This window comes from Mytilus edulis, chromosome 8 (genome assembly GCF_963676685.1).
Source record: "Mytilus edulis chromosome 8, xbMytEdul2.2, whole genome shotgun sequence".
Taxonomy (NCBI): domain Eukaryota; kingdom Metazoa; phylum Mollusca; class Bivalvia; order Mytilida; family Mytilidae; genus Mytilus; species Mytilus edulis.
The window spans coordinates 41,328,056-41,400,144 of NC_092351.1; the positions used below are offsets into that span (position 1 = coordinate 41,328,056).

The window sequence follows — 72,089 nt, forward strand, 5'->3', positions numbered from 1 at the left end:
TGGGTAGAAGAAGGAGAGAAACCTTCAAAATATTTCATAAATTTAGAGACAAAAAATTATGTAAATAAAACAATTCCTAAATTAATTGATAAATCAGGAAATATAATTGAAAACCAAAAACAAATTCTAAACGAAGCGAAAAATTATTACAAAAATCTATATTCCAAAAATGAGACAATAAAATCTATTAATCTGAGCAATGCTTTACCCCATAAAGATATACCAAAATTATCTGAAAATATGAAAGAGTCGTTAGAAGGGGAAATTTCATTTATAGAATTGACTGATGCAATTAAAAGAATGAAAAATGAGAAAAGCCCTGGATCGGATGGATACACAAATGAATTCCTAAAAATTTTTTGGATTGATATAGGTAAATTCATACATAGATCAATTAAATATGGCTATAATCAAGGGGAAATGTCTATTACCCAAAAACAAGGTATTATAACTTGCATACCAAAAGGTGACAAACCAAAACAATACATGAAGAATTGGCGGCCAATTAGTCTTTTAAATAATATTTATAAATTAGCATCAAGTTGTATTGCAGAAAGGATAAAGTCAGTTTTAACAATCTTAATTAATAATGACCAGACAGGATTTATACCTGGTAGATTTATTGGTGAAAACACCAGACTAATATACGATTTACTACACTACACTGAAGAAAATGATATCCCAGGCATTCTCCTCCTCATTGACTTTGAAAAAGCTTTTGATACAATATCCTGGATTTTCATAGAACAAGTTCTTGATTTTTTCAACTTTGGATATTCCATAAAACATTGGGTTAAAACTTTTTTTACAAATACCATATCAGCAATAACGCAGAATAATTTTCTATCAGATTTTTTTACAATTGAAAGAAGTTGCAGACAAGGGGATCCTTTATCCCCTTACATTTTCTTGTTATGTGCAGAAATTTTAGGAATATTACTTAGAAAAAACGAAAATATAAAAGGTATTACTATCGAAGACTCAGAATTTTTGATATCACAATATGCTGATGACACCACACTTATTTTAGATGGTTCACCAGAGTCCTTAGATGCATCTCTTTGTGTTTTAGAACTATATGCTGAATGGTCTGGTCTCAAGATGAATTTAGAGAAAACAAAGGTAGTCTGGATTGGGAAAAAGAAATATAGCCAAGATACAATGTGTGTAAAGTGGGGATTGGAGTGAGGTTCCAACAGATTTACGCTCTTGGGTATTAAATATTCAGTAGACTTACAAGAAATGGAAACGCTAAATTTTGAACCCATATTTAAAGAGATAGAAAGAACAATGAAAAGCTGGTCTAACAAATACTTATCCCCAATTGGAAAAATTAATATAATTAAAAGTCTTATAATTTCAAAGCTCAACCACCTATTTCTAACTTTACCAAATCTTAATAATGGATTACTAAATCAATTCATAAAAAAATTATTTGATTTTATTTGGGATGGTAAACCAGACAAAATTAAAAGAGAAACAATTGCTCAAATATATGAACTGGGTGGACTAAACATGTTAAATCTAAAACAATACATCAAAGGATTAAAACTAACTTGGATAAGAAGAATAATCAAACAAACTAATAATTATTGTAAGTTACTAACTTGTACTGAAAAAATTGAATTAAATGAATTATTCTTGGTAGGTCCAAGAACAAAAGTAAAAAATCCTTTTTGGCAGGAGGTTTTTAATGCTTGGACTGAACTACAAACCAAAATAGCTATTAAGAACGAATACGATTTTATCACATATAATCTTTGGAATAATAAAGAAATTAAAATTGGGAATCAAATCCCTCTGTATAAAAAATGGACTGAAAAGGGCGTCTGGCTAATAAATGATTTAATTGATAATGATGGACATTTAATGAACTGGCAGGAATTTAAAAAAACATATGATATTGATACCAACTTTCTTATATTTCAAGGAGTAATGTCAGCTGTTTATTCCTATATGAAAAGTCTTAATATTAAAAGTAATCAGCTTATCAAGCCTTATGGGCCAATTATACCAACTACTATTTCTATTTTTATGAAATCTACAAAAGGATCAAAAGACATGTACAATGTTTTAAATGAAAAAATAACAAATATCACATCACAGGAAAAGTGGTCCTTAATCTTAAATAGACATAATATTATTTGGAATAAAATATACAGACTTCCGTTTTACATTACTAAAAACTCAAAATTACAGTGGCTCCAATACAGGATTAATCACATAATTTTGGGAACTAATAAATTACTCTACAAAATTAAAGTCTCACAAAACAATAAATGCACTTTCTGTTCGGACTCAATAGAAACTATTGAACACATATTCTGGACATGTCCAAAAGTTTTTGATGTTTGGGAAGAACTTAATAAATGGATATATTCAAAAGTCCAAATTGAACTACCACTTAATTTAGATATTGTCTTATTTGGGATATTAGAAAAAACAGAAAAAAAACTACATAAGAAATCTCATAATACTATTAACTAAATACTATATATACAAAACAAAAATGCAATGTGGACAATTAAATAGTATAGCCTTAAAAAATTATCTTAAAGAAAATTTGTTTATTGAAAAAATAGTATTTTATAAAAATAAACCACTGCAAAGAGCGTACACCTGCTGGGACCCCTGGCTCCAACTAATAGAATGATTTTATAAGTTAACTTTCACGTAATAAAAATATCTACCCAATCCATGCTACCTCAGATTAAGATTTTCTATTTTTTTTTAAAATCATTATTAATAATATTATATGTTTATAGAAGGATTCAAAATATCAACTTTATGTACTTGTCTCGATTTTGCTGATGTACTATGAACTTATTTACTATTGATAATATACATGTAGTTCTTTGCCAATAAACACATTACAAAAAAAAATATCTCAAATGTATACATTTTTGCAAACTATTATTAAATTATCGAAGACATTATCTATAATGAGGGTAATCATCGAGTTCCGAATTGGTACTGCAATTAACGCATATATTGAAACCAGGTATATATTGTAATATCTTATTGAATCGGTATATTATTTCAAAGTCGACTGCTTTGGGTTTATTGTAATATGTACACGATTGGTCGTTAGTGAAAGAACACGTTTTAGCATCCAAAACATGAAAATATTGAATATACAGTGACGTCCGCTGTTGACGTAATACAGTGTAGGGGAATGGAAACATATTCAGGTGCCAACACAAATATTGAAAGTTCACAACGTATTGAACATATCGTTTCCTCGTTAAATTGAGTTCTTAAACTACCCTCGTTGTCAAAATATAAAACAGATTAAGCTTAAGGCCAACGTGATTCGTTTGTGTATCAACTCGTGTTTTTTTTAGCAATATTTTTTTTTCGTTATCAATGCAATCAAAACTTTCCTTGAATGCTATAACAGTTGAGTGTGTATGTAACATATTTATTGCAGTTAGTGTTCCAATCAATGAAGACATTTATCCAATGGAAAACCAGATAGTTAAAAGAGTAGCATGCAGTTATCAATCACACGAAAAGTGCTGTCGTTATAACGTGACTATTGCAATAAAGAACTGTACAGATTATCTCGTTTATAAATTACCACCAACTCCGCGCTGTCCAACGGCATATTGTTTCGGTAAGCTATTGTTTCGATATCATTTTGTACAGTTTTAATGACTTTGCTCGACAAACTATCCATAATTCTAAAATTTGATTGAATGTAGTCAAAATCGATAGTAAAGTTAGCCTTTCACATCAATAACATACGCATCAATAATGTGAATTATGATTGTAAATGCCACTTGTTATTGAAGAATCAAAAGACCCTCAATGAAGCTAGCCGATCAAATAAGTCTGTTAGGTAAGCGTCTCTTGCTATTTTTGTTTCTCGTTAATTCGCACCGAGGATCAAAATTCAAACTGTAAATCACTATAGTAAATAGTAAACCAAATTGGTAAGTTTACAAATCATTTGAATCATGTGAGATATCTAAATGTAAGACATTGAAAGTATGTCGGTAGTGAGTTTAAACAAAGACACATCGTGTCGGAAAACAAAGTATTGATGGGGACCGTAAGAGTAGAGCCAATAACTCTATCTATAGCAGCCATTTTGTATCAGGAGCAGAATTTTGTTAATGAAGCTCGCATTATCTTAACATATACTAGGGTTGCATATTAGTTGATATATTTATACGCCGTTTGACGGGATCATAAGGTACGATGATATTAAATGCTTAAAAAAGTGAGTTGATGAAGGGAAATCTTAAACCGTTACGTTTCACAAAGAAGAAGTTGTCAATGTGTGTCAATGTTCAGGGGTAAATCAGGATATGAGATTTACAAACCATATGGCTGTGTCAGGAACGTAAAAGTACGCAGCTACAGCCGATCAGAACTAGGAATTCAAAGCCGATGCCTCGTGTAGAGAGAGTGTAAAGCTATCTGCACGTTAAAAGCCTTTGGTACAAATCATTTTCCAGTGGCATTCCTCGATCCTAGTCGGCCTATATAAAAGGAACTAATTTTTAAAATCACTGTTAGATTTTGTTCTCGTCCTGCACATGCATGCAATGTTTGCAACTAGTCGATAAGCAACCAACAATCCATCACATCTGACAAACTGTTCATACACAGCGTTATATATTTCAGGAACTGAAGTCAAATGTCCTCCTGATCAGAGTTCTGCAAATGGGTTTAGTCCTGGATGTGGCAGTAAGTACGACTTGTGTAAAACATCTATTTTGGACACATAAACACCACATTTCATGTTTTGTTATTTTTATTTCTTATTCATTTTATCCAGTTTAATTATAATATAAAAATTTATAAGTGATTCAAATTCTAAAGTTTGAAAAAAAATAGTTCATACATTCTATATTACTCTCAACTCTTACCTTTACTATATTTTTATAGTATATGTGGCCGAGTGGTCTAGAGCGACGTACACAGTGCAGGCCGTGTTGTCTAAATATCATAATAGCATAAGTTAGAATCACGGCGATGACAGAAAGCTTCCATTTAACATTGTTGTGCTGATATTTAGATTAAAGTTATGTTATATAGAGTCTCCTAGATGACAATAGTTTGATTATATGATTACAAGATTTCTATTCAGGTTTTCAACTTATTTTACTTTTTGCTGTTATAATTCAAAAACACTTTCGATTTTGTCTACTTGGTCGATAATTGTTGCTTTCGGTTACATTTTGTAAAGGGTTAAGCTTAACATTGTCAGTTTTTGCTTTTAATATTTAAGAGCACATCTATTTTTATGCATTATTTTAGATACATTTAACGTGCTATGTTAGTTATTGTTTAAATGTCCCAAGTCAGGAGCATCTGGCCTTTTTTGTTTTGTATGATTTTGATAATAATTGTTTGTATAATATGTCACGGGATAAATCATTCCATGTCCAAAACAAAATACATAACGAATGTATTTTACTGATGTTAATTCTGTTTTAAAGCAAATACCATATTAAAAAAAGTTAGATAGTATCAAATATCAGCAAACAATTCTTACATGATTTGCATATTAGAGAATACGTTGATATGATTGGTTGAGAGGACTTCCGGAAGTTGTTCTTGACGTAGATTATTTCTCGACAGACGACGTTGACCGAACTTCTTTTCGAAATCAATGTAAACAAGATGGCGGCGGTAATGACACAATACGGATAGACGTTAAAAAACATTATTTTCACTTCGCGTTAATCGTTTAATTTAATAATAAACACAAAACATTTGATTGAATGATAATAAGAGTTTTTGTAGTATATTTTTTTTTAACAGATTGCAAATTTCATTTAGTACATATTTTTGCATTTACCAACAAGTATATGCATGCGCCAGGCCTAATCAATGACACAAATATACAATTAAAGTGTGATAAATGTTACGAGTGTGGAAAAATAATTTACTGATCTCCAATTTTAAAGAATTATAAGGATTAAACGCCTTTTTAAAGGAATTTATTGGTGTATAAATTGTACCAAGTCACTCACAAACATATAATAAAAGTCCTTTGGCCTTTTATTTGTTTGTGAGTGAATTGGTCGAGTTATCACAAGCCCAGTAGTCAACACTTTTTGTGCTGACATGAATTATCATTGATATTGTTATATTTTAAATCAACTGTTTACAAAATTTTGAATTTTTTGAAATACTAAGGCTTTTCTACCTCAGGCATAGATTACCTTAGCTGTATTTGGCAACACTTATAGGAATTTTGGATCTCAATGCTCTTCAACTTTGTAATTTATTTTTTTTTTTTTTTTACTTTTTTGGATTCGAGCGTCACTGATGAGTCTTTTGTAGACAAAACGCGCGTCTGGCGTTTATATAAAATTTCGTCCTGGTATCTATGATGGAGTTTATTATACACCAATAAATTCCTTTAAAAAGGCGTTTAATTCTATATTAACAAAAGTTATAATTGTTTATAAATAAAGATGTACCCAAAGATCAGCTTGCCAAATAAAACATTAATTATAAAGGTTTTTTTCCACATTTCTCCTGTGTACACATTTTTGTCGTAGTGGACCGAGGAATATTCTTAATTTCCGTCGTATTTGTTTCCAATATATTATGACGGACGAAAGTCGTTCTTCATGAAGTGAATATTATACTTGTGAGGTCCAATTTAATATAATTGGTCATCGAGATTAAATGTGATCTTTGATGTTTCATGTTGAAGGAGACTTTTTGAAAGCCTTTGCTTATGAAACGCTGTAATAATACTTGTAAATTCACAGAGCGAACAGACAAACGATATTGCACTACAATCCTTGAACATATTGTGCAACGTACATATTAGTTTTTCATTATTTTTGTTTGTGTTTGTTTCAGAATATCCAAAAGAAATAATTAAACCGAAACCAACGGTTATAACTGGGGTACATCCAAAAATAGATGCTTCGGAGATCACAATGAGAGTGAAGTTTGAATGCAGGGCAAACATTAATGTCCAAAAGTATACTGTTGATGTCCGTTGGTACATAAATAAGAATGAAATAAAAAAAGCTTACTATCACGATATATCACCAGAGAAACTACATGATGCGTTGCTTCTCCAGGAACATTGGGAGAAAACATATAAACCAGATATGAATGTATGAATTTATTATATACCGATAATTTTATGAAAGTATCTTATTGATAAGACCTGCCCCACAAAGTTTCAAAAATCGAATTTTTCCAAGCACCTTGGATATGTGTAAAACTTTGCTACTTGTCTGGTGTTTGTGCATTTGTGAAGTCTCAAGGAATATGGACAGTATTTCATCTATTTAAATTTGACTGTTTACTTCAATGTTATTGACTTTTTGTAAAAAAAAAAATCATATCGAAGATATGGTGTAGGTGTATTCTATTGTCTGAGCTGTGTCTCAGTTATTTCGTTATCTGCTTGTCGTCAGTTTTCGTGATTGGTTTGAGATATATTACACCGAATTTCATTATAGTAACAGTGTAATTTGAATATTTGCCAAATAAGAGGTGTACCTAGAATTGACGCCTCACTAATCATTTGAATGCAGATATGGTATCCTACATGCACAAATTCTCATTTTCAAGTATCAGTGTTATTTTTTCTTTCGCTCCAGTTATGGTCCTTACCATTTATATTCTACCATCCTACGACACCTCTGCCAAAAGTCTCTATTCATATCATGCAATGCGATAATAACGCCATAATAAACATTCTTATGTTGTAACCAAAGTATATGTATTTTGTCTTTTTCAATAATAGGTGTCATGCTCAATCCAGTTACGACAACTTAATTTTCCATCCCCTGGACCACAACAATTTTCAGATGATTTTTTTGCTGGAATTATTGTAAGTTATTAGCTTTTTTGATTCGAGATATTTGTAAAATATTCAATAATAGACAAATTTCATAAAACAGTCGATTGTGGTGCAAATACAAGTGAATCTTTTTCGGCATATGCATAAATTCCGCCGAATTTATTTTCCTAATGATAGTATCACACCCGCATCAATCCGAGACACTTACATCTAATCCCAAGACCTCTGAACGAAGGATTTTATTGGTTGAGGGTTGATACGGTATATGATATTGAAAAAGCAATTTTATATACACTTTATTATAAACCTCAAGTTGATGTTTTATGTCACATATCGTTATACAAACTATGGTTTGATAAAGCCTTTGCAACAGTGAATGATTTCGATGACGTTACCTCATACAGATTAAAGGTGTGATAAAGCCTTTTGCAACCGGGACGAATATCGATATCATCACGGATGGCTAATACAGCTGGACTGTGTGACCGTATTACACATACACTTTATCTGTATTTACTGCTAAGTATGTAATTAAACCTAATAAAACCTTTTCGAAAATATTGTTCAAACATATCGACCATGACTTGATTATCTCACAGGTTGAATTTCTTGAAGAACATAAAATACTTAAGGAAGGAGAAGATCCAAAAAGAATCAAGGCGAGACTAACAATACCTGTCGGATGTTCTTTTCCCAGCTCTAGGTAAGATTTGATATAAAACAAATTATTAACATTTAAATAATGGAGGCTACACAGTTGTTTGTAATCTTTTTTTTTACAAATACTTCTAAATATCATTAATACACAAAATCAGGCATTGCAAAAACAATAAATTTTGAAACGAGCATCATTGATATTAGATGAGCTTGTAATCGAGTGCAAATATATACCTGAGAAAGATCGAAATTCTTTTGATTTTTTATGAAAAAAATATTGTTCACTGTAGCTTAAACATCATTTCGATTAGAATAAATGAAATATAGAACGCCGTTTTCATGAATAGGAGCGACGAAGGACTTTTAACAAAGCATCAACATAGTTTCTACGCAGTCGCTACTTCTATCATTGATACGCCTTTTTCATAATTTCCCCCCTTTTCTAAATAGTTGGTATAGTAGTTTTTGTCTGTTGAAGATTTAAAATAAAAACATTGAATATGAATACGAAAATATATTTGTTTGTCTTTTCAAATGCAATACAAAGGCGTGACTTGACATGCATTCAATAATTTATTTGGATCCAAACACATTTCGTTAGAAATGATCCGCTTATTTATCAATATCCCCATACTACCCCTAATTTATTCGATTAATTCCATACTTTCATTTCTTAACTTAAAAATACTAAATATGCATGTGAATATTATTCAACATTGATTCTGTGACACGTGAACACGTGAACATAAGATAGTCACAACATATGCTTATTCCAGATTTGTTTATTTTTGAGTGGTTTAAATGTATATTTCACTTGTCCATCAAACCGTGTTGATTTCGTCACCACTGATGAATTGTATGTGTGTAGATGAAACGCGCAAATGACATTTAAATTTTAAGCCCGATAATTAATGAGTTAGAAAATTCCTTGATCGATACTTCTGCTGGTGTATTATTCCAAAGGGATCACCCGTGCAGCCATCCGTGTTACTTGGTTCCAAAAGTAATTCCCTAATGATGTTTTGCTCTATTAAACCAACTAATGTAAACATAGTTCCACCAATGCATACATACATAAACCAAGCTACTGTCTTTGATTAGTTTTCATATCTATTAATTTTTCATTATGATGATATTTATGATCTTTCCCTAAAACCCTTCGTTTTGTCCAAAACTTATTGATTAAGTTATCATTTAATAGCTGGTTTTTTGTTCAGTTATTGCATCTTCTTTTTTAAATATCCATTTGCTTTGTTGTTATTATTTGATTGTCGCTTGCTTAATGTGCAAAAATGAGATAAAAGTTACAAAGTCACATCCAAACTATAAGTCGAAAACAAACGCACAACGCCATTGCAAAAATAACAAAACAACAAAAATGCAAACAAAAATGCACAAAAAAACAACCCACATAGAATGCTTGATTGCACCCGTCGTAAGTCAGGAATCTGATATTCATTAGTTGTTCTTTTTTATGTGGTTCATAAGTATTTCACGTTTCTCGTTTTTAATATAGATATGGCCGTTGGTTTTCCCGTTTGAAATATTTTATACTTGTCATTTTGTGGGGCCCTTGCTATCTTGCTATTTGATGTGAGCCAAGGCACTGTGTTGAAAACTGTACTTTGACCTATAATGGTTTTATTTTATAATTGTGACTTGGATTGAGAGTTGTCTCATTGGCACTCATACCACATCTTTTCATATCTACAGCAGGTATTGAACATTAAACTGAACCACATATGACTTTCAACAAAATCAACCGGAATGACTTGCTCTTGTTTAATGAAAAAGCAAAAGTAAAAATAGACTTGATTCGTTTAATAACTTATGTACAATAATGACAGGAATGAAATGACGCCAGCAATCGAGTTTTGTAAACTGAAAGTATATTTTGTCGAAACAGGAAAACTAGTCGTTCATATCATACTAGATTTGACAGAAGTAGCTCCCTTATTTAAAAGAAAACAACCTATAAATCATTGGAATATGTGTTAGTCTGGCCCTTTTCTTATCCCGCCTTTATTGATCAACAAGTAAGGTGGTAAGACCTAGGCCTTCTACTGTTCATTTCTTTTTTTACTAAATATCTAAATATTTAATTTATGGCAAAATTTTACATATTTGTCCTACAGTAGTAGGTAAAATTAATTTATGTTCCGAATTGTTAATTATACTCTCCATTTTCATTAAGAGGTTTATAAAAACCATTATAACCCGGAAAGCATTTGTTTTAAATATATATTTTAATAATATTCTTTTTAGCCAAGATGTCGACATTCTTAGTTTTCAATCAGACTGTGTAGTGAACCTGTTAGGAGCAGTACCAGATTATCAGGGAAAGTGTGATCAAAAGACAGTTAATGGTTTGACATTTAGTTCAGATAGATGTGGTATTTTTTTCAACTTTACGCACTGGAATGAAACACAAGAGATACTTGTTAGTGGAAAGTCTGACCAGACAGTAAATGTAAGACCACGAATAATGATTTTGCGGATGTATGTCGACGAACGATTAGGTTCTGATGATACAAACCTAAAATTTTGGAATGGCTATATGCTTCCCGATTTAAAGGTAGGTTTTCACTAATTTAAAGTGCTGTTCTGATGTGCTGTTCTGATACAATGTATTTAAGATATCTCGTGCTATTTTTTCTATGCTTAGGCGAATTATGTATTGCAGCGCTTTATAGTATTGGCTATTTCGAATATTTATAGATTATTACATGGCATTTTCCATTTGGCCCTGGTATCAGCCCTAGACTCCCATATCAAGCCAGAGGGCTTGATATGGGTCGTGGGCTGATACCATGGACCATATGAAAAATGACATGTAGTAATCTATTTATCACATGTTTTTAAGCAAGAGAAAACAAATAGCTTACACCAAATCATGTTTGATATTTTTTCAAAAATCAAAAAGATATTTAACGAAAAAAAATAAAAAAAATGTATCACTGTGAGTTAAAAAAAAGTTCGTATCACAGTAGGTAAACAACGTTTTGTGAAAAGTTTCAGAAATAATTAACAATAAATATATTAATTCTAAGAATTGCAAATATTAAGCAACTTTAAAGTGTTACATTACAAATGTTAAAAAATGCTTAAGAAGAATCCTATATCGGTACTCATTCCAGTGTGGCTTTATATATTTTCTAAATTCTTTATGAAGTCAAAATTTTACGAACACTTTTGTGATTTTCACTGTTGATTTCTACTTTTTTCTTCTACAGCAGATTCGTAACATTCTCAATTTCTTTTTATTGTGTTCAACTTGTTTACAAATAGTCTCTGATTGACAGGTTACCGGAAATTAAACTCGGGGGCTTGATATGGATTTCGAGGACTGATATCGATATCGGCCGTTAGGGCTGATAACCAACCTTGACCTCCGGCTATTATTGGCCATGCAAAAACGTACATATCAGTACAAAATATGTGATTATATGATTAATATCGATATTTTCTTCAGAAATGCGTATCTTACCATCAACATTTGCATACATTTGTTTTGGTATGTGTTTCTATCTGTTATTGCACTGATATATTGACCATAAAGAATAACAGTAAAACGACAGTTTAGATTTTAAAAAAAAACTGCTTGCCTGTTTCCCTGGCATTGCAGTGCTTATTGTTGAATAATGATGAAGTGATAAAGTACAGTTATCTTTATATTGCTTGTGCTCCTGTACGGGGAAAATAGGCGTAACATTCTATAGAAAAAACTCCATAAAAGCCGTACTACCGAGCAACACGAATCTAACCTTAAAATCATTGTAAAACTGACATTACCATGGCACAAATTTCAAAACGAAATCAACCTAAATCAGAACACACTACATAGTCACTACAACATGTAAAAAACAGAGCAATACAAAATACTCTAAAAATTTGGAAATAATCACAAGTGGTCAATAGTTGTAGGCATCATGGTGCACAGTGGTCGCTTTAATGTTTAATGTTACTTATCAGATAAAATCGTACAATTTCAATTACAAGAGAGGACAAGCTAGAGTTTTAATACGTGGTCATAAGCGACACTGATATTCCATACATAGTTGACTAAATCATGATGGCGTCGGTATGTCCGATAGCTTCATTGGAAAAAATACACCCATTAATCTGTAAAATCATGAGAAAAACGCAGCTCTGAAATATCGTTCCAACATAAAATTACCCATAACATATGTAGGCGTTGCATGAACATTGCTACATGTAAATTAGAAGTGTACAATTTAAAAGCTAAAATAAAATATTTGTCTGTTCTTCAACCGACCATCATTGATAATTTGTGGATGCGGAAGTGGCATACTTTCACTGTACTGATGGCACTATCAGAATTTATATATTATCGATTAAAGAACCTTTTCATTGCAAAAGACCATCAAGTATTTACACAAAGTCGTAAGTTAAAGTGTGTCAAAATCTTCTGAAGATACTGCTTAGAAGATATTCGTTGGCATTTTTTGCAGGATTATTCATCACATGTTTATTGAATGAGGTGTCACAATCAATACAACAAATACATGTACCACCGAAAGCTGGAACTGATAAATCTTAATTTCAACACTGTTCCGTAAATCAAAGGAAATCCCGAAAAGGATTATAAATGCTCTTGAGCTTATATTTTAGCAATGTTACGAAACAAGCGTTAGCGTGTGGTCATGAACCATGATCAACAAGAGAATTACACAAGTTGGTAGCACAGACTTTGATCAGCCATCAAAAGCGTAATATGTAAAATAGCGTTTGATATGAGTGTCTAATATTTAGAAATGCATAGTTTCTTTATTTGTTGCTAATATGTACTACAATATATTCTATGTTGTACCTACGCAGTTTATTCTTTAGTTTGGTTGTGTTAAGTATACAATTGTTTGTCATTTAATCTTTTTTTAACCATTGCGTTGTCAGTTTATTTTCGCCTTTCGAATGTATCAAAAAGGACATTCAAGCTCATAAGTCGAAAAAAAGGGGACACCGCAGTATAAAAAATTGCAACAACTGTATACAAAACCCAACATAGAAAAACTTAACACCTAGCAGCATAAACCCTTCTAAAAATCGGGGATTGTATCATGTGCTGTGGAAGGGTACACACAATGCCATAAATGCTATCTATCTTTTCGTGTGTGTCAGACAATATTATCGGTTGAGGTATGTTTTTATGTCTCAAAAATATTATCGACAAATCAATAATAAAATAACTGACACTGTATGGGTAAAAACGCTCAAGAACAAGCTATTCGAAGTGTGTTGCTCCTTGAAGTAATGGCTTTGGAAGACAAATAATATATATCCTCAACGTCTTTAGTGGGGAAAATAACTCCTAGATACCCCTTAAATATGTTTGACGTTATATATGTAAAATATTGAAAACCTCATTAAAGATAAGTCAACCTACCATTGCCTTTCAAAAATTACTGTAACAACACATGCTGTTATGTATTTTACCTTTAGATACATATCACGGCCACAATTATTTAGGTACTCTTTGAAATATCCCTAACCACAAGGTTGTCAATTTTTCCTAGTCTCTTGACCACTATCGTTTCATTAATGGTTAATTTACACTTGAGAAACTGCATTTAATTTTGGGTTTTTGGAATATTGATGAAATGTATGTTTGTTTCGTTTAAAATATGTACGTCATATTCAATACATCGTTCTGAATTTTCGTTTCTAACCAAATTGAGTTTCACTTTTCAGTTTTCTATACACGACACTGATTATAAAACACTAGGAAAGCGATGCAGTTCAGAAAATGATCCTCACATGACAACCTTTGATGGCAAGTAAGTCGAGAATAAAATTAGTTAAACTTTATTTTGATAATATCACACATATTATACACGTGTTTGAACAGATTATGTGATTTAACATCACAAGGAAAGAAAGGCTGATTATAAATACAAATTATTTGTCTCATTCCGTAACAGTTAGGTTTGATTTTATTATTATTCTATTTACATGTTTCTTTTATCATCCAATTCTGCTTTATACATTATATCCCCTCCTGGATTATTCAAAAAGTTCTAACGTTGATGTAATTTTCAGTTTTCCATTTCTCATCAGAAATATTCCTCTATCTCAAATGATATGTTACACGGGTTTAAATTTTAACATTGTACGAACTCATTCAACAGTGGTGAACCCAGATAAGCTATGAGGAAAAACGACTGAAATCCACAGGTTTCAATCGCTATCACTTGTTAGTTCAACGATAATGTATGTCCGTTTTTCAAATAACGAGAAACATCTTTTCAAATTATTTAAAAAATGAATAACAACTAGTAGTCGTCTGACCTGACATTCTAATTACTGTATCTAGTTCTGTTGTGATACGATGATTGTCAGTGGATTTTCATGGCGGGTAATCCAAGCATAGCTTACCTTGTTGACGCAGCCGGGCTCAGCCCGCTAGGAGTTCGTGTAATTTTCCTCAAATTTTGCTTTTAACCTTCTTTAATATATTCTAAGTGGAATAACCAAACTTTTACGGACGTTATCACGAGTTGGTTGACCGTTATGGAAGAACCGTTGCACAGATGATATCGGATATGTTTCTTACGTCGGAACTATAATCCCCATCCATTTTAATGAATGTGACCTACCGAATTAGACTATTTACCGGGTTTGTCATAACATGGGCAACACGACGGGTGCCACATATGGAGTAGGATCTGCTAACCCTTCCGGAGCACCTGATATCACCCCCAGGTTTTGGTGGGGTTCGTGTTGCTCAGTCTTTAGTTTTTTATGCTCTTTCTTGTGTACTTTTATTTGTCTGTTTGTCTTTTTCATTTTTAGCCATGGCGTTGTCAGTTTATTTTCGATTTATGAGTTTTCCTGTTCCTCTGGTATCTTTCGCTCTTGTTTTAAGCAATCGGTCAATGCTCAACAACTTTTTGATCGTCTAAATATCCAAGACCATATTCATCTGTTTCACGAAAACAAACACATTTTTTACACCAAAAATGCATGTTTAATTGAGGCCGTAAGATTTCAATATAGTATTTTGTAGTTCATGTTTTTAAAGTAATGCAAACACAACATATGTTTAAAGTTAACAACTAAAATTCAGAATTATGCAAATATATTTACAAACCAAAAAAATGTAGACGATGTCTGCCGCAATGATCAGGTAACATGCACAAAATGATGTCGCTTTTATAAATCAAACTATTTTTCCCTATGATAAATGTTTGAAAAAATGGCTGGCTTACATGTACCATTTTTTGATTCAGTAGTGTCACTTAAAAACAGTTTGAAGGCCAATGCATGAACAAAGACGTAAATCACATTCCTTTAAAACTAATATGACAGCACCATTTATATTTCCAAAACGCGTCGAATTAAATCCAAATATATCCTTATTCAGATTATACAGTTTCCACAGAACGAAAGGAGAATACGTATTGTACAAACATTTAGATCTTCCCGTGGAGGTTAGTATAATCATATCGAAAATAAGCAGATCGAATGAAAAAATCTACTTTTGATGTCTTTCGATGAATTAAACTTTAACAACGTTGTAACATCTTTTTCTTTGTCTGTTCATTTTCAATTATATCTATATATCTATGTATAAAACTTTAAGGAAAAAATAAACTGATAAAAAAAGAGTTATGCTGTAGGTGTATTACCCCCATAGTAATGTTGTCTTTAGTAGAAGACACGATTAAACTTTACTCATGCCAAGTATTTCTTTATTTGAAAAAATAAATAATTCCTTTTGAAAGTGCAAATTTACAAAAGACTAATAGTGGTATTACACCTATTTTAGGAAGCTGCACATTTACATTTGACTTTGTGTGTACTCTTATTTGTTAAAATTCCATGCTATTTAAATGAAATATTACAAAAATGAAATATTCTGATTGGATTGAATCTTAAAGACATTTTCTTTTGGAAATTTGCCCAGAATTAGGCTCAACCATGAATATTAACAGATCGAGCAAGCCGTGCTTAGTATTTTAGGGAGTTTTCTTACCTTTACTCCTTATTTCTTATATTTTGCTACAATAGAAAATTGTTTCCTAAGTAACGATTTAATAAATAAACTGTTTTATATGAAAATAATTAAATGAAATGATTTTTGAAGCAGTTTCAGAAAATTATTCACTATAAGGGATGCTTTTCATGTCCCTCTCAGAAACACGGTGTGGATAAAGATTCCTTATTTAAACCTCAATGGAGTTAGTACACTGTTATTTTGATGGTTTATAAAGCTTGAATACCTCAATTATTCATTTATAATCCAATTTCTTTCATAAATAAGTGAATGAAACCCCACAAAAAATTTTCTACTGGCCTTAAAAGTTGAACTTTTGAGAAAATGAGATGTATAAATGGACCAAAAGGGACCGTAAAGTAAAGTCAAAAAGGTCTATTAGTGGATTTTTCATTCTAGAATCATCTTTTGTATCAGGTTCAACTGTTTAAGGCAGTTGACTTAAATGTTTGATCATTTATTGGTCCACAAGATGTTCCATCAATATGATTTTTGATAGGATTAACGACATCACTGTCATTGCTTTGTTGGTTTTTGTTGTTGTTGTTGTTTTAACATTTAGTTGCTCATTCGTATACGTTTTCTTTTTGTATTTTTATTAATACTCAATGCACTTTGAATTATTGTCTCCGTTTTTCGTTATATGAAGGGTTTATGTTACTAGTCAAGACGTGGTCAGTAACCATTATTTCATATAAACAACAATATAGAGGAGCATCATTTGAAGCCGTTAGGGGATGGGACATGAAAAATGTATAGTTTCAATGGTTAAATATAGGTCTAATGATTTTTGCAAAACAATGAGTTCCAGCTGTCCTTATTCTTTCTCGCGAAGACTATTTCAAAACTACTTCTTATTTTAAGCGGAACTACCTTTGGTAAAAATAGGGATGGGTTTGCTTTCAGAAATTTTCACTCTTGATACATGGTTCAATAATTGCGAATTTACTATTAATTGAATTGACAACGAGGACAAACTCAAACACATTTAATACGGGAAGTTTTTTCTAATAATTGAATAATTAGAAGGCCGTACGCTGCATACATAATTGCTAACATAAGCATCATCTAAATATATAATATAAGCTAGCCGGTAGTTTTCTCATTGTTAATTAGACCACATAGTCTTATTTTTATTAGGGTCTTAGAACACATTTGAAAAATAACATTCACTCTGTTTTGTTGTTCTGTTGGCAATTAGTGACTGAGCTAGATCAAAAAAAAAAGAAACAATTATTTATTTACCATAGCCGATTAATTGATTCATTTGACCCTCCGAGATCAGTGTACTTGTATTTTGTAAAATCACCATAACTTTCTTTGATGTATTTTTACTTTTGGTTAATGATCAACCTAAATTACCAAAGGCATTTAGAGGCCAAACATCAGTCTTAAACAATAGATATGTGTCAATATATATGTCAATCTATAAATTGTGTAAGATTTATAAAAGTTGTGAATACATAAAACAGTCTAAGATGTGCCATCAATACCTTATCCTCACAATCACGAAATACAATAAGAGAGGTCTTATGATACTAAAACTACTTTCAAGATCCCTAATTTGACAGGAAAAAAAGGAGGAACATAAAAAGGAGACATTTGACACTTGTGAGCCGAGGACATATTGATTATGACTCAATAATTACAGCTTACATAATCCAAATTAGTACATTCAAACATTTCAAGTAAAAACCAATACAGGAAAATCGTGTGACTAAAAATACATAACGAATTAGAAACGCACCGAAGAATCGTAACTATAATTGATTTTGCTTTTTAGTTAGAATTTAGCAATATGGGAACAATTTAGTTCACGAGCCTCTTACCTTTGTTAGTCTTGTATTATTTTTAATTTTAGTTTCGTGTGTACAATTTGGAGTTTATTAAGGCGTTCATTATCACTGAACTAGTATATATTTGTTTAGGGGCCAGCTGAAGGACGTCTCCGGGTGCGGGATTTTTCGCTACATTGAAAACCTGTTGGTGACCTTCTGCTGTTGTCTTTTCTATGGTCGGGTTTTTGTCTCTTTGACACATTCCCCATTTCCATTCTCAATTTTATTTATATGAAAACATCTAATGTGTTGGTTACTTTATTTAAACCTGAACATTTGAAAGCCAATGATGCGTACATGCTTCATGAGCTATACGTTAAAAAATGACCAACATTTTTTTTAATAAGATTATCGTTATATGTAGGAAAACATTTTGTTTTGAATTACCGCCAACGGCGGCGAATTACACCTTCAAATGATCTAAGCTTATCTAAAACTTCTTAAGTTTTAAATTAAAACACTCTTAAGAAGGTTAATACCAATGATAGCATAAGATGTGTTATGGTATTTCGTAGAGAGCACTGATGATATAAGCCTGCAAATATGCATCTGATAATTTGCAGATCTAAGACAAATGTGTATGGTTTCGTGCGTAATGTTTCAAGCCTACATATAAGGGTCATTTTCAAAAAATGTCGAATTTTGAAATTGAAAAAATTATTAAAAGATACTTATTCAAACAACCCTCTACGTAAGCAAATCAAAACAAACAGTACTTTAAAGGGGCACTAGCTGTCAAATTCATTGTAACCGATTTGACTCAAATTCTCATATTTGATTTATAACAATGTAAAACATTTATCCAAACTATCAAAAGTCTAAAATAAACAGTTTACAGAGCATGGGGTAGATAATATATAGGTTCGTTTCGTGTGTATTTTAGTCCAGACGCCATCTAATTAACTATCGATTTGACCTCAGATGACCATATAAGCGATGTAAACAAAAATAAAGATACGAATAGATTAAACCAACACGTGCAATTGCATTTTTATAGGTCTGTTTGATTTTATTTTATAGATTAAAAATAGATGTTTCTCATTGTTTTTAACCATATAAGAATGATTTTATGTGCATCGAATTAGTAATCAAATGATTTACCGTAGTTTCACTTTCATTGTTGACATTCTTTTTCTTTAAATAACCAGTACACGTACAATGCATGCGTTGTCAATCTCTAGCTAGGGGTTAACTTGAAGTTCACATGAATACCGGTTAGAATGATGATGACGTTCTCACTTGCAAGTGAATCAGTCAAAAATTATGTTTAATCGCTTATTTCAACAAAATTAAAGGAAATTGATTGCTAAAAGCCAATTGTTATTTCATTATTCCAATTTGATTAATGATTGATCTAAAAAAAATCATACTTTATTTTTTTATATATATCGTAGCTAGTGCCCCTTTAAGATCAACATATTAAAATATGCAATCTTAATTATGTCATACAAGAATATCTTGAAACATTTTTTGATCGGTGGTACAATATTTTGTATATCCTGTTACCATTTTCAAAAGAAATTTTGGGTTATTAAGAAAGGGTTTAGATAAAATGTTAAGCTTGTTTTACGTAGCCAATTAGATGGTTTTCAAGAAAATAGACTTCTATATATATTCATTCTGTAAAATAATAGGTTGTTTGCCAATTTTCCAGGTTGTACTGAAAAATGCCTCTAAAACTTCGTTTTCAAAGGTTGTAAAATTACCACAAGTAATTCAAGTCTTAGATAGCAATTTATATTGTTCGGCATTTTTTCACCCTTTCAAATAAACCCATCATGAAGTAAATCCCTCATAAGTTAGTTTACTTTTCTCTTTATTTCATTGGTAACAGGAACGTACGTTTCTGATATATCACTATATAAAAGTCTATCCTGTTACCTTTTTGTCTATCCTGTTACCGATATCAGTATTGAACCTGCAAATGCTTAATTGGGAAGATTAAGACGTTATAATCTTAAGATGAGTTCAAACAAAGAAATATTTCATTCGTTTTGCACCTATATGTTAAGATAAAGAAATTAACGACGTTTTCGTCTACAAATGTCTATCATGTAACTGTAACCAAAGCAACCATAGTAACAGAATAGACATAACAGGATAGATAAATTTCTTCGTTTTTGATTGCTGTTGTGAAATAACTGCCCCCTTTGGTGAAGTGATTATGGTTTTCTATTGTGAATTTGGTTTCCAACACGTTATTGCACTTTTTACAAGCATACTGTTGGTGTTATTAATCAGAATTGTTGGTAACAGCATAGACATGAAAAAAAGTACACTCTATTGTTTTCACTTAATGTCTTGAAATTTCTTTTCTTTACACTGTCGTTCAAGAAACGAGGCGTTTTAAATGTAAAGATTACTTTGCACTTTTGAAATCAACACTGACTGATTTAATATTCATAGGAAGAATAATCAAACGGCTGATTTAAGTAGCGTCAACAGGATGGACATGAACCTCCCGTACGCTGATTGAATTTAGTTTGTAGATAATATGTTACATACAATGATAAAGAAGCTACGATTTTTCGTTTGAGTAATAATTAACGTTCTTAAAAAGTCCATTTTGCCGATATCAAGGCGATCAGAAAATTGAAAAAAAAAAATCATTTGAAATGTGTTTTTCTGACACTGTACGTACACAAATGCCCCCAAAAGCGGACTTAAATACAGTTTAATCTTATCAAAATAGATGTAAATTGTGTTTATTATTAATGTTCTGAATCACATATCCGACAAGTTTTCATTTAAACCATTACAACTGAAATTTCTATTAGAAATAAAAATGTTAGCATGGGTGTACTGAAAATTCGATTTTTTTTTTAAATGACCCATATAATACGAATCTAGTGGAGTTCAGCATCCACTTTCAATTCAGTGTTGAATTATGTTATCAATGACGTTTTTTTGGGCTGTGGGGTTAAATGATACAAATATATTAATTTTTATATTCAATGTGTAGCATTTAATCCTTGTTGTCCTTGTGTCATTTCAGATACATTCTTATTATCAGAAGTGTAATAGGTACGTTCCTGGTGGAGCATTGTGTAACTGTGGTGCAGCAGTTCGTAGTGGTGATAGCGTGTTCATTGCTAATTTCTGCGATATTGGAAAACGCCAAAACAAATATGCAATCCAAAAAATATGTGATGAACAAGATATGTATGTCGAGGGTAGAGGGAACAGTTACACGGTGAGTTGCATTTAACTCTTTATTCTATCCAGTCCGTTAGTGTAGAATTTTCAATCTTTTAAAAAAATATTTGTTACTGACCAAAATTAAGACAGTTTTGTTCTTTAATACAAACTGCAATACATTATTTGAAGTAATAAGGATTGTCTCGTTTTTTTTTGTTAGTGTTATTCAAAAGTTGAATGTTTGAACCCTTTTTCACTATCTGACATCACAATTGATAGCTTTAAGAAATATTCAACCCAAAAATTTAATATGTAAGAAAGAAATACCTAGCTATAAATGATTATATTAGTTTTGACAACAAATATGTCCGTCTAGATGTACAAGTGTGTACAACACGTTTGTCGTACTGAATTTGATCGGCATTCAATTGATGGCAGTGATGCAATAATAACAAGAGACGCTTAACATATTGACAAAACTTCACATTGATCCGCTGTTTATATTTGCAAACTTTAAACATCGGCAAATTTCAGAAGCTTCTGTCTCTCATTGAATCGATTTAACAAAAAGTATGACTGATAGATGAAAAATTACAACTGAATTGTTTATAAGTCTATATATAAAAAACAGTTTGTCTTTCATTATCAGTTAATACACCTTAATTTAAAACTGATAGCTATAAGTTTGCTTGGTAATTCACTAAATTAAGTCATTTAAGAACAATCATCCTTTCACAACAAGAAAAGTCTTTGTTTAGAAGTACAACCGAATATAGTTAGACCACTTCAATATCAGGAACCTTATTTTAGTTGTTTTAATATAAAACTTATCAGATTTCTAATGAAATCAATGCAGTTTTGATTGCTTAAGATCTTAATTTTTTACTTCTTCTTTAGACGCATGTAGATTTTTAGCTTGGCAAATAAAAAAAAATGTACCTTTTGATGAATAGTGAATGTCTTCCCTATCTTTCAATCTTTTCATTTTTCAGATATATACGATGACAGGGGCAAAGGTGTTTCTTGTTTTTGGGGCAGTCACAAGTGAGGACTTCTATGGTATACATACTTTTCAAATAACGGCCTCAAATCTTGATTCTAAATTAACTACCGGGCTATGTGGATCGTATAATGATAATCCTGACGACGATATGACACCTCAAGGTGAAGCAACAAACATCGATGATCCTGAGGCATTTGCTGAGTCTTGGAGGTATATAAAATTAAATTCGAAAGGGCTTGACAATCAAGTAATCAATGAAATTTGGGTAAATATATCTATCTTCTTTTTTGTAGTCAATCGTATACAGACAAATGTAATACACAATAGCATTAGATAATTCTGGTGTTTTACATGGAATACATGGATATGATACAAATGACTAGTTTTGATATACAATGACAGTGACAATTTTCGGGAATTCTACGGAATTCTTCGAAGGACATGAATTAGAAATACGCATATTATTTACACATGGGTTTTTTTCATTATTGTTTCAAAAGGATCATATAATTTGATATGAAAAGACGATAAATTAATCCTTTCATGATTTATTAAACATATTTCATTTAATATAAATGATATGTTCAATGAGAAAAAAAAGTAGATAAAGAATGCGTACGTTTTTTTGTGTTTTTTTTTTAATGTGTTTTGAATGAGTAGGCATTGTCCAAGACCTCTTTTAGTAGAATATATTGTACTATAACTATATTTTTAGATATAGCAAGATGTGGTATGAGTGCCAATGAAACAACTCTCGATCAAAGTAACAATTTATAAAGTAAACCATTATAGGTCAAGGTACGGTCTTCAATACGGAGCTTTCGCTCACACCGAACAGCAAGCTATAGAATGCCCAAAAACAAAGAGTGTAAAACCATTCAAACGGGAAAACCAACGGTCTAATCTATATAAAAGCGAAAAAACGAGAAACACTTGTGAACCACATAAACAGACAACAACCACTGAACATCAGATTCCTGACTTAGGACGTGTGCACACAATTACTTTTTTTATAAAGCTGTCCCTTCTGTGTCTTATCCCTATTTAAAAAACAACTAACAGGTTCCCCACTGTACTATAAATTTTTTATCAAACGTAAAATGTTATTGACTGTGAAAACAAAAGATAGCATGAAATAGAATTGGTACGAGTCCCCTGTGCCTGGTTCAAAAGATTTATTTGTAAAGGCTTATATGTAAAGGATCCAGTTGTTTCTTATATATCGTCATACTTCAGGTTATTGTAAGGTTAATGATTTTAGAACAGAAAATGAACTTCAAGTTGAAAAGGGTATAATATGATTAATATTGTTAATGTTTTTTGTGACTTATTGGGAATATATTATTCTGTTCTTCCCTAAATTACAGTTATAAACTAGAAAAAAACAGGTTTTAAAATAAAGATTGCTTTCTTTTTTATTCACATTTTGTTTTATAAACCAGGTTTATAAAGTCTATTAGTTTAAAAAAAACGTATGTTTTAAATGCTGCTCTTAAAAAAACCCGAAACAGCCGTTAACCAATATGATCGCATGTACACTCGAAATAAATGGACCGATTAAATGGAAAAACATAAAACATGATGTCAGCCGGATGCTCTATCTGCTGTGAAGTACTTATTTTTTTATGACAATTTCTACTTTATCAAAATGCATGCAAATATTAGTTTGTTATAAATTCTAAAATATTTAAGTTACGTTATTTTTTTATTTTTGTAGAATAAAAGATCAGTCGGACAGTTTTATGAATATCGATGAAATCAAGCCTTTATTGAAGCACCCCAAATCGTTTTGTACATGCATGAAAAAGGCTGATACCTTTCCTTGGGGTCATCCTGAATATTCGTGCAAATTTACGGAATCCATGGACAAATGCAGTAAGTTAACAATAACAAATATTGTTCACAAAGCTCCGTGTAAAGAAGGAAGCCTCCGCACACAGAGGGATACTTCAAACATTAGACGCCAAAGACGCGATGTCATTGATTTAGGAGATGATAATGCTCCTACTATGTTCCCAATGGATGTTTCAGCCGACAAAGGCATTCCAGTAAGATTTGTTTTTGTTTTTTATTATAATAGTTGAGTGCCTGTGTGTTAATAAGTTATATTTATTTATTTTTAAATAAAACACGTTTTTTACTCCAAAATTGCAAAAATGTTCAATTTTCAGCAGCATTTTTTGCAAAAACGAAATCGACAACATATGTTTTTCTGATTCTCTGCCCATTGAAGAATGAAATATCTTAAAGGGAAAAAATTCTCACAGTCAGAAATAAACTGTTGGATATGCCCTTATAATCATCATTAAAAAATATTCGAATGATGAGGTACACTCAATTGAAAAAGCCCAACACGTGCACTACAAACTGCTCAGAGTCTGAATTGACCAGTGGTTGTGCTCTACCAGTAAAATTGACCACACATTTTTACTCGACTAGTCTCGACATTGTCTCGACTGTACTTAACTGTACTTAAATGTACTCGACTAGGTCTCGACTTTACTTTATTAGTCTGATTCAGTACTTGGTGATCCTTGTATAGTCTGAAATGGTCTTGATCAAGGCTCAACCCGTTTCGACTAGTCTCGACTCAGTCTCAACCAGTCTTGACCTGTCTCGACTAGTATTGACCTGTCTCAACTAGTCTTGACTTTCAAATTTAGTTTTGACTGGTGTAAATTAGCCCATCTCACTAAATTAATTATTGATCTTACAACATTTTCCACTGAAACTACTGGGCCAAGTTCATTATAGATAGAGATAATTGTAAGCAGCAAGAATGTTCAGTAAAGTAAGATGTACAAACACATCACCATCACTAAAACACAATTTTGTCATGAATCCATCTGTGTCCTTTGTTTAATATTCACATAGACCAAGGTGAGCGACACAGGCTTTTTGATAACTTTTCAAATCAACTTGGACTTTCATCAGACTAAACAGCTACCTTGGTGATTTGTTAATCTTACTGAATTCCAGGTTGTTATGAAGTTTGGTGTATTGCTGTCAAATTTAACAATGAAAGAGTAAGTCCGGTAAGGACCGATTTTGGCCTCAAATTTCAGGTTCATCTGACGAAAGATTTTGATCACTTTTTAATCACTTAAGTGTCTATTTCATTTGAATCAATTAGTTATTATTGATATGAACGATTTTAACTGATTTAATCATTAAAGCGATCCGATTCAAGCTCAAATATGAAAAATCTACCAAATATGCCGAAAAATGTCACTTTTCAGATGGTTTTTGTCAAAAATTAAAATGGCCGCATCCGTGGTCATCCTCAACCTTTATATATGTTATGTATTATCATAAAATACAACTTACATTTCAATATTAAGGATGAACACGAATGCGGCAACTTTCGTTTTACACAAAAACCGTCTAAAATTTAACTAAAATGCTAAAATTGTGAAGATTTCAGTAATTTAGCATGACTATATGGTGCTAGTACCCGATATATGTGCATTGTATTGTCAAAAACAGCCCATATTTATGTAGCAGAAGCATTTTTCCGTCCAATAAATAACTAAAAGTTTACATTTTAACCATTTTGTAAAACTGCTATAGTTTGGGACCAAAAAGGGGTCTTACTGGACCTACTCCTTTATCTAAGTAAAAAGAACTAGAATTTGCAGTTCGGACTATATTCAGATAGTACACTTTAATTTTTTTAATTATTTTTTCAAATCAACTTGGATTTTCTTTGAACTTTACAGCTACCTTGGTGATGTAATAATCCTTCTGAATCCCAGGTTGGTGTGATGTTTTGTGTTTTACTGTCAAATTTAAGAATTGATTATTTAATTTAGGTCAAAAAAGCTACAGCTATCTTTGTAATATATTGATCTTAATGAATCCTAGGTTGGTTTTTTAGTTTGGTGTATTGCTGTCAAATATAAGAATTTAATTAATCTAGGTCAAAAAGCTACGATATTAGAAATATATCTTTACTTATAATTTGGGAAAAAGAATATATAAAATAGTTATATAACTCCTTTAATGTTTTATTCCTTTCTGATATATATTATATAAATATATCAAAAAGGGATGAAACATTAAAGAAATCATTGAAATAGGTCTTCTGATTTGTGGTGATTTATAAAGCAATACCTCCTGCTTGGGGCAACCTTATTAAAAAGATCACATCTACCAGAGAGTTTTAAATTCTAAATAACATTCATTCAAAGTTGCAACATCCTGTTAAATCTAAATCGCAAGGCTTTTTGAATTCACTAGATAAGTAATACACGAGTTTAAGGAAAGTAGGGCTTTTTTTTAACTGTAAAACTCACTTGTACTGATGTTATTTAATCATATATAGTGCCATGTCATTAAATTTGACCAAAAAATATTTTAAGATTTGATTAAAATAAATGTTTACTTGTAACTATGGAACCCATTTACGTTTTTAAAAGGTTATCAAGGATTGTTATGCAAGTTAATGATATTTAATTCTTGTTTTGAACAAAAAAACGTGTCTTTTTTAAGATTTCAACACTTTTTTTCAAATCAGCTTGGATCGCAATGAAACTTTTCAGCTATCTTTATTATATATTTCTTATACAAAAACCAAGGTTGTTTTGTATGTTGGTGTTTTGCTGTCAAATTTAATGACCTAGTTGATAGGTAATAACATTTTCAGTTTTGACAAAATTCAGATAGGTACCTATAATTTAAATATTTAAATTTGACAGCAATAAATTAAATTACCAAATAGCCTGTTTTTGTAAAAGATAGCTGTAGATTTGAATGAAAATCCAAGTTGCTTTGAAATAATATAAAATGTACTATCTGAATTTTGTCTGAACTGCAAAGTTTAGCTTTTTTTTCCCCACATCAATTTTATGCTTAAATTTGTCAGCAATACTACATTACATAACGACTTGTGATTCAGTAAGATCAATATATAACTCAGATTGCTGTATAGTTTATAGTTAAAACCTAGCGTTTTTTACCTAAATTAATTTAATTCTTAAATTTGACAGCAATACACCAAACTACATAATGACCTATGATTCAGTAAGATCAATATATTACCAAGGTAGCTGTAGTTTAATGAAAATCCAAGTTGATTTGAAAAAAGTTATAAAGGAATAAAAGTGTACTATCTTAATATAGCAATACTTCAAATCACATAACGACTTGTGATTCAGTAAGATCAATATATATCTTAGATTGCTGTATAGTTTTTAAAAAATCTAAGTTGATTTGAAAAGGTTATGAAAAAATTTAAATTGTACTATCTAAATTTTGCCCGAACTGCAAATTCTAGCTTTTTTGACATAGCTTAATTAAATCCTTAAATTTAACAGCAATACATTAAACTAAATACCAACCTAGGATTAAGTAAGATCAATATATAATTTAGACAGCTGTACAGTTTGATGAAAATCTAAGTTAATTTGAAAAAGTTCTGAAAACAATTAAAGTGTACTATCTGAATATAGTCATAACTGCAAATTCTAGTTCTTTTTATCGAGATTAATTTGATTCTTAAATTTGACTGCAATACACCAAACTTCATAACAACCTATGATTTAGTGAGATCAATATATTACCAAGGTAGCTGTATAGTTTAATGAAACTCCAAGTTGATTTAAAAAAAAGTAAGAAAAAGAATAAAACTGTACTATCTTAATATAGCAATACTACAAATTACATAACGACTTGTGATTCAGTAAGATCAATATATTACTAAGATTGCTGTATAGTTTAAAGAAAATCTAAGTTTATTTGAAAAGTTATTAAAAAAATTAAAGTGTACTATCTCTATTTTGTCCGAACTGCAAATTTTAGTTTTTTTACCTAAATTAATCTAATTCTTAAATTTGACAGCAATACAACAAAAATCAAAATGACCTTGGTTTCAGTAAGCTTAATATATATCTAAGATAGCTGCATAGTTTTATGAAAACCAAAGTTGATTTGAAAAAGTTATTAAAAAAGTTAAAGTTTACTATCTTTATTTTGTCCGAATTGCAAATCCTAGCTTTTTTTACCAAGATTAATTTAATTGTTAATTTTTACAGCGAAACAAAAAAAATTAGAAGACCTGAGATTAAGTAAGCTTAATATATATCTAAAGCCCCAGTCCCACTAGACCACAATCGCACTACGCTCACCGCGATCTAACATCAGATCGTGGTGAGGTCGCGGTATGAACGACATGAAAATGTAAGTTTTCGTTGCTTTCACGATGCTACTACGTGCTCATTACGCTTCTACAACGATCCCGCTACGATTATACCATGTTCTAACTGCGCTTATTCTGCGATCTCTTTACGCGTATCAAGATCTTTCTATGCTCATCACGTTTTCACTACGACCATACCACGAGTTATCCGATTGCAACACGATCTCACCACGCTTTTCCTGCGATTATAGTACGTTCATACCGCGATCTTTAATAACGATGTTGACGTGTTCCATATCAATACAATTCCATTCCTTCTATTTCTGATTGATACATAGATTTCTCGGAAACAATACAGTCATGCCACCAAAATCTTCTAGAACACGTGGGCGTGGTGGTTGGGGTTGATGTATAGGCACAGGCAGATCTGATAGTAACGATCAAGCAGAGATTTCGGACCGACCAATCAAACCTAAATTACAACCTTTAATTTGCTGGTCCATAAAGTTCAAATGACGATAGTTTAGTGAACGATACCAGAGATGACACAGATGTGTCAATAGATATAGGAAGATGTGATATGAGTGCCAATGAGACAACTCTCCATCCAAGTTATAATTTATAACAGTACACCATTACAGGTCAAGGTACGGCCTTCAACACGGAGCATTGACTCACACCGAACAGCAAGCTATAACGGGCTCCAAAAATATTTATATATATATTTTATATAAACGAGAAGCATAGTTGAGCCGTTATAGAAAATGGTCAAGAACTACATACAGACAAACAAAACCCGGAGATATATCATATATTTTATGTGAAAATGACAACGAGAATGATAGTCGTAGTATGAACTTAGTCAGGTCGTAAGAAGAGCGTGATGAGGACGGCAAGGGCGTGCTAGAATCGTACTATAGTCTTGAACAGCGTGGTGTTAACGTGTTATAGTCGTAGTGGAAGCGTAGTTGGGTCGCGGTGAGAACGTGATGGTCGTAGTGAGGTCGTAACAACGTCGCTGTGAGATCGTAGTGCAGTCTCTCCGAATAGAATCACGCTTTCGCTACGCTCTCGCTACGATGGTAAAGCGACCTTTGCTATCCTACTACGACCTTAGTGCGCTCTCACTACGCTTTTACTACGATCTGATTTCGCCACGACCGCACCACGATTGTTTTAAACATGTTCAAAGTTGGCCATGCTCATCGCGATCTTGAAGTCCTCATCACGACCGTGATACGACCTTACTGCGATCTACACGATTGTACTACGATCATCAAAATGTGTATTTTTTTCACAGATCGTAGTGCGATCGTGGCCTAATGGGACTGCGGTATTAGATAGCTGCATAGTTTGATGAAAATCCAAGTTGATTTGAAAAAGTTGACTATCTGAATTTATATAATAATTTTTAATTTAACTTATTGTAAAGTTCAATTCTTTCATTTCACAGCAATAAATCAAACTACCAAATAAGCCTCAATTTGGTAAGATCAGTATTTAATTTAGGTAGATGGGCTGATTTACACCAGTCAAAACTAGATTTGAAGGTCAAGACTAGTCGAGACTTGTCGAGACAGGTCGAGACAGGTCGAGACAAATCGATCCTTGGTCAAGACCATTTTAGACTACACCAAGATCATCAAGTACTGAATCAGACTAATTAAGTAAAGTCGAGACCTAGTCGAGTACACTTGAGTACAGTTAAGTACAGTCGAGACAATGTCGAGAGAAGTCTAGTAAAATCTGTGTTTGATTTTACTGGTCGAGCACAAAAACTGTATAATTCAGACTCTGAGCAGTTAGTGGGGTTCGTGTTGTTTATTCTTTAGTTTTCTATGTTGTGTCATGTGTACTATTGTTTTTCTGTTTGTCTTTTTCATTTTTAGCCATGGCGTTGTCAGTTTGTTTTAGATTTATGAGTTTGACTGTCCCTTTGGTATCTTTCGTCCCTCTTTTTGTAGTGGTGCTTAATTGCAAACAGTTAACACTCGCAATTGGTCTTCGTTACTTGACGATTGTATCTCTAAAAATCACGATATGAATAAAAGTAAGTAAAGGATAACATGAATGAGACAGTTTCCAAAAACTACAAACGTTTCCAAAAACAGATATAACGTACATTGTGTACTTATTTTTTTTCTAATTGCTATTACTACTTGACAATTTGAAGGAAGTTAATATACGCTTTTCAATCATCTCATGCAGCTTAGATATCTGAGAAAAGATTTTGTTTAAAACTCTTTTTATTGTTGTTCTTCTAGATTATTACAATTTCTTCGAATGTTTAAAAAGTAATTAAAGGTTACTTTTGTCGATTTCATTGAAAGTTATTTAACCTCTTCAATTGATCATAAATATATCAACTACATTGAATTATGTCAATGCCTAGTGTAACTGTTTTTGCATATGCATGATTAAATACATAAATAAGATTAAGATTTACTGTGTTTTGTATACAAGTACAGCACATCATCTCTTTTATTTCAAAATCAGTGCTTTTCATTTATTATTCTTATCTAATTACTGATAAAGTCATTTATACTGCACTCGTTCTATTTGAGCAGTCAAAATGCATTGACTGTATATTCCTATGTCATATACAGGCACTACCCGATATCACTTTTTGAATATTTAAATAGAAGTTGCCAAAATAATATTTAATTATTCATACGACCTCTTCAACCTGTCCTTGTTTCCAATGCATACAACGAGGCGTGGAACGACCCAACCTTGTTTCTTTTGCATTTATTGGAAAAACATATTTCATTTGTTAATATATTTTGTTTGCAACCTATAAATCATTGTTTTATGCTTATGGTTGATATTTTAGTCCATACTCAAACGATTTCGTTCACCATCGAGTGTGGGATTCAACAGGTAAATGTACATTTCATTGTGTTGTATATTTCTCCACGAGCATGATATGAGGCCTTTTCAAAGGAGATTTCCCCCAATATTTAAATCAAATAAATAACCTTAACGCATAAAACAACAGTTAAACATGTTTTTTTTTAGATTGCAATATAAAGACAATAATAGTGCATTGACTTGACATATCAACGATAAAAGGATGAGGCCCGAAACGGGGAAATAGCTCGGCACAGCCTCACATTTCCCCGTTTTTAAGCCTCATCCTTATATCGTTGATATGTCAAGTCAATGCACTATTATTGTCTATATATTTGAATTTTATATCTGACATCTATATTCTTTTTCATAATAAGGTCGACCTGAGCTGGAAAAATGGTTGGATAGAACAAAAAGCAAGGCAGCACTGTATCGACGCTTTTCAATCATCAAGCTCTTTTTCTGTTTGTGATACGCATGTGCGCTCTGTACCATCTGGCGATTATATCGATAAATGTATTGCAGACATAAAGGTAATTCGCGATATATATGATGTAAGGACAATTTCACCTTGAACACGACGCATATTGAAATTATAATTCTTAGTTATCTTTTAATCAAATTAGGAGTTTTGCCATTATCATGTTTCAACATTTGATGCATTACTAAATACAAAAGGTTGAAATAATAACTTACTGGCAATTCTAGTTTCAAAAATGGAGGATGATAGGACGAGATTGGGCATGTTATTTTTTACGCTTAATTTAATCTGGTACGAACTATTTTTATAAGTAAAATTTGTTTTTTGTCTGTATACGGATTCATTTACGGATGCCAACACGAGTTGCTTGACCGTTATTGAAGACCCGTTGCACAGACGGTAATGGATGAGTTCCTGATGTCGTGGCTACAATCCAGTCCCTTTTTTCCGAATGTGACCTACCGAATTAGACCTATGACCGGAAGCAATACGACGGGGGCCACTAGTAGAGAAGCATCTGCTTACCTTCCTGAGCACCTTATATCACTCCCAGTTCGTCTTTTTGTCTTTTTGTCTTTTTAAGCCATGGCGTTATCAGTTTATTTTAGACTAATGAGTGTGCATGTCCGTCTGGTATCTTTCGCTTCTTTTTTACATCTAGCATGTAGGTTCAACAATGTGAAAAAACAGTACCAATTTAATTTTAGAAGTAAGATCTTTTTTAAACTCATGAATATATATTGAAACCTTAACCGTAACGGACAACTTCAAACAATTTTAGATGCGAAAAAACTCATCATATATAGAAACCAGGATTAAAATTTCATATTTACGCCAGACGCGCATTTCGTCTACAAAAGACTCATCAGAGACGCTCGAATCAAAAAATGTTTAAAAGGCCAAATAGAGCACGAAGTTGAAGAGCATTGAGGACCAAAAATTCCTAAAAGGTTTGCCTAATACAGCTATGGTAATCTATGCCTGAGGTAGAAAAGCCTTAGTTTTTCAAAAATTCAAAGGTTTGTTAACATTTCAAACACTATTAATTTATTTTTTCATGCTGTACAGAATAAACCTTATTAAGTTTTTTATGAAACTATTGTAAAACAGCTACTTCGCCATAATTAAATATTTTCCCTTAAACATTGTAGTTGACTGGCGATACTATTTGGACAGATATTAGTATCAGTAACTTTGGATCAGCATGCCTACAGGAGGCATCAAGACTTGAAAATTTGACAGAAACGAAAGAAACAGATTCTTCTGGTGTTGAATTATCCATTTTTGATGCAATTCAAGTGTCAATATGTCCAAAGAACTGCTCAGGAAGAGGAGCTTGTATTCAAGGTACCATATAAAATTTGAATATTTAACACCACTTTTCATTTTTAAAATATTTACCTGTTTATTTAACTTAAACAATTAATCCCTATATCGGTGATAACATTTTGTCATTTGAATGTTTATAAAATGTTTATTAAAAGCCTATGTGTTGCAAAGTTTTAAATTAATAACTACTAGAACACACCCGCGAAATCGCGGGCATTCAGAGGGTAGTTTAAAGTATGTAAAGTGTTGTTGGAAGAATTTTGTGAAATATTGAATGACTGGAGAATTTCAGCAAAATTGTCATAAATCATAGGTTATTGGGGACAGGAATATGTTTTTTTAATCCCTCCTCCTTTATTTCCAAAATTCCCAATGTGTGGTTTTCTATCAATTTCAATATGAATATACATTTAGTATGTTATGAACATTTAAGTAAGGAGCCTGTACTTCAGTGGTTGTCGTTTGTTTATGCGTTACATGTTTGTTTTTCGTTCATTTTTTGTACATAAATGAGGCCGCTAGTTTTCTCGTTTGAATTGTTTTACATTTTCATTTCGGTGCCTTTTAAAGCTGAGTATGCGGTATGGTCTTTGCTCATTGTTGAAGGCCGTACGATGACCTATAGTTGTTAATTTCTGTCATATGTCATTTTGGTCTCTTGTGGAGAGTTTTCAACATGGCAATCATACCACATCTTCTTTTTTTTGTAATCAATGAATTTTGTAAAAGATTTAATGACTGGAGAATTTCAGAAAAGGTATCAAAAGTGCACATGAATAATTTTAGCGCTTGTCAGTATATTATGAACATTCACTATATAAATAAAGTGTATTTACTTTCAATTCTAAGTTTTCTAATCGATCCATGGTGGTCATTGATATAGTATACAAACCCTCTCTATTTAATAAACTCTGTGACCACCGTGGATAGTAAACTTGAAAATGATAGCAGATAAAATTCTGAAAATACACTTTATTCGTAGTATATGTATGTTCAAAGTATACAGAAACACGCAAACCGGAAGTATAATCTGACTTAAAATTTTGTCCAATGACGGGACAATATCCGGATGCCCTTTTTCTCGATTTTCTCCCAAAATAACTCAATCTGAATAATCATATGAATGGATGACAAATGCGACTATGCACTGTACCTATAGGACACAGAGGCGTGTTGATTAATTTATTGTGGAAAGAAGAGAAGCGACACCCAAAATGAGGTCTTCTCGTTTAATAGTATAGATAACGTTCGTAGAAACGGTATTGTAAATACTTAAGAAATAATTCATGGCAGCCGTAGATTAGTTTTCCTTTAACCATGGGTTGGGCATTTATATTCGATTATTTTACCCTGAGCGTGATAAATGCCCAACCCATGGTTAAATGAAAACAAATCTACGGCTGCCATAAATTATTTCGATTCTAATAGGACAAATTCGGTTATTTTGTTAACCGTGAAAGCCCTAACTTGAGGGTACCCAAAGTGCACCTATTTTGACAGTTTTTAACCCACGTTTATTTATGCTCCAGACAAAAGTTTCCATTATGTGTTTATTTTGTAGATGTATCATTGTTTTCTATATTAGTTCACTAATTTAATTTTGAATCCATCTTGAATCAAAGAATAAACAGCTGCGCCATGAGCGCATGATACGCCCGTCGTCTTGTGTGAAAGTTTTATGCAACAATCATAAATAGTTTCTGAGAAAGTTTTAAGCAATAACCATATATTGTTTTTGAGATACGGCGGGACATATGACATCCACCCCCTCTTTTTTTTTACAAAAAATCTAAATATCACTAAAATAAAATTTTGAATCTTCACCAAAAAGTATACAGATCTTTAGATTAATGTAACAAAGAACTGTGTAAAGTTTTAAGCATTAATCATAAATCGTTTTTGAGATACGGCGCGACATGTAAAAAAACCCTTCCCCTTTTTTACAAAATACTCAATAACTCAAAAATGAAATTTTGAATCATCACCAAAAAGTATACAGATCTTAAAGGCATACGATACAGTTTTGATCCCGTATTTACAGTTCGATGAACATTTTCATATAGGCTATTTTTTATAAAATTTTGAATCTTCACCAAAAAGTATACAGATCTTTAGATTAATGTAACAAAGAACTGTGTAAAGTTTTCAGCATTAATCATAAATCGTTTTTGAGATACGGCGCGACATGTAAAAAAACCCTTCCCCTTTTTTACAAAATACTCAATAACTCAAAAATGAAATTTTGAATCATCACCAAAAAGTATACAGATCTTAAGGGCATACGATACAGTTTTGATCCCGTATTTACAGTTCGATGAAAATTTTCATATACTAGGCTATTTTTTGCCTGATTAAATCAAAATATGTAATAAAAAATATACCTTCATGTGCTACTTTTTGAGTAAAATGAGGTCAAAACTTTGTATATTTGCTTAAAATTATGATTTGTGGCCGTATTTTTCCTTTCGAAAGAAAGTCTTAACTTTTTTGTTTTAAAAGATAAACACAAATTGCTTTTTGTTAAATAATTTGTAATTGCTGTATTTTATAAGTATCCTAAAAAATTATGCATTTTTTATTCAGAAATAACTCATATTTATCAAATGGTCATGAATTGAGAAAAAAAACGTCATTTTTTGCTGTATATTTATCAAAATTAAAAAAATTGCACTATTTACAGTTTTATAAAATTTGGTCCATATAATCTCCCTGCAAAATGAAACAAAATGTCGTTTTAAAAAAAAAGGGGTCCATGCACTCGTTTTCAAATTAAATCAGTTTGAATGATAAAAATCAGTCGAAAAACGCATCTTTTCCCGATATGTCACAGTTTGACGTCGCGAAAATAACATTTTACGTTAGCAACGTCATTACCTCCCCTGTAACTGTATGGTATGCCCTTAAGATTAATATAACTAAGAAGTGTGTAAAGTTTTAAGCAATAATCAAAAATCGTTTTTGATATACGGTGCGACATTTGAAAAAAATACACCCCTGTTTTAGTTACAAAGTGCAGTAACTCAAAACGTTTTAATCTTATTTTCACCAAAAAGTACACAGATCATTTGACTATCATAAGAAACAACTATAATAAGTTTCATGAAATTTGGATAAGTCGTACTCAAGTTACGGTGCGACATGTTTACGCCGGACTGACAGACGGACGGAGACGGACAGACAGACAGATGGACGGACAGACGGACGGACACTGGACATTTGGATAACATAATACGTCCCGTCAAAAAATTTTGACGGGCGTATAAAAATGGTCTGAACTGACCTTCAAACGATCAAGGATTCTGTATTGAGGATTACCCAAATTGCATCCATACTCAAATTTGCATCGTCAAAAGTCAAATAACAGATCTTTTATTTAATTAAAGCGAATATTTTGAATAATTGGTTATTAATTAGTCCATGGTTATTCTTCATTTTTTTTTAAATGGATGCTTGTAACATATTTCATTTCAGTCGAAAGCAAGCGCTTAGAAACGACTGTTGTTGCTACTTTCTTAAGACAACAATGGGACTGATATTAAAACCCGCCATTCTGAAAATGCGTTAATTTCGCGGAAAAAAATGATTTGGCGCCAATTAGAATGTTTTTCTTTTTTATGTTTCTTACTTGCCATTAGGGTCAGAAATAGATTTCTTTTGATTTTTAAGCACTATACATGGTTCTTACTAAAAAGTAAATAATACTTAAATATGTTAAATTTGCCGACTTTCAACAATTACACATGTTACATAACGCCGTTCATCGTCGTTTATAAATTATGCGAACTTGTCTGCTATTTTTTCTTCTTTTATTCACAGATAAACAAAGATTATATATACTATATAAAAAACTAATAATACGTATCTCTAAGTTAATAAAATATCAAGTCTAACGTTCAATCACCCCGTAGGAAACCTCGTTCGAACTTAATTCCAAAAGAAAGACATTTTTTGACATTGTAGTTTTTTGGTCTTACCCTCCGATCTGAACGCAATGTACACACATTTAGTGCGTTTGTTTGAAGAAAAAAAATGGCGAGTTCAGCTGTGAATATTTGACTTGATCCATTATTCTCTTTAAGTCAGTTTAATGTTTGACTTAACTAAAACAAGGTAAGGAAATCTTATACTATCTTTGCACAACCTTAACTTCTCAAGATGACTAAACAAAACTCATTCATTGTTTATAATATTATAAAAAGAAGTTGTGATGAAGGAATTCTGTAAAAGTAAATGAAAAAGTCTTGTCCTAAATTTGAACTTAAAACAATCTATTTCAGACTAGCATTTTAATCACTCTTATTCAAAACATGTTCATACTGACATGAAGTGTGACTTGTGATCTAAAGCATATTAATTTTTGTTGACTTAGCACTTAGAAACTGCTCTGAAAAAAATTTAATATAAAAATAAACATGCAATTGTTATTATTTTTATTTTTTTTAAATAGAAGAAGAAAAATATTAGACCGGGTCTTTTTTGTTCTTTTTATTTTAAAGTTCATGATAAGAACCATTTATTTATTGGTTTAGTGTTTTTTTATATATATACTTTTGGTCCATCCATTAGTAGAACTTGCATGAAATCAATGAGACATACTTTATTTATTGTTTTTTAGTTTGATCATACAAGGATTGCTAACTAATTTCCTTTTATTTCAATTAATGAAGAATTTACATTCAGAATACTTTCATTATGATCTCTTAAACTTAAATTTAAATGAAAAAGGTAGGATCAGGTATCAGTAATGAAAATAAATTTCTGTTTTTGATCATTTTAACCCTGTATTGGTCCATTATTCTAGGCCAAATAATCATGACGTCTTGAAAGGCTATTATAATTTTTTTCTTTGACGCCTTAATTCTAGTCCAAATAATTATGACGTCTTGAAAGGCTATTCTAATTTTTTTCTTTGACGCCTTACTTCGAAGTAAGGCGTCAAAGAAATAAATTATAATAGCCTTTCAAGACGTCATAATTATTTGGACTACCATTATTCATGAATATTTTGGCTACCCCTTGACCTTGTACTAATGTAGTAGAAATTTATTCTGTGTTGAAATAATTTAGTTACAGCACTAAAATACTTACCAAAGTATAAATATTAAATTAAGTCTTGGAATATAAAAAAAATAGTATGGGCCAGTTGAAGGACGGCTCCAGGTGCGATGACCAATTATTTAGGTCATCCCCTTGACTTTAAAGACACATTTTGAATAGTGCATTGTTAAATAATAGACTAAATAAACCTATGGAATCCAAATATAACCACTCACAGTTTGGATTTCGAGAGAATCATAGAACTGATAGCTTATTTATTCTTAAATCTATTATAAATAAATACCTTCATAAAAATAAAAAGAAAATATATATTTGCTTCATAGACTTTAAAAAAGCCTTTGACTCTCTTTGGCGGCTAGGACTAATGTATAAATTGTGTAAACTAGGAGTTGGTAAACACATCTTTAACATCATTAAAGCACAATTCAATCATGATCTTGGTTCTTTCAAACATAAGAATTCAGAATCTAGACATTTTATTATAGATAAAGGTGTAAGACAAGGAGATCCTTTAAGCTCCACTTTATTTATAATTTTGTTTTAATGACTTAAGTCAGATATTTAAAAAGCAGACATAGGAAGTCTCCTATTTGCAGATGATTTAATCGTATTATCAGCGAGCGAAAACGGTCTGCAAAATAGCTTAAATAATCTCTCTGAGTATTGTGATAAATGGCAATTAACAGTTAATATAAAAAAATCTAAAACCATGATACTACAAAATAACCCAAGTAAAATGAATAAACCCTTTTTGAAATTTAAAGGAAAATACCTTACAAAAGTATATACCTTTGATGTGTTATAACAACTAATGGCAGTCTAACTAGTTGTAGTTCAGATCTTGCAAAAAAGGCAAGAAAAGTTTTATTTGCTATTAACTCTTACTCATTAGGCTTTGGACAACTTCCTATTAGATTGTCTTGCAACCTTTCTGAAACTTTGGTCAGACCTATTATAACATATAATAGTGAAATATGTTATATGGACAGTTATATTCAATTGTATAGAGCTAAACTCCGAGCTAACAAAAATAGCTCAACACCAGATGCTATTCATTTTATTGATATAACTATTTTAGAAAAAAAAACAGCTACATTTTATCAAACAAGTACTGGGGACAAAAAGAAGCTCAACAAATCTAGCTGTTAGAAATGAACTAGGACTTCTGCCATTAGAAACTTTCATAAAAACCCAAACTATGATGTACCTATCTAGATTAAATAATGAAAATCTAAACCCACTTCTTAATGAAGCCTTTAAATTAACTAAAAGTTAAGATACTAAGGGAACATACTCTTGGTATACTTTTGCAAATAAACAGCTACGCCATGAGCGCATGAAACGTCCGACGTCTGGTGTGGAAGTCTAATGCAATAATCATAAATAGTTTCTGAGAAAGTTTTAAGCAATAAAATTGAGAATGGAAATGGGGAATGTGTCAAAGAGACAACAACCCGCCCAAATAAAAAACAACAGCAGAGGGTCACCAACAGGTCTTCAATGTAGCGAGAAATTCCCACACCCGGAGGCGTCCTTCAGCTGGCCCCTAAACAAATATATACTAGTCCAGTGATAATGAACGCCATACTAATTTCCAAATTGTACACAAGAAACTAAAATTAAAATAATACAAGACTAACAAAGGCCAGAGGCTCCTGACTTGGGACAGGCGCAAAAATGCGGCGGGGTTAAACATGTTTGTGAGATCTCAACCCTCCCCCTATACCTCTAACCAATGTAGTAAGGTAAACGCATAACAATACGCACATTAAAATTCAGTTCAAGAGAAATCCGAGTCTGATGTCAGAAGATGTAACCAAAGAAAATAAACAAAATGATAATAATACATAAATAACAACAGACTACTAGCAGTTAATTGACATGCCAGCTCCAGACTTCAACTAAACTGACTGAAAGATTATGATTTCATCATATGAACATCAGGCACAATCCTTCCCGTTAGGGGTTACGTATCATACCATCATAACATTTATGAAAAGAACATAACCCGTGCCATGCCAACAACTGTTTTTAGAATAAATGTGTTTAGTTCCGATGCAAAGACCTTATCAGTGACTCAATATTAACGCCAAAATATGCAATCTTTAATGACTTGACAACAGTATCGTAATTATATCCCTTCTTAATAAGTCTATTCAAAGGTTTTGTAAGTTTCTGAGGTGAATACTGACACCTTTGTGCTTTATAAAGAATATTACCATAAAAAATTGGATGTGAAATACCTGAACGTATTAGAAGTCTGCATGTTGAGCTATATTTACGAATGATGTCTTTATACCGATGATAAAATTTAGTAAATGTTTTGACTAGTTTGTGATATCGAAAACCCTGGTGTAATAATTTTTCAGTAATACATAAATTTCTCTCGTTAAAATCTAAAACATTGTTACATACACGAGCGAATCGTACAAGTTGAGATATATAAACACCGTAAGATGGTGACAAGGGAACGTCACCATCTAAAAACGGATAATTAACGATAGGAAATGAAAAATCATCCCTTTTATCATAAATTTTAGTATTCAGCTTTCCATTAGTGATATAGATATCAAGATCGAGAAAAGGGCAGTGGTCATTGTTAGTATTAGCTTTATTTAAAGTAAGTTCAACAGGATAAATTTCATTAATATACATACTGAAGTCGTCATTATTGAGAGCCAAAATATCATCCAAATATCTAAAAGTATTATTAAATTTGTTTATCAGATGTTGTTTCGATGGGTCTTTGCTTATTTTTGTCATAAATTGTAACTCATAACAATACAAAAACAGGTCCGCAATAAGTGGTGCACAGTTAGTCCCCATTGGAATTCCGATAATCTGACGATATACGGAATCCCCAAAGCGAACAAAAATGTTATCTAGTAAAAATTCAAGGGCATATATAGTATCAAAGCATGTCCAATTAACATAGTTTTTTTTGTTTATTGCTACTAAAAAATGACCTAAAAGAGTTTGAACATATATATTCACATTTTGATTTTTTGAATGCCCATTTAATTAGGTGTGTGAATTTTTTCTTAATGAGAATGTGAGGCAATGTGGTATACAGGGTAGAAAAATCAAAACTCTGAACAGATTCAAAATCACCAATATAAGCATGCAATTTATCAAGTACTTCCAACGAGTTCTTGACACTCCAAAAGTAATTTATTCCACTATTTTCGAAGGCCTTATTTGAACAATTTATTATCAGGTTTTTAATTGTACCAAGTGTGCTGGTAAGAAGAATAGACAATTTAGTAGTTGAACAATGGCTTGAAGACGAAATAAATCTATATTTGTAAGGGGTTTTGTGTAGCTTCGGCAGCCAATACATAGTTGGGACTTTCATTGTATTTGGCTCTGCTTGTAAAGCGGTGCCTAAAAGTTTATGTTTGTTACAGATTTCGTTTTCTGAAAATGGAGTAAGTTGGAATGTTGGTGAATTGGTGATTTCCTTTTTCAGTAACTATATATTGTTGTTGAGATACGGCGGGACATGTGAACCCTTTTTTTTTACAAAAAACTAAATATCACTAAAATAAAATTTTGAATGAAAACCAAAAAGTATACAGATCTTTAGATTAATATAACAAAGAAGTGTGTAAAGTTTTAAGCAATAATCATAAATTGTTTTTGAGATACGGAGCAACATGTAAAAAAAACACCTCCCCTTTTTGTACAAAATACTCAATAACTCAAAAATAAAATTTTGAATCATCACCAAAAAGTATACAGATCTTAAGATTGATATAACAAAGAAGTGTGTAAAGTTTTAAGCAATAACCATAAATCATTTTTGAGGTACTACGCGACATGTAAAAAAAAACCTCCTCCTTTTTTACAAAATACTCAATAACTCAAAAATGAAATTTTGAATCATCACCAAAAAGTATACAGATCTTAAGATTAATATAACTAAGAAGTGTGTAAAGTTTTAAGCTATAATCAAAAATCGTTTTGATATACGGTGCGACATGTGAATAACACCCCCCTGTTTTAGTTACAAAGTGCCGTAACTCAAAAAGTTTTAATTTTATTTTCACCAAAAAGTATACAGATCTTAAGATTAATATAACTAAGAATTGTGTAAAGTTTTAAGCTATAATCAAAAATCGTTTTTGATATACGGTGCGACATGTGAAAAACACCCCCTGTTTTAGTTACAAAGTGCCGTAACTCAAAAAGTTATTATTTTATTTTCACCAAAAAGTATACAGATCATTTGACCATCATAAGAAACAACTATATCAAAATTCATGAAATTTGAATAAGTCGTTCTCAAGTTACGGTGAGACATGTTTACGCCGGACAGACAGACGGACATACGGACAGAGAGACGGACGGACACCGGACTTTTGTATACCATAAAACGTCCCGTCAAAATTTTAACGGGCGTATAAAAATGTGTCACAAGATATAAATATTGACATCAAACTTATTGAGGAAACTAAAACTTTAAAACAGACTAAAATGTTAAAACCCCAATTAAAAAAGGGTTATATCAACTATTATCAAACTCTTATTGATGATGAAATAAATAATAAAATATATCTATATTTTCTTAAATCTAAGTAAAGAAACAAGAAAAATATTAACCAAATTTAAAATAAGCAATCAGGTCTGTTCTGTGTTCCTTTGGAATTTCAACCAAAGATGAAAAACTGGATCTTCCATCACTGTATTGGATACCTAAACTACATAAGTGTCCTTACAAACAACGGTATATTGCTGGGTCTTCCAAGTGCTCCACGAAACCTCTTTCTAAATTATTAACATCTATTTTATCAGCAATCAAAGACGGGCTTCAAAGTTATTGTGAAACTGCCTATTCTAGAGGTGGCGTGGATCAGATGTGGATACTTAAAAATTCCAAAGATCTTTTTTTTTAGAGTACATACAATCTAACTCTCTTTCATCTTGTTACAGTATTACAACATTTGACTTTTCTACTCTTTACACAAGTATTCCAAATTCCAAACTAAAAGACAAATTGAAAGAGTTGGTATTGCTTTGCTTCATAAAAAAGAATGGCCAACGTAGATACAAGTATCTTGTCTTAGGGAGGGATAAATCCTACTTTATAAAGAATCACTCTGATTCAAACAAAATATTCTCTGAAACTGATATTATCAAGATGCTTGATTTCTTGATTGACAACATATTTGTTACTTTCGGAGGACGTGTTTTTCGACAGACTGTCGGCATTCCAATGGGAACAAACTGTGCCCTTCTACTTGCCGACTTGTTTCTTTATTATTACGAGGCTGACTTCATGAAGGAACTTCTTAGGAAGAAAGATAAGACGTTAGCAATATCCTTTAACTCTACTTTCCGCTATATAGATGATGTTCTTTCACTAAATAATTCAAAATTTAGTGACTATGTGGAACGCATCTATCCCATCGAGCTAGATATAAAGGATACTACAGATACAGTTAAGTCGGCCTCATATCTTGACTTACATCTAGAAATTGACAATGAGGGTCGATTGAAAACAAAACTTTACGACAAAAGAGATGATTTCAGCTTTCCAATTGTGAACTTTCCATTTCTAAGTAGCAACATTCCAGCAGCACCTGCATACGGGGTATATATCTCCCAATTGATACGATATACACGTGCTTGCATTTCCTATCATGATTTTCTTGATAGAGGGTTGCTGCTCACAAGGAAGCTATTAAACCAAGAGTTCCAAATGGTGAAGTTGAAATCATCCCTTCGTAAATTTTACGGACGCCATCACGAGTTGGTTGACCGTTATGGAATAACCGTTTCACAAATGATATCGGATATGTTCCTTACGTCGTAACTACAATCCCCTTCCCCTTTCATAAATGTGACCTACCGAATTATTTACCGGATTTGTTATCACATAAGCAACACGACGGGTGCCACATGTGGAGCAGGATCTGCTTACCCTTCCGGAACACCTGAGATCACCCCTAGTTTTTGGTGGGGTTCGTGTTGTTTATTCTTTAGTTTTTTATGTTGTGTCATGTGTGCTGTTGTTTGTTTGTCTGTTTCATTTTTAGCCATGGCGTTGTCAGTTTGTTTTAGATTTATGAGTTTGGTATCTTTCGTCCCTCTTAATAGAAACTGGAAGATATACCAAAATACCACGAAATGAAAGAAAATGTAAAATATGTAATATCTTAGACGATGAATTCCATTTTTTCTTTAACTGTAAAATAAATAAAAATAAAAGAGAAATCTTTCTAAAATATTATATACAAAAATATGTAAATTTTAATACACTTAATTTTACTGATATACTCGTGATTATACTAAATCCATCAACACCAAATTATGTAAAAGCAGTTGTTTCTTTTATTAAAGAGTCATTAGAACTTAGGAAAGGAGAACAATAACTATATCATATCTCTTATAATATTGTCGAGTTTTCATTATGTTTAGTCATGTTTGTTTTGTCAATGTATTTGCCATAACCAAAATTGGTTTTTTTTTCTGTTTTGCAAATAAAGAATTTTAAAATACAAAATTTTTTTTAATTTTTAAATTAATATTTTATATTTCAACGATTATTTTCATTTTTAATCGCAATTTTCATTTATATATTTTTTATCTATGTAATTCTATTCGTTCTGAAGCTTGTTTCGTTAACATGACAAGACAATAACATCATTTCGTGGAATTTTCGGTTTAGGAAATATTACAATGAAATGGACTGATTTGTTTAGGTTTTTTTGCTATAGATTAGAAATAAATGAATTGTTTCTTAATCTTGATCTACGTAAAATGGGGGTTTTGATGTCAAAAATTGAGAATATTTGGTAGCAAAGCCCACACCACATAGTCAGCTATAAAAGGCCCCGAAATCACAAATTTGGACAATTCAAACAAAAAAAACTAACCGTCTTATTAATGTACACAAAAAAATGAACGAAAAACAAATATATAACACAGCAACAAATGACAACCACTGAATTATAAGCTCCTGACTTGGGACAGCCACATACATGCAGAATTAGGCGGGATACCAACCCTCCTCTTACCTAGGACAGTGATGTAACAGTACAACATAAAAAAGAACTATAAAATCAGTTGAAAAAGGCTAAGTACAGATTTGAGAGTACCCGAAGTTATTGTCAGCTAGTTCAAATAAAATAAAAAAATTATAATAAAAGCATGCATCTTAGACTAAATTATCAATCAGTACACATTCAACACCTAATAGACCACTTTCGAGTTCATCTGTCACCGGAAAAAAAAGTTATCAAAGGTACCAGGATTATAAGTTAGTACGCCAGACGCGCGTTTCGTCTACATAAGACTCATCAGTGACGCTCATATCAAAATATTTATAAAACCAAACAAGTACAAAGTTGAAGCATTGAGGATCCAAAATTCCCAAAAGTTATGCCAAATACGGCTAAGGTAATCTATGCCTGGGATAAGAAAATCCTTAGTATTTTGAAAAATTCTAAATTTTGTAAACAGGAAATTTATGAAAATGACTACATTATTGATATTCATGTCAACACCGAAGTGTTGACTACTGGGCTGGTGATACCCTCGGGGACGAAACGTCCACCAGCAGTGGCATCGACCCAGTGGTGTAAAAAGTTATCAAAGGTACCAGGATTATAATTTAGTACGCCAGACGCGCGTTTCGTCTACATAAGACTCATCAGTGACGCTCATATCAAAATATTTATAAAACCAAACAAGTACAAAGTTGAAGAGCATTGAGGATCCAAAATTCCAAAAAGTTATGCCAAATACGGCTAAGGTAATCTATGCCTGGGATAAGGAAAATCCTTAGTATTTTGAAAAATTCTAATTTTTGTAAACAGGAAATTTATGAAAATGACCACATTATTGATATTCATGTCAACACCGAAGTGTTGACTACTGGGCTGGTGATACCCTCGGGGACGAAACGTCCACCAGCAGTGGCATCGACCCAGTGGTGTTAAAAGTTATCAAAGGTACCAGGATTATGATTTAGTACGCCAGACGCGCGTTTCGTCTACATAAGACTCATTCGTCTACATAAAACTCGTCAATTATACGCGCCTTTGTGACGTGATTTACCAGATAGAGGGACTCGCCTGTATCCCTGCACTATAAACGTTCGTCAAGTGATCGTCATGTTAAAATAAATTAACAACATGAATTAACGAGGGTTTTTTTTTAGATTTTAATGAAACATCTAATGAGGAACCTCGTTTGATGTTAATTCTTTATCATCACTGACATAAATAAATCTTAAAACATATTTTTATCTTTTAACAAGTGGACTTTTTTAAACTTATAAATTTTAGGTTTTATCCATTTTTTGAATTTTAAGTGTAATCAGTGTTTTAATCTTATGGAAGTATGATCTGTACAGTGTAAATACAAGTTTTTACCTTTTATCCTTATTATTTTGTTTTACTTAAACTAAGTTACATATTTAAACCTTACAATTTGTTTAATATTTCATAAATAACTACGCATTTTTAGAAATTATCTAAAACTAGTATATTTTTAATGCGGTGACCCTGCAAATTGGGTGGACTTCCGGAGAAGAAGATCGTCATTGTGCAGGAAAAACTAGAAATAAAGCTTGTTCCGTAGGTACTTAATCACAATTCCCTAATGACAGCGGTACAGATTGTCAATTATGAGAATTTAATTTCAGAGTAATTCGTGCAATATAGCTTTATAGTTTTTCAACCACTCGCTCAACATTGAAATGGAAGTCACGACGCACCTAAACGCACGAGTGACGTTCACTAAAACCATACAAAGTTTTTGACGGAAATGGATCGAACTCGAAAGTTGTCTATTGATTTAGTGTAAAGAAGTCATAAACAGTCAGCGAAAAACACGACATTGTGCAATGTTTAAAAAAAAGAGATGTTTGTGTAATATTTACTTATGATATACAAGTTTGTATGAAATAGGAAAGTTAATGTACATCATACTAACAGTTCATCAAATTGCAGGAGAGTGTCAATGCAAGGATCCTTATTTTGGACCGACTTGTGAGGCAGAAAAATCACAGGCACCTAAACTGGCATTAAGAGCTTTTGATGGATTGTGTGATATCAGGCTAAAACCCTGTCAGAAATATATAGTACCAGGACTGAATTTCAGAGATGGAGATCTTAAATGCAAGTACAGACATTTTACTGTAAGTGTTTAATGGACTTCATTAGATATTTACATCTGGACTAACTGTTTCAGAAACTGTCCGTCTTTATAAACTATGATATAATTTTGTTAAAATAACGGCATACATACGAGGGTTGTCCGTAAAGTTTGAAGACAATCTCAATAAAATATTATGTATCCGTCCGAAATAAATCAAACAAGTACATAACTAATTGCATGATTTAGTGATTAAAATTTTATTTTAATACCTGCTTAAATAATCGTATTTTCATCAATTTAAATGTATATGTTTTGAAATAATTTTACAATTTAAACTGAAATCGCTTTTGTATGTTTTACTTAGGTGAAGAACCAATTTGGTCTCAAAATGATTGTCAAATTATGATAAAGAGATAAAAGATGATTGGTACTTTTCGTCCTTTTGATAAAAATTTCAACACGTCGTAGTGTTTCTAATTCGTCATTCAAATTGTTTTGTGATAATTTTTTCTCGAGCAGGCCGTATGTTTTATCTTCTGTTTTGTTGCACATTTTTTCATGCTGGGTTCTGATGTAGTTTGCTACACGATATGTTTTTGAGGCTGTCAAGTGACTGTAGTGGTATGATTACTTATAATTGTTTACATCTGCATCCTTTGGTCATTTGTAGATAGTTGTTTTATTGGTAATCGTACCTGATATCCCCATTTTATTTTTTATTTCAAATTAAAAAATGTCTCAACACCTTTTTGCATGATACTTAGCTGGAGTGGTAAACATGTTTTTTTTTCTTTCGTTCCTAGATTCGGCACAACGAAACAGCAGACACTGGAATAAGCGAAACAGCAGCTGGAATATACAATAGTATTTTTGCCATGCAGTGTCCAGCACCAATATCTCGACATAAAAGGTCACTTAGTGTGGATTCATCCGCGTTTGGGTACTTTATAAGCGTTTCAAATGATGGGAAAAATTTTAGTCAAGAACTAGTTGTTATCATATATGATTCAATGTGCTATGAATGCAGTACTTCAAATTTGACTTGTTTGCTAATAGTATGTATAATATAACTTAAACTTGTTTTAGATTAGAATCAAGACCTTGGGAGCAGCAATAACAGTAACACCACAGCTCTAAAAAAAAATGACACACTTAATCAGGTTAAGGCATTTCTGCATTTCACAAATGGTCGTCATTTTCCTCCACATCATTACATGTAAAATATTCTTCGTATATAAATGATCTACCTAAATATTTACAAAACACCAATCTTAGACGGGATAATTGTTTGTGTTTCTTTGTTAAGTATTTGTTTGTTTTTTCTTGTTATTAAGATACTTGAGGTATTTGTACAAACTGTCAAGATTGATTATGATATTCTCGTATTCTTGTCTTTCATTTATGCTAATGTGCTTTTGTGCTGACATGAATTATCATTGATATGGTTATATTTATAAGTTAACTGTTTATACAAAATTTTGAATTTTTGAAATGCTAAGGCTTTTCTACCTCATGCATAGATTACCTTTGCTGTATTTGGCAAAACTTTTTGGAATTTTGGTCCTCAATGCTCTTCAACTTCGTACATTATTTGACCTTTTTAACTTTTTTGGATTCGAGCGTTACTGATGAGTCTTTTGTAGACGAAACGCGCGTCTGGCGTATATTCAAAATTTAGACCTGGTATCTATGATGAGCTTATTGTCTATATGTCTTTTGGTGTTATTTCGATAACTTGTGTGTTACTTGTCTTACATTTTTGCTATGTGCTTTGTCCATACTAGTATGGCTTTTTATGTTTCTTTGTTACATATATGACGTAGCTCTGTTCTTATATATCCCGTCATTGTGGTATTCTAGTGTGGTAAATTCGTGTATTATTGTCTTTGATTTTTGCTAATATGCTTGGTCTATATGCCATTTTGTGCTTCTTTGTTACATATTTGTATGTTGTTGGTTTTTTTTTTTTTTTTTTGGTTTTCTTTTCTTAGTGTATAAGACTCTAACACAATGTTGACTGCTGTATTTTTGACATTTTTACCTATTCATGGCATTATATCTGTTTGTTTTGTACACGCATCGTTGTCAATATTATGGAATTTGATGCGGCTGTCATACAAGTTAGAGGTTTAGCTATCTCTAAAATTAAGTTTTGGCGATTTGATTAGGAACTTTACTTTTTGAATTTTCCTCGAAGTTCAGTATTTTCGTGATTTTACTTTTTACATAGAAACAAAACAAATGATGATTGCAATAAATTTAATTTAGACTCAGTGGAAACTTAATGCAAAACCGGGTCATTGCATTTCAAACACACACATGTAAAATGTACTAATGCCTTTTATATCTAACTATACTGTATGGACTTTGCTCATTGTGGAAGGACGCATGGTGACCCGTTGTTTATTGGATGTCGTTTGTTGATGTGGTTCATAAGTGTTTCTCGTTTTTTTTTATAATACAGATTAGACTGTTGGGTTTCCTGTTTGAACTGTTTTACACTAGGCATTGTGGGGCCTTTTATAAATTACTGTTCGGTGTGAGCCAAGACTCGGTGCTATGGCCGTATTTGACCTATAATGGTTTATGTTTTACATATTGTGACTTGGATGGAGAGTTGTCTCATTGGAACGTATACCACATTTTCTTTTTTTCTATATAGTTGTTATTTTTTTTTTTGTCATTTGTTCTCTTGTAGAGTGTTGTATCATTGGCAATCATACCACATCTTCTTATTTTTATATTTACTGCAGGGTTTGTTAATAGTCATGTGTGGAGTCTCGCTTGTGAGAGAGTGGTCTATCTAATTTGACACAAACAAAGTTCAAATCATAATCATTCACTTTCCCCTTTCATTAATGCCAGATATGCCCTTTCAACAGGATTTTAGTTTGACAAAAAAGTGTAAACTATATCTATAGCGGTCAATGTTTGTTATTTGAATGTAGCTGAAAAGTATGATCATTATTTTGGACCGGTGACATATATCAAGATCACTGGTAAGTGCTTTTTTGTGTTCTTAATGTTATATATATTCATTGTGTTTACGTATTTGTGGTCACATACATATTTCATGATTGTTATTTAGGAAGCATATAAATGTGCACAAGAAATCGAAATAAATATATTTTTTTCGAATACATCTTCGTAGTTGTGTAGCTCACAAACTCATTTGTCTTGTAAATTTACATTGCAGGAAACTTGTCCACTGTTAACTCCAGGTATGTTTATAAAATTGTTCAATCATATATTAGTATTCCACAAGGTTTTGCTAATGTCATAGTTTCATGCCATATGAAAATACCTGTTCTTTAAATCGTAAAGATGTTTAGTCTGTACTAACCTTGAATCTATTTACGGCAGGTTGAACACACAGTTTATAAAAAACGTTGATGCTTTCTTTGTCCCTACAACAATGTTTTTGCACTCTTGAAATTTAACACAGACCATGCATTGCGCAAAATGCGGTTCGGGGAGTGTTCTGGTAGTGGAAACTTCTCATTTGTTTTTATTGTGATCGATGTGCTTAAATGCAAAGCTCGGCTGTCCCCTCTCTGGGTTTTTTTTTAAATTAGTTTAGATTTAATTACCTTGTGTTTAATTTTCACTTGATCATGCAATCATCAAATTAAAACTGTTATGTGTGCATATGTTTAGTTGATACATTTGATAACTTTTAACATGCATGAAACTAGTAATACCTTTTGTATGTTTCATATTTTGCAGCTGTCAGAGAGGAAACAAAACCCAAAACAGGTGCTTATATAGGTGCAGGAATATGTGGAGCTTCGATTGTAATTATTGTGCTAGTTACATTTATAATCATCAAAAAGAAGATACTGAAATCGTATGTTAACCATTCATGTTTGTTGGGGGAGGGGGTCTTTGTTGGTATAAGGAACTCTTATCTATACTATTATACGAGAAGACCATATTTTGTGTGTCGCTTCTCTTCCGTACGCAATAAATTATTCATCATGCCTCTGTGTTCAATAGGTACTATGTATAGTCGCATTTGTCATCCATTCTTATGAATATTTGGTTTGGGTTATTTTAAGAGAAAAACAAAAAACAAAGCCGTTCGGATATTGTTACCGTCATTGGACGAAAATTTAAGTCAGAATAGACTACGATTTGCGTTTTTCTGTGCAAATACTATGAATAAAGTGTATTTGCTATCTGCTATCATTTTCAAGTTTACTATCCACGGCGGTCACAAAGTTTATTAAAAAGAGAGGGTCCATATAATTTATCAATGACCGCCGTGTGTGTTCAATAGGTACTATGTATAGTCGCATTTGCCATCCATTCTTATGAATATTTGGTTTGGGTTATTTTAGGAGAAAAACAAAAAACAAAGCCGTTCGGATATTGTTACCGTCATTGGACGACAATTTAAGTCAGAATAGACTTACGGTTTGCGTTTTTCTGTGCAAATACTATGCATAAAGTGTATTTGCTATCTGCTATCATTTTCAAGTTTACTATCCACGGCGGTCACAAAGTTTATTAAAAACAGAGGGTCCATATAATTTATCAATGACCGCCGTGAATCGATTAGTAAATTGAGAATTGATAGTAAAAAATTGAGAATAGAAAGTAAAAAGCAAATACACTTTATTTAAAGTAATAAATGTTCATACTATACAGATAAACGCTAACATTATTGAAATTAGATAAATAGGAAAAAAATGGGAATTTTGGAGAGAGAAAAAAGGAGGAGCCGGGCTAGAATAACAATTGTCCTGTCCCAAAGTACCTATGACTTTTGATACCTTTTCTGAAATTCTCCAGACATAAAATCTATTACAAAAATTCATCGGGTCACTAAGTATATTAAATATAGAAGGTCTATATAATATATCAATGACCGCCGTGGATTGATTAGTAAGCTGAGTATTGATAGTAAAAAGCACACACTTTATTCATAGTAATGAATGTTCATAATATACTAAATGTATGTTCATATTGAAATTAATAAAACAAAAAATTGGAATTTTGGGAAAAAAAAGAACGAGGGGTTAAAAAAAATTATCCTATCCCCGTGTACCTTTTACTTTTGATACCTTTTCTGAAATTCTTCAGTCATTAAATCTTTTACAAAATGTCATCCTACAACACTTTACATACCTTCAACCACGCTCTGAATGTCCGCGATTTCGCGGGTGTGTTCTAGTATCACATTAAAGTATATAGATGGATTGAAAAATATTTCACTTACAAAATTATCTAATAATTATTATTAAGGGAGATGAGGAAATTGATCCATAGATTTTTTTTTTATTATTATTTATAAAAATGTAGTTTATATAATGCCTTTTGTGCGATAAAACGAAAAATACACCATAGAATTTTGAGTAAAATGTGAGAGGATAGCTCTTATAATACGATTTCACATAAGAAAAAGAACAAATTGGGTCACCGAACTCGTTTTCTTGTTACATAATAATAAAGGTAAATTCACAACACATTCTGTTTTAAATGTTACGTTATCTGAATTATCTCCATTTATATTTTTATATCAAAATCTAAGAGGGGATTTGACACCCAATCTACCTTAACAACGGTAATGAGAAGATAGTTTCAACTTCATATTTTTCCGTTTTTAGAAATAACCATACTTTCCACGAGTCCGTAATACATTTAATCTTAGCTAAGAAACTTAGTCTGAACAATATATTCAAGAGAGCATATACAAATCGAATTTTCAAAAAGACAAACACTGTAAGATACATACATAGACGACTCATGATTTTTTTTTTTTACTTGGTGCTTAGACACCAACATGTAACAAAGTCAAACTATTTTTAAGAACACTCATCAAGAAAACAATAAAACAATAAAAGGTACAGATAATAACGTATGACAACAATAACTATAAGAATAAGAAGATGTGGTATACATGCCAATGTGACATCTCTTTAAAAGAGTCCAAATCAAATGACACAATAATTGAATTATAAATATCACTAACAATGAGTAAAACCAATACCGCATAGTCATTTATAAAAGACCCCAAAATGACAAATGTCAAACGAAAAACATATAAGATATACAGCAACAAACGACAACCACTGAAAAACAGGATCATGACTTGGTATAGGCACATACAGAATGTGGTGGAATCAAACTAGTCTGTTGGCGCCAGAACCTCCCCCTGTTTCAGGACACAACACAAGAACAAACTATGCAAAACAATAAAGGAAAAACAAATATAAGAAACAGCAAAATACGACTACCACTCATGTACAGTCTCCTGACTTTGGAAAGACAAAACGTGTCAGGGTTAAACTAATTTAACGGATCGCCAAACCCTTCCCTAACATGGGTCAGTGGTGTGATGATGATTGACAGTAAGTGTAAATTATCATTTGCTTTAATTGGTTAACTATAATTGTCATTTGTTTTTGGTACAGGAGATCATCTGTGAAAGATTCATCGGCCAATCTTCATGAAAAATGCAAGTCTGCAAGCAGAACGCTCTTTAAACAAAGATCCCATTAATTGTAAAAATAACTCGTCTATTTGGTATTGGCGGACTGCTACAATGTAGCATACACTATTTTCTATTATGTTTATATTAAGTAAAATGCCTTGAGTGTGTAGGTAAATGTAATATCTTTGGTTAGCTTGAATGCTAGCTGTAAAGAATTGCGCTAATATTAACGTACCTTTTTGCGGTACGACCACTATCTTTGTGACGTCGCGTAATTGTGATACTTTATGTTGTATTGAATAGAAAGGTATAATGGCAGACGTAGTTCTATCTTTAAAGCCTTAGTTAGCTTACGATCAAATCACAACGCAACGCAATAATCTACATTGGTGCCGTGACCAGGATTGCTAATTTCCACATTATACGATAGGTGACATTGTACAAGTACACAATGACACAAATCGTATAATGTGCAAAATTAGCAGTTGTACAAGATTTAGTTCGTGGAAAGGATGGGCTCATTCGATCAGCTGTTATTAAGACCGACACAGGAATCATCAACCGTCCGATTGTGAAGCTCTATCCGTTGGAAATACGCAGTACAAATGATGACAGTGAATGAACTTTTCTGCCCTGGAGAAATTAGTTGATGTATAGACTGTTCAATTAACTACGGTTATTAGAAAGACTTGTAAAAGTGTTAAGTTATTCAGACGTGAACAGTTAAAAAATATTGAGAGACTTTAACTATGATTTTATTTCATTTTATGTCACAATTGATCAGGCATTTAATTTCAAATTTACGAATTTTTCATATTGTATTTCAAATTTGAGTTAAATATCATTTTCTGCGGCCCCAGAATGTAAAGAATTGCGCTAATATTAACGTACCTTTATGCGGTACGGCTACTATCTTTGTGACGTCGCGTAATTGTGATACTTTATGTTGTATTGAATAGAAACGTATAATGGCAGACGTAGTTCTATCTTTAACGCCTTAGTTTGCTTACGATCAAATACACAACGCAACGCAATAATCTACACTAGCTGAACCGTGAAGTCATTATTAAATTCAGTATACTATCTGTCTGTAGGACTACACTTCTACCTCCGAAAGGAGGGTAGTATACCTTACCAAATAATGATTGCACGTTTAAGCTAGCAAGCAAGTTAACCAAAGAAATTACCTTTATCTACACACATTTGTGTAACTGAATTTTGTATGTTTGAACACTTAGTACCTCTGAAAAATATTATTTGGTGCAAATGATACATCTCATTAAATAACAACTGGCGCAGCAGGACTGCTGCCAATATCAGAACGTCCAATATAAATTGATTAAACGATGAATGAACGTTTTTCAGAATTGATTTGTAAAATGGTAGGAATTAAGAGCTTCAATGGAAATCAGGTGAATTATAAGATATATGATAGTTGCATACCAATATCCCTCTTTTATATTTTCCAAATGTTTTTATCCGTCCATGAAGTAATGTGATATTTTGTTATATTTTTCTTTTTTGTTACATTTTGTCAGTAACATTGCATGATTTTTAGTTTGAATAAACTTTCAGAATAAATCAAAATGTTTTATACCATATTTCCCTGCACAATAGTTGTTTAATGATTTGAGAAATCTCTAAAGAGAAATATATAAAATATGAATGAAAAGAACATGTATTGATGAAAAAAAATACATATATACTAGGCAAAAAACGTTACATAGATAGATATAGGAAGATGTGGTGTGAGTGCCAATGAGACAACTCTCCATCCAAATAATAATTTGAAAAATAGTAAACCATTATAGGTCAATGTACGGCCTTCAACACGGAGCCTTGACTCACACCGAACAACAAGCAACAAAGGACCCCAAAATTACTAGTGTAAAGGCTTATAAGATCATTTATATTTTTTATGACAAAAAATTGATAACAAAAATTTAATGGAATAGATAGCTAACATGATTTTGAAGAGAACAATAACAAGTTTTCTTTATTGAAAACAATATTGCACATTTTGGACAATTTAAATAGGACGAGAACAGAATTCGGGTTAACATGTCAATACCTTGTATGACCACCTCTTGCATTTATGACCGCCTGACACCTCCGTCGCATGGAATCAATAAGACGTCGAATAAAATCTTGAGGGATGTTGTTCCATTCCCTGAAAAGTGCTGTTCGGAGCTGGGCTAGCGTTTCCGTTGGATTTTGACTATCTCTCTGATACGTCGTCCAAGTTCGTCGCAAAGATGGTGATAAATCTGGAAACATTGCTGACCAAGGCAACACACGAATATGGTTATTCTCCAAAAATGACATCGAAATGTGTGCCACGTGACAACGGGCGTTGTCCTGCTGAAAAACGTGGTTAAAACGATGTCTTCGGAGAAACGAGAAAACAACTAGAGCCAGAATTTCGTCCCTATACCTTGTTGCATTTAGGTTACCAACGATGATTTTTAGCTCGGTGGGTTCCTGGTAGGTAATTCCGCCCCCATACCATGATTTAGCCACCACCAAACCGATCTGTTTCCTGCACGCACGCATCAGAAAATCGTTCATTGCGTCTCCGGTAGACCCTGGCTCTGCCGTTGCTAAATTTCAAGTTAAATTTAGATTCATCGGTAAAAACAACCTGTCTCCATGTTTGCCTATTCCATTGAATCCGTACCCGTGTCCATTGAAGTCGCGCCATCCTGTGACGCTGCGTAAGGATGGGTTCCTTCAATGGACGACGAGCTCTTATACCAACTTGACGCAATCGGTTACGAACTGTTTGAGCAGATATTCTGTTGTTATGTCTTCCGTGGGTTTGTCGTGCAGTTTGTGACGCGTTAACAAATCGATTCCGGAGATGAATGATGCGGATGTGTCTGTCTTGACGTAACGTCGTTTCACGTGGCCTGCCACTACGAGGGCGATCATTTGTTGTGTCAGTAGCTCTAAGACGAGTCTTAAGCCTTGCAATAGTCATTCTAGAGACATTAAAATGATTTGCAACCTGCACTTGAGTCATTTCTGCTGCCAACATCCCAATAGCTCGTTCTCTCTCATTTTGGCGTAGACGGGGCATTGTTTTACGTGTAACTTTTTCGATTTTTTAATGCGACCTTTTGTTAACAATCGTGTTCGACCCAATAAATGACAAAAAGGACAACTCGATTCCAACTCTATACAGGTAAATTATTGAAAAAATAATTATTTGTTTGAAATCAGAAAATGACGTCACGTCATTTCCGAAATTTTCATAAATGAGTAAATTTGAAAGATAAATCATTCAGGTTACTATTTGTAATCATGAAAATATTTGAAATTAATATAAGTTCTTGTTGTTGCTTTTTTTTCTCTTTTTTTTCATTTTAATTTTTATTTGTAATTCTGAAAAATAATATATAATAAGCGCGAAAAAATATGCTAAACGCATAATCTTGTTGAAACATATTCCGAAAATGGTATTCTATTTGAACTGCTTTTTTTCTATAACTTCAAATATTTTCATGTATTGCAGGCTGTGATTAGTAAAACTATTTAAATGTAAATGTCTCTTTAAGGCTGTACAGAATAATATTGAAGGTTGCAACTTAATTTTTGACGGTAATTTATAATCATTTGTGCTCGTTTTAAGTGTAAAATATAACAATCTAGGAATGATCCGGACTGAGTTCGAACTTAATTTGTTTTAATCTTTAATCGTTCATCTATCCAGAGTTTCTAAATTTGAAAATTCCAAATGATGAGAACATATTTTTTTAATTAAACTAATGTTATCATTCGTCTTATTGGCAATAATACCATTTTGGGACTCATTATAGCTTGCTATTCGATGTTTGCCAAACTACCGTGTTAAAGGCCGTATCCATACTGTGCCATTTAATTGTTCACTTCTTATACATTGTGCCTTCTCTTCGATGCATACTTGTCGAATTCCACATCTTGTATACAAATTTTCTTTTAATTTTGTTCTGTAATGGTTAATAAAGCTAAAAGCAGAGAAAAAATATGAGAACGGAAAAATGCAATAGAATGTATAATGTGCAACTGTATATGGACATTGTTTATGGATGTTTTAAAATATGAAAAAATATAGACGTGTTGGAAGTGTTTTTACAAGAATGAAATTCTGTTATCATTGTATCATGCATTTTATCAGACGCTGAACCCAATTTTTATATTTTATACTGCCATAGCATGCTTCATTTGAAAATAGTATGCATGTAGCTGATTGCAGTGATAAGCGTTTTTATAGCATGGTATTATTGACGACCATATGTTGACCTCTACACAGATTTCATCGCAATAGTGTTGTTAAAGAAATAGAAATGAAACAGAAAGAGTTTTACGAATATGCAGTATACATTTCTAAAGGCCATATAAAATTGAAACTTATATAATATGAACAAACTGTATTGATGAAAATGAAAGACAGCTTTATTGTCATATACTTTAAGTGCCTGTCCCAAGGTATGAGGCTTTAGTTCAGTGGTTATTGTTGATTCAGACACAAACGCATTTAATAGTTTTTACTGGCGAACACATTGGAATTATATACGGCGACTGTTCTCAAATAAGCTAACGATCTCAATATTGCAATACGAAATTGTGATATAGATACATAAATTCATGATCAATTTTCTTCACAATTTAACATTTCATATTTATAAGTTAAAATAATAACACAATAGTATTCAATACAGATATAACAAAGTTTAAACTTGCTACATCAATATCTTAAATAAATATAATTACATATAAAACACCATGTTTATGTTACTAGGAAATAAGAATTATCAGCAAAGCTTATGTTGCCATTCTGTTGATTTTCGAAAACTAATATACAACTTTGAATTTAATTATCTATTTCAATAAAAGGAGAGTCCACAGTATTAATAAATCTTATGAATATATAACGATTGTGACAAAATTGGAACATCACTGTTATGCGAAAATGACTATGACAAAATTGGCGGCTTTATATTCGTCTCGGACAATCATAGTTGTCTGTTTTTGCAACATTCCAATAACAGGTTGGCCGATTAGATTCATAAGATGATTATTGTGTGATTGCACTTTTATGTTATATCCATTGAATTAATTTATATATTATTACAAAGTGAATAAGTTTTTTTCTTAAACTTTGTTTAAAAAAACAATATTGAAATGTTTTTTGCATTTAAATATATGGGAGACATGTATAGCTTTAATTTGTCTGCTATGGCATTCTACGACTTTATTAGCAGTTGACGTTGCACCTGTGTAAACATATATCGAACATGACGCTGTTTATTTTTTAAAACTTAATGGGCGTTGCATTTTCACGAGCTATTGTTTGGTCGTACGTGCTCATAAAAAATTTCGCAGTTCTGTCTGTCTGGACCGTTGTTGTAAGGACAATAAAAAGGTTTCTGACGTTGAATATTCCAGCAATAGCACGTTTACGTATTCCTACCATACTCTTAGAACCCGATTAAGATTTTCATAGTTCAGTCTCGTCATTACGCACATGCAACATATTTAAATGATTGAAATGTGAATATGGATTGAAAGAAATTGTTTCACAAGGAAAAACACTTAAAAATATTACTTAGGGGTTTCAATACTGCTTAAAGAAGTGTGTATATGTTTAATAACCTCAAGAGAATTCAGTTTAAAAATTTTCTAAGCAAATAATTCGACGGAGGGAAAGCATGCATAATACTCGTTTGATGATCAATTATCATTTGGATTTGAGAGTCACTGGTGAGTCTTTTGTAGACGAAAATGCGTCTGGCGTAAATACAAAATTTAATCCTGGTATCCTTGATGAGTTCAATGTTAATATAAATTCACCAAAATGTATGTTGCACGTTTAACGTCCCTCAGTATATGACTTGAAAAATCAAATTTAGTACAATTTTTAACCAAGCAAGCAGTATCTAAGAATGAGAGCAAGAATGTATAAAAGACAGGTATGGACATACATAGGGCAAAAATGATTCCAAATTACCAAAGTGGCATTGATGTAAACAACAAAAGTCTAAGAATTGTTTCTGTTTAGATATTCCCAATTCACGAAATGTTACCGCTTAACAAACAAAAGAATATTGCACAATGTATGAAGAATGTATCACCGAAATGTATCAAAGACTATAATTCATTGATGGGAAAAAAATGTTGTTCATGGAAAGCTTTGCTTTTTTTTTTCACAACGAAATTAGGCTTGTTATATGATTGTTTTTTAACTTTTGTATTTGAAATAATATCTAGTCCGTTTTTCTCAAAAAATGTTTAAAACTGATAACGTTGGGTGTTTTAAATATAAATTATAGCCTCATAAACGCAACCGTCACAGTAAGTGCTCGTTTCTTCTTGTTTTGTTTCGTTCCGCTTTAAATCCATTTCGCAGTTTACAGGTACAATAAATGTACCCCTCTTTTTGCTCCTTTTCTTTATTTTTATATCTTCATCAAAAATATAAAAAATCAAATTTTGAAAATGCGAAATATTCAAAACTGTACGTTATATTAAGTACTTTTTAAATTTGATCAAATACCTTAGCTTTCAAATTTCAAATTTGGAATTTTGATATTTTAAAACTTTGATCAAAATTAAAAAAAGCATCTAAAATTTCAAAACTTTTTTTTAAAATTTGGTGAATTGATAAGTGTTACACGGACCAATTTACAGTATCAACTGTAACCGGAAATTGCCACTTACAAATTTCAATAGTAACAGTCGGAATTATTGGTTTATAAAAGCAATTTTAAGTTGTTTCATATTAAAATAGAGCTGAAAACTATATTGTAAACTATGATTAATTGTTTTATTTTATATCATTTTCAAAATATTTGAATAAAAAAGAAGTCGACCAGAAATAATCTCACTGTGTTTCAATTTCAATGTGAAAAATGTATTTGATTCTGTATTTTGCAATATTCAGAACATTAACTACAGATAAGATGAAATAGACTTGCATAGCTGTATTTGGCAACACTTTTCGGAATGTGTGTTCGTCAATGCTCTTTAACTTCGAATTCTTACGCCTTTTTTACATTTTTAATCGAGTATGATGAGTCTTTTTCATACAAAATGTGTGTCTAGCGTACATGATTTTGTAACTATAATGAGTTTATTCACACATTTCAATGTGTCCTAGTGAAAGGAGTACGCGTGTTTCATGTCCTGTGTCCAATATCATTAGTATATCATGGCGGGCGAGAATTGCGATATTGAAATGAACATGTTAATAGTTCAAAGAAAGACATGTGAATCAACCCGGTTTCTAGGATGCATACTATTCAATTCAGTATTCTTGGAAGAGAAGCAAAAAACACATTTTTCTAAATCTTTGATTTGGCTTGACAGTGAATAGATAACATTACCTTTCGTGCTTGGGTGTCCATGCTTCCACAAAACCACTGAGGCGGTTGTAAAGTATTTGAGTTTTATCTTATAAGCAAAGGCATTTACCGCTTTTGATGAAATCTGAATTGTTACATCACATTTATATTTTTATGATTATAGTTTGCCTATGAAAAAGCACTTCGAAGTAAAAGGTTCCAATAGGTCCAATACAAAAAGCCAATTTGAATACTATATATCATTAATTCATTTAAATATATAGATGCGTAGAATTTTATAATATATCACAGACCCAATGTACCGAAGAAAGGTCAAATCAGGTTTCAACAGTTGAAGTAGATAAAGAGAATATATATACCTAAAGAGAAACAAGCTACATACAAATGTATATGGATAAATAAATCGGTCACAAAAAAATTATAGATACACCTGTAAGTGGATGCAAATATATAAATGTATATATCGCATACACATCAAGACTTGGAAAAATTAGTTATAGAAATTATATACGGAAAAGAAATCAAACCAACCAAAAACAATGGTATTAGTAACTTTTGCATGAAGACGAATATTTATAAAGTTTTCATTTTTATTCAGTCTTATCATACTACAATAAATATTGTTTACAACGACCGATTCAAATCATAGAGACTTGTAAGTTTTTGTGTTTATCTGTCTTATTTTCATTTTATAAATGCTATTTATTTATAGTTATATATTTAAAATTATGAAACACGAGTGTATTACATTTGAAATGATAAAATTTTGTTTTTTGGTTGGCTGCTGGGATACTGTTTATGAGTTAGAAAACGGTGCATAAAAAATCGTGAAAATTCGATGCTATTTGACATAAAAGATTAATTTTCTCTAAACTTATTCCTTCTTTCGGTCTAATAGTTCAAGTGAAAAAGATCAAATATTTGACAAATACATATAACTTAGATATGTTCTAAGATATGCCAGCAGTTGTCCTTAGTTATAATTTGATATTATTTTCCTTTATATTTTTTGGTGTCAAACACAGATCTATTGTTTTTGTCTTTCTTATTTAATTTTTTTTTCTCTGTACCAATAAAGACATGTTAAGGTCGATTGCTGTCGAGATTAGTTTTATTGTCCAAGAGATTCTTGAATGTTGGAAATTTTCAAAAAATTTAAGCGCGGGATTACTTTGATCTTTGACGTTTATAATCTCGCTCGACAGTGGCAATACTACTTGTTTATAAGAATTTTTGTACGTATGTTACACTTTTGTTTCCAGATACATATACTGAAAACTGTGTTTTAAGATTAATTCAGATTTGAATGGAATGTCTTGGACCGGTTAAGACAGCAAAAGTTCAATTTTAGTCGTATTTCCCTTAACAGGTTAGTTTGAAGATATTTGTTGTTTTGTTCAAGAAATCCGACTGTCATTTGGTATATCGAGTTTCTGAATGATAAGTTCGTTTTTCGCTGTTTTAAATTTGATCATTCCAAATGTTTGGTACTTAATTGTTGGAAATACTCAAAATGTTTAGTTGAGGAATGATAAATCGAGAAAACCTTTTTGAAATTGGTTTAAATTTAAATGGAATGTTTTGGATCCCTAAACATCAAGATCTCTCAGTTGCAGTGGCCGTGGTATCTGTAATAAGATAATCAAATCTCTAGTCAGGTCTTTCCACTTTTCTGTGGAAAGACCTATTGTTTTTCTTCTGATTATTTTTTTTTCTTCCGCCAAATTTTGTTCTTGCGATAAACATTTGTTTCGCAATATGTCGCTTAGATATTTGGTATATGATATCGAACAGTTTATGCGCTTTTGAAATTTACCCTGCGTAACCGAATACTTTTCTTTGTAGGAGTTATCTCCCCAAACACTGTTTTCCTTGTGATCACAACTCCTTCGCAACCGTAAAAGATTACGACAGATTTATTTTATAAAATTGCTCGTTATATCCTTCGCATGATTTGTCCAATTTCGACCGAAGCAATATGAACGCTCCATATGAGAGTTATTTCCCTTTTTGCATTTGAACTTTTGAAATGTTTTTTAAACTGGAACACCATAAGTGATAGAGACCTAGAATCTTTTGATTTGAGGTCCTTAGTCCAAAAAAATGAAAATTAGGTCAAGGTCAAAGGTCAAGGTCATATTCTAATTTTTGAATTTGTCTTATTTTCACTCATTTTCATTAACCTTATAAGATATCGACAAATTATTTTGTATAAATTGTTAGTTGCGACATGTGGTAACTAAATAATTTTAGTTGAAAGGGTACGTAAACAATGAATGGGAGTTTTAGCCCCTATCATATCTTAAATTATGTTTGAAGTGATATAACTTATTAACCATACATATTAGAGACCAGGGTCTTTTGATTTGAAATCCTCAGTTTGTGACCTTGAAATTGAGGTCAAGGTCATAGGTTAATTTGACGTTCTAGATTTTGACCTTTGCTTTAAATTCATATCTATACATCATAAAGCCATATGAACTGACATTTTAGACTGATTTTTTATATTTTAATATCAAAATAGATATTAACTGGTGGAAAGACCTTCAATTGTTCTCTGAACAATTGGTTTTTAATTTAATTTTATTATTATTGTTTTGAAGGTACAGCTATAAATATAATTCACACAAATAACACGGGAAATATAGATTACAGTAAACCGAATATACTATGCTACTATACACCATTGTCGCTGTACGGGATTCATGTATCAAGCAGGACATACATACGGTTTCTTCTGAAAGCGAAAGAGTCAGCATGTGTGGCCCTATGGACCTCTGCTAATATTCCAAACGCTATGTTTTATGAAATAGCATTGGGAGCTGGACACACTGCCATTTCTCTTCGTCGAAATAAGACTTCTATATATTTTGATTTTTTGAATAGTAAATGGATGAGCGATACGCAATTCATGCCTTTCTGGATAAGTTAGGAAAGGGGAATTATAGAAATTGGAACCTCATCGGAACTTCACAACGACACAAGAAAAACCTGGTCAGACCCAAATCCATTGAATATTTCTTATGCAGGAATAATGACAGGATGGGGACAGGATGGGGATTGGATAATCTATCCTTATACAGGTAAGTTAAGACGATTGATTTACAAATATGTTTAAGAAACTTACAACGCAGTTTTGCTATTATTAAGGACCTAACTGCAAAATACATCTTTACTAAAGAACCGTGAATTATAAATTGTTATTTTTTATCATTTATATCAGTGGTGTCATTAAGGCATCGTTCTTGCATTACATTATATTATTTTGTGCAAATCGTGATCACAAACAATCAACAACAACATTGACCAAAATGGGAGTCATTTGCAGGAACTCTGATATTCAAGAGGGTGTTTTTCTTTTTTTTTTTTGGTTGGTAAATTGACAAAAGATAATTCCTGGTGAAACTCTGATCCAGTTATGGTATTATGTATGTACAAGACGATGTGGTATGAGTGCCAATGAGACAACTCTCCATCCAAGTCACAGTTTATTTTCGATCGTTGAGTTTGACTGTCCCTCTGGTATCTTTCGCTCCTCCTCATGGTATTTAACACAGAGTCTTGGCTAACACCGAACAGCAAGCTAAAACAAATACTAAACTGAGTGATAAATCATTTAAACGTGAAAACCAACGGTTTTATCTATACGAAAACAAGAAACGAGAAACACTTAAAAACCAAATCAACTATTAAACAACTACTGAACATCATATTCCTGACTTATGACAGGTGCAAACAATCGCAGCGGCTTTAAACGTTTCAATGGTACCAAATAAACATGTCATCCTAAAATTATCTTTAATCCATGTTACCTTGGAATCATCTATAAAACACATATGAAGCTGTGTTGCTATACAAAAATTATATATAGATATAAACATTGTTTTGGATCCGAAATGAATTGGTGTTTTTAATAAGTAACACATCAAAAATTTATATTTTAAGTTGAAGAAGCTAAATGCTGCAGTTGTTTTGGAAGGGAACACACACATAACAGTATTAGTTTTGAAGATGCAAGTACAAAAGCGAAACGATTGAAAAAAGAACTAATGGTAAACAAAGAGAGTTTATCTAAATTTGAAAGGAGAAAAATATGTGCAGACGATTTTCGTGATTCATCAAAACACATGGGTTACATAGGAGCAATTGTTCTAACATTGATAGTAATTTTCGTTTGTGGTCTTGACTGTTTATAGTATATGGTTACGGTATATGTCCACTCGAGACAGTCAAATTTTAAAATTGAAATCGCGAGGCGTGACAATGTTTCTTGAATATTTACAATTTAAACTGTTGATAGTTATGAAATTTCGCGATACACGAGATATAAGGATGACATCTGTATATCTAATGATTTTAGGCGATATCTTAACAACGATTATCTTCTCTTTTTAAAGATGTTTTCAGAAAATTGTTTTGCATGACGTCACATTAGAAATTCATAAGAAATCAAGAAAATTTAACGTCATTATTGCATTTCGACCAATCGTTCGCCGAAAACAAGTTATAACTAGAGATGATAATTTTTTCTCACACCGATCGAGAAATGAGAAAAAAGCATGTAAATTTGAAAAAAGTTGATATTATCTCTTAGATAATATATGGTATCTCATTACTGCACGATATTGTTAAACATAAGAAATTACATATATTTGTGGGTAAGAGAAACCTCTGGAATAAAGGAACACATTTTGATATTGTGTTTGTCAAACAAAATTGGAGAGTGGGGTTTCTTTATTTTTGATTTGAATGATTTGTTTTATTTAGCACTGTTCGTTAGCTTGTTGGTTGTTGTATTTTTTTTATTTTTTTTTATAGGAAACAGAAAACTAATCACACTAGTTGACATCTTTTTTCACAATAGGCGAACCAAAACTTAATATATATATTCATTACATATTTTCCAAAATTATCTAATGATGCTGCTTAATTTTGGTACCCAAATTATTGAGAAAATCAACATAGAAAAGCCTAAAAAACACAATGTATTATTCTGGATGAATGACTGTTCGGTCGACAAAATTCGGGGATTTCGTAATGTATATATTTCGTGTAATAATGTACATGAACACTTAATTTACCAAATCACAATTTTGTTCTCAATGTTTTCATGCAAAACAATCTATCCACAAGTGTAAAATTACCAGTGGCAGTACATTACATTTTGGGTATCAAATTCAAAATTTTAGTGTTGATGAAACATTGATTATCTGATTATTAATAATGGGTTGGGTTAGGTGTATGTAGATGAAACAGCAACCTAACGACACGATTAAATAAATGATATTTAGAGGATAAATAACAGTCTTCAACAACTGATTTTTTTCAAGTTTCAATATCAAGTTCTAAAACATACAATGTCTATAAAAGTAAATAACTTAGATATGATCAATAAAAAATCCGCCAGTCATACCCAATTATCAAAAATAAGGAATTGAACAAACGTCAAAAAGACAAGCAGAAGTAAACAAGACACTACATAAAAAACACACAAGGCTGAGCAACAGGAATCACACCTTAATAGGATTTAAAATCTAAATTTTAAATCAGTTATCGGTAGTGCTCATACCACTGTCCGTCGTTATACTACTTCGTCAAGTAATAGTATTTGGTTTCTAGTTGGATTATCGATCTTTGCAAGTAATTGATTTACCCATAATCCTCCTTTTGACGTCGACATTTAGGAAAAGCAGACGCATTTTTAGCCATAGATTTATCTTCTAAAAATCGACAATAATCTGACACATAAGTTGTTAAAAACCATATTTTTTTTAAACTGTTTCAAATAATATTTATCAAGGATTTAATTGTCGTTTATTTTGACTCGATGGATACAATTGTCGAAGGGTCATGGCAAAATTATGATTCTTAGCAGACGGCATGGTCAGGTTTGTCGTCATTCCGAGAAGAAAATAGATTACTTCTACATCGAATTATTTCTAAATTTTATTTCCGATATGCAATTTTGACAATTTGAATTTAGTATAAATTTAGAGCAAACTTCTAAATCTAAATTTAGCATCATTTTGGTTGATTAGAGCAAAGGGGCTTGTTTCCCCCGTAGGCTTGTTTAGTGGGTCAGACGAGGTTTTACTGTCAATGGCGATCGCTATCCTATATAAAAATACAAAATAAAAAAATATTGTTTGTTTTACGATGGATAGGCCATTGGCAAATCTTATATTCATTTTTTTTTTCTCGTGCTTTGAGACACGATCGGCCACAGCAGAATCAGCAGATGTGTTGGGTTTTTTTAACGGTTTTTTTTTTTTTTGTTGTTTTTGTTTGTTTCTTTTGCATTATTTTAATTCTTATATGTTTATATACATATTTACATAATTTATCATAGCATGTCTTTTTCAGTTTAAAATGCTTAGGGTATCTGGTAGGAAGAGGCGACAATGTGGTCTACATCGGATAAGAAAACTTTGCGTTCAAATATTGATGGAGATTCGGGTGTTAACAGATCTATAGAGGATCCAGTAGCAACAACTTTACACAGTTCAGAGGTTATATCTATGACTATGGCTCCGGTATTCACGACCGCTACTTCTAGTTCTGCTGATGATAATCAGGTAATTTTCCAGTTTTTCAAAACCCATCTCCGTGTAGTAAGGACAATGATGAGTTTGCAAGAAATGTCGATAAGTTAAAACATTTCAGGAGAATATGTTGATCTGGCCTTACCATTATTTTATTCACAGGCCTCTTCTTTGATAATTAGAAAGTCATTATTTCACAGAAATTTTTGATACCCCGGAAAAGAAAGGGGGGAGGGGTTCTTCCTATATTCTATATTTTTATATGTACGAATGTGACGCAAAAACAGGGTCTCATATTTTCATGTCTTGCTGATTAGAACAGGGTTGCCTTTTCATGCCCTGCTGTCGGGAACAGGTTTATTTTTAAACAATCGAATTAAAAAGAACAGATTGGATACTGGATATTGACACAAATATGTTTTTGCTTACATTAATAAACTGTTTGGTGACAGGTTTTATATTTCTGAACTAGTCTAGAAAATATAGGTCTCTGTCCAGAACAAGGTATACATTTTCCGAGCGTGTCTAGAACAGGTGATTTTTTTTCGATATTTCTGTTTAGAACAGGGTATGTTTTGCAATGTTTTCTGGTTAGAACGGGTATGATTTGGAAAGTGTCGGCACAGTTATACCCGAAAAGATATTCAGTTACCCCCCCCCCCCCTCCCCCGGAATACAACCAAGACAGTAACAAAACAGGTACATTGTGTAACTGGACAGATGCGTTTTTTTAGTCTATATTAGTATATTTTGTACTACTGCTCACTCGACGGTTTTTCAAGATTTACTCAAGTACATGCATAGTATACGGCTAGGTGCTAAGCGGTGCGCACTAGGATGGAAGTCGTACGATGAACAATTTCGTCTCAGAATGTCACAGGACCAGCTGGTTCTTGGGCTGTTGTTGACCCTGACTTATGGCTGCTCAATATGGATCCTCCGTCTAGTATTGGTAATGGCAATAAGCATAGTGGCTTAAAATGTTACGCATTCAATTACCAAGGTTCATGCGTGAGTGCTTATACTCATTCTTGTTTAAGATGCTTTGATCAGCACCCACTTATGATTCAGTGCCCCAGACAAGACTGTTTTCCTGAAGGCAGGCAAAATTGTAAGATTTAAGCAGTCTAGGCCTCAGTTTAGACCGAGATTTAAGGCACGTGTAAGCAACTCGTTGCAGTATCCCATCAATACGAACTCGTATACTGGTCAAAATATGAAGTGAATTTTTAGCAAATGCAATTACAATTGATCTTAAAGAGATATCAAATTGAGATTTTTTGTGATATTTATCTTATGTTTAATTTTGTATAGATCTTGGATTGTATTGATTTCGAATCCAAACTGATGTATCATCTATTGGATAAAGTGTGGACTCTTATAAACACAACTGAATTAAAAAAAATAAAAGAATGTAACTTGGGGGGTTATACTACCGCAAATAAATTTAACTTCTTAAGCACGGAAATTCGTATTTAAAACATGTGAAAATCAATCAAGAGCTGGGATTGGATACTTTTAATCTTATTAAATTTTTGTTAAATGTTAATTTGAACTTCTCAATTTAGCAACATTTATTTTTTATTATTTATTAAAAATATATTAAAACCAAGCACTATTTTTGATAATTAACAAGCAAATATCAAAATGAAAGTTAGTAAGGATGATGATTCGTCCTCTTGTATTGTTATTAATGAGTAAATATTTTCAGATTCGAGCGTTCAATGTATATTCTAGGCTCAAGTAATGCAGGTGCAGATTCTCTGTCTCGTTTTCTGGTGATCCGTTCCCGTACATTGGGACAGGAAGCATCTTTCAAATAAACAATTCGGTAGTTGATAGTACAGAAAAGGATTTGCTCCTTCAACAATACGTACACATCGATAAGGCTTGATCAGACTTAAGCATTTACAATAAGCTAAATGATTATGAAGACTTTACTCAAAATTAATAGTAAGCGATGGTTTTGGGCGTTCAAGGTTGCTTCAGATGAACACTAGGCTGACTTTTTAAGAGAGATATTGCATCGTATTTTGTCAATATTATCAGGTATATGAAGTTCTGCATACAAAGCTAGGCTATTACTGGCGGTATTTCCTTGGCTTGTCGTGGTCTTTTTATGCATGGATGGGGAGTTGACAGGTCAAAATATGAGCAATGCATGTTTTACAAATCATGCTTTAAACAAGAATGATGTCAAAATTTACAAGAAATATGTAGAAATTCATTTGGTTTCATCTAAGACCGATCAGTTTGGTAGAGGGTTAACTATACACATTCCTGCGCAATTAGACAAATGTATTTGTCCAGTGGCTTTTATTGCTTTGCTATTTGCCAGATAGACTTGTATTAGGTGGACCGCTATTTTGTCTTTTGATGGTTAGCTAGTTTGACTAAATACCAATTTTCTGCAATACTCAAAATATTTATACATGCTTTAGGTATTAAACATTCTCGTTGTTCGTTGAACGCATTCAACATAGGTATGGACCTATATATAATGGTTTACTTCTATAAATTGTGACTTGGATGGAGATTTGTCTATTTGGCACTCATACCACATCTTCCTATATCTATATATGGAGATAGCTTGTGTCGGATTATCCGATAAAAATATTTAGGTCGTTTGAAAGCGGGTGCATATTTGCGTTACATAGACGAATTCCCATTTAATTGTGTGTATATTGCTGATTCTCTTATAAGGGTTTGGATTGTTAGTTCGTCAAGTATTAAGAATGTGATTTTGGAAGCAAGACAACGACCGAGAGGAGCTAATTTGGCTTTGAAAAGGTCGGGAGTGAAAAGTTGATGGTAGGTTTGTTTTTACCGATGGATTAACTATCTCTAAGGTGAAGAATCGCATTAGAATAATGCGAATATTTGAAGATCCTCCCAGCTATATTATAGTGCACATTGGGAAATGATATATATAAAATATCAAACTAGGTATTTTTTTTCGACAATATTCTGGTCCCAAAGAAAAAAAAGATTCATTGTAATTTAAGACTTTTAGGTTCTAGAGAACATTAAAAGACCGATATGTAGGATAAAGCAAACATCGTAATTCTCATAATTATTAATACCGGATCTGTCTGTCTGTTCTTGTCTTGTATTGTTCTTAGACTTTGGTGATTTTTTTATGACTAGATTTAAATATAGTGACAGTGCAGTATAATACTTTAAGTACTAGTACTGCTACAAATATAACGTGCATATCAGGATGAAAAAAAAATATGATTTTATGTGAAAAAAACCCTGCTTTTTACAATACCAACAAGACAAGCAATATCCCTAAAACCCATAAAACAAAAACTCAATGTGGAGCAAGACGATCCCATTAATACTCAGTTGTGGAGACGGTTTTTTTTTGTAAATTCCTCTCCTACTTCATTAATATCACCAGCTGATATCCTCTTGATATCTTTAAAAACTGCTCGCAGTCAACCCATTACATTAACGGTACCAATTTTCTGTCCCAGATACGCATTTTAACAATTAATATCTGCCCATTGATGGTTCTATTTCAAAGATTAAGCGCAATCTGAAGAAATAAGTATATTCACTAGATTACATATTTGAGAAAAAAAATACGACTATGCGATAAACGATATCAAAAGAATATTTTCATTTTTTTATGACTATTGTCATTCTTTCGGAACATGCTAAAATTGAGCATCAATATTTGGCGTACAGATTAAGCAAGATTTTTAAAGAGTAACACTGGGAAACGATCTACAATCAGAAGAAAGGGTATAATAGTGTAGTTTACTCTTTAATCGTGCAAGAAGTTGACAATGCAAGGAATATAAATTTCTTTGAGTTGATGCTCTCTTAAACTATTTTAATGTGATCAACGCATTTGTAAACAACTGGTTTCACTAAATACAGATGTTAACGATGACTGACAAGTTTGGGCAATCTGTGAAGTGTTCTGATGTTTATTATTGGTAATCTACACCATAAAAAACAAAACATTGTATGTGACACAACACATACTAAGAATGATAACTCTAATCTTTCAGATCAATTAAACCAAATTGTTACCCCTTCTTTTTTTTAAATTCTGTCGTAATGGTAATGAGAGGACGAGAAGGACACAGCCGTTGGTATATGTCCGGTAAGATGACGACTAAATAGCGATCAAATTCTTCTATATAAAGGTTTTATCCTTTTATGTAAGTCAATTTAAAAAAAAAGAATGTGAACGAATCTTTCCTAAGACATTACATTACCTCAACCGCGAGGATCCACACACATAAGATATCTTAAATTAATTAGTGTTCTGTAAACTTATTATCTCGTCATGAATTCCCTTTGTTAAGTAAATTCAGCATTAAGTAAAAGTCCTATGGATAAAATGACACTAGTCT

At 32.0% G+C, this 72,089-nt stretch overlaps 1 protein-coding gene across 1 annotated transcript; it reads left to right on the top strand.

Annotated features, from left to right (window-relative positions):
- Positions 1-3,810: 3,810 nt before the first annotated feature.
- Positions 3,811-33,264, top strand: LOC139484092 (uncharacterized). The gene is made up of 10 exons (XM_071267818.1): positions 3,811-3,841; positions 4,633-4,695; positions 6,832-7,094; positions 7,733-7,819; positions 8,389-8,492; positions 10,712-11,021; positions 21,294-21,491; positions 22,429-22,649; positions 24,157-24,487; positions 33,058-33,264. Exons 1-10 carry the CDS (start codon positions 3,811-3,813, stop codon positions 33,262-33,264), a joined length of 1,815 nt encoding a protein of 604 aa, XP_071123919.1.
- Positions 33,265-72,089: the final 38,825 nt, after the last annotated feature.

Bases quoted from the DNA above. Each gene is read 5' to 3' on its own strand.
- LOC139484092 (XM_071267818.1), top strand. From the start codon at position 3,811: ATGAAGCTAGCCGATCAAATAAGTCTGTTAG. The intron at 4,696-6,831 runs GTAAGTACGACT...TGTTTGTTTCAG, and splicing joins GTTTAGTCCTGGATGTGGCA to AATATCCAAAAGAAATAATT. The intron at 24,488-33,057 runs GTAAGATTTGTT...TAAACATTGTAG, and splicing joins CAGCCGACAAAGGCATTCCA to TTGACTGGCGATACTATTTG.